This window comes from Hoplias malabaricus, chromosome 2 (assembly GCF_029633855.1).
Source record: "Hoplias malabaricus isolate fHopMal1 chromosome 2, fHopMal1.hap1, whole genome shotgun sequence".
In the NCBI taxonomy this organism is placed as follows: Eukaryota; Metazoa; Chordata; class Actinopteri; order Characiformes; family Erythrinidae; genus Hoplias; species Hoplias malabaricus.
This window is the reverse complement of record NC_089801.1, coordinates 6,727,460-6,788,407: the sequence shown is the minus strand read 5'-3', so window position 1 is coordinate 6,788,407 and position 60,948 is coordinate 6,727,460. Positions and strand designations below refer to the sequence as shown.

The 60,948-nt window shown below is 46.0% G+C and overlaps 2 protein-coding genes across 4 annotated transcripts in view; both read right to left on the bottom strand.

The window, feature by feature from the left end:
* Nucleotides 1–4,074: 4,074 nt before the first annotated feature.
* On the bottom strand, nucleotides 4,075–37,232 carry ndrg2 (NDRG family member 2). Of its 2 annotated transcripts, none has more exons than XM_066650321.1 (16): nucleotides 36,954–37,232; nucleotides 15,599–15,685; nucleotides 13,557–13,598; nucleotides 13,352–13,457; nucleotides 11,440–11,560; nucleotides 11,169–11,231; nucleotides 10,872–10,932; nucleotides 10,593–10,679; nucleotides 10,445–10,501; nucleotides 9,671–9,774; nucleotides 9,281–9,319; nucleotides 9,138–9,189; nucleotides 9,014–9,061; nucleotides 8,456–8,491; nucleotides 8,313–8,364; nucleotides 4,075–7,350 (listed from the first exon to the last, which is right to left on the bottom strand). In XM_066650321.1, the coding sequence occupies exons 2-16, from the start codon at nucleotides 15,671–15,673 to the stop codon at nucleotides 7,187–7,189; spliced, it is 1,107 nt and encodes a 368-aa protein (XP_066506418.1). In that variant the 5' UTR covers nucleotides 15,674–15,685; nucleotides 36,954–37,232; the 3' UTR covers nucleotides 4,075–7,186. The 2 variants fall into 2 exon arrangements, with proteins under 2 accessions (XP_066506418.1, XP_066506408.1); XM_066650311.1 differs by lacking the exon at nucleotides 36,954–37,232 and adding an exon at nucleotides 30,691–31,292.
* Nucleotides 37,233–48,277: 11,045 nt separating this feature from the next.
* LOC136686907 (heterogeneous nuclear ribonucleoprotein C) overlaps nucleotides 48,278–60,948 on the bottom strand; it is a 14,526-nt gene continuing 1,855 nt past the window's right edge. The window contains exons 2-9 of one of the 2 annotated variants that reach the window (XM_066660982.1): nucleotides 57,418–57,462; nucleotides 53,243–53,508; nucleotides 52,555–52,627; nucleotides 52,413–52,460; nucleotides 51,899–52,053; nucleotides 51,591–51,704; nucleotides 51,187–51,302; nucleotides 48,278–48,975 (exon numbers count right to left, since the gene is read on the bottom strand). In XM_066660982.1, the coding sequence (XP_066517079.1) occupies nucleotides 48,877–48,975; nucleotides 51,187–51,302; nucleotides 51,591–51,704; nucleotides 51,899–52,053; nucleotides 52,413–52,460; nucleotides 52,555–52,627; nucleotides 53,243–53,508; nucleotides 57,418–57,422 (876 nt within the window). In that variant the 5' untranslated portion in view covers nucleotides 57,423–57,462 and the 3' untranslated portion in view covers nucleotides 48,278–48,876. Of the gene's footprint in view, nucleotides 48,976–51,186; nucleotides 51,393–51,590; nucleotides 51,705–51,898; nucleotides 52,054–52,412; nucleotides 52,461–52,554; nucleotides 52,628–53,242; nucleotides 53,509–57,417; nucleotides 57,463–60,948 lie in introns of both variants that reach the window. The other variant, XM_066660981.1, reaches the window with a different exon arrangement.

Here is a 60,948-nt window from a genome sequence, read left to right as displayed (position 1 = left end):
ATGCTCCGGTCTCTCCATCACCTGCACTGTGCCCTTAAGTAGGGTTTCTCCTGTGGGCTTCAGACCTTTGGGCTCCTGCGCCGCACTTAAACAGAACCAGTCGACAAACATCATCCATCAGTTGACCTTTATTTAAACTCTGAATACATCAAGGGTGACCCTCACTCACAACGTGGATAAAAAGGAATTGATAAGTTGAAAGAACATGTCGGATAATAAAGGTAAATTTAACAGTAAAAGTAAATGTAAAATAATACAAAATATTAATAATAGAATTACATTAAGAACAGAAAATTATTAAACTAATTAAATGATAAGAAAAAAGAGTGCATTAAATTAAATAAAATCACTGAAATAATAAAAGGATGATCCTAATACAAATAATAACAGCTGGAAAACGAATCAAAATATGAATAATCTTAAATTAACTGATAGATAAATAAATGGGGAAATATTACGAAGAATCAGGTAAAACATTTGCAGCTCAGTGGAGGTGGCCAGCGATAGAAGTTTAAAATGACTGCTGCACTGAATCTAAAAGCAGATTTTTTCCAGTGCAGTGAAATCTCTTGGTACCTGAGAGGTGATCCAGTCGCTAATGACATTAACCCAAAAGCCCAGTGTGTGGAGCGTGGTTTGCCTCCTTCATAAGAATCGCTAAAACCCTCAAAATTAAAGAATCATCCTTCCATTCTGGCAGTCTGTGGAGTGAGTTCTTTAAGTGAAAATATGAGGGACTGCAGCTCCAAAAACATAATGTCACAGTGAAGAGTGTCCTGGAACTCTCAGACACACGTGCGGCGCATGATCAAAAAACCTGCTTCAAATCTCACTCTCAGAGGACAACTCTCAAAATGTGGACATGGGGACATCCAGCTTTTGGAGAGACACAGTGATGTTGTGAATCAAGCGCTTCACCGGGCAAACGGGTCTAAATAGATGCATTATTTCCTACAGAGTGAAAGTTACCAGAGCTCCACACAGTGATGGATGTGGCTTTCAAAATTGAAAACTATGTGAAGAACTGTGTTGTGAATATTATTATTATTATTAATTCAGCAATATTGGTGTTGGATTGTGTGGGTTAATAGCAGCTTGGGGACAGATCACAGCTACTGAATTAACCAAAAAAAGTTAATTTATGAAAGTATAAATAATAATATTTATAATAATAATAACAATACAAATTCCTGGAATAAAATAATATTAATACTTTAGTTTGGGTAAAGATTAATCTGCTAATGTGGAAATCTGGCTCAGTGAGTGCACCATAATTGCACTGATACAGTATATCCACTACGTTTATGAAGTTAACAAGGAATAGAACAAGTCTTAAATCTGTGAATGTGTTTATTTTAACAGAGAGAAAGAATACATTTAAAGAAAGTGATTATGATTGTGTGGTTAAAGAAGAACTGGACAAAGTTGAATTCTTTCCCGTGTTGTGTGTCATCCTCATTATGGGTTATGTGTTTATTAAGGAGTTTTTTGTTTTTTAAAACAAGAACCACAGCATGAAAACCATAGCACCTGTAAAACACACACACACACACACACACACACACACACAAACACAAACACAGTTTATGCATGAGGTGAGGCTGGAAGAACTGTGGCTAGTTCTGAGTACTAAATTAAATCTTTGCCTTGTTTTTACCTGTAAAGTAAAGTTGAGTACAGTGCAGGACAATGGGTGTGGATGAGGATTTGGACGTTGAGGTCTGGGTGGAATTCCTGGTTGAGCTGGTCACTGTGGTCACGTTCACGTTGATGGTGCCTGTGGTATTTACAGAACTGCTGTTTGTAGATGTGACGTTCAGACCGCTGGAGCCCGCTGTGGCGTTCAGACCGCTGGAGCCCGCTGTGGTGGTCAGACCGCTGGAGCCGGATGTGGCGTTCAGACCGCTGGAGCCCGCTGTGGTGGTCAGACCGCTGGAGCCGGATGTGGCGTTCAGACCGCTGGAGCCCGCTGTGGTGGTCAGACCGCTGGAGCCCGCTGTGGTGGTCAGACCGCTGGAGCCGGATGTGGTGGTCAGACTGCTGGAGCCCGCTGTGGTGGTCAGACCGCTGGAACCGGCTGTGGTTGTCAGACCGCTGGAGCCGGCTGTGGTGGTCAGACCGCTGGAGCCGGCTGTGGTGGTCAGACTGCTGGAGCCGGATGTGGTGGTCAGACCACTGGAGCCGACTGTGGTGGTCAGACCGCCGGAGCCCGCTGTGGTGGTCAGACTGCTGGAGCCCGCTGTGGTGGTCAGACCGCCGGAGCCCGCTGTGGTGGTCAGACCGCTGGAGCCGGATGTGGTGGTCAGACCGCTGGAGCCGGATGTGGTGGTCAGAACGCCAGAGTTGGATGTGGTGGTCAGACCGCCGGAGCCGGATGTGGTGGTCAGAACACCGGAGCCGGCTGTGCTGGTCAGAACGCCGGAGCTGGGCGTGGTGATCAGGGCTGAAGAGGGGCTGAGTGCTGGGGACAGAGTGGTTTGGGGGGCACCAGCACTTGTTATAAGGGTGTTTCCTGTAGTTAAAACAAGCAGAGCGGTAGTAGTCTCAACTGATAGTGTGTTTGGGGATGCAGTATCCGTAGGTACGCCTGTGGTCATCTGAGCTGTGCTGGTACTGACTAAGAGAACGACAAGTGGAAAGCTCCAGTGCTCCATCTTCAATCGATGGTGTAGACACAGTGGAACAGAGGAGACAATAGCTGAAGACTTGACCACGGACAAAACCAGTTCTACTTTATGTTCTGGTGATACTACTGATTTTCACTGGATTTCGTTAGTTTCACTGTAGAGAAAAATATATATCTGTAAAGTGTTCCAACTCCCAAAAATGATCATAAAGGGTACATCTGGAGAATCAGTGGAATTCCTTTGTGAACAGCACAGGATCAAAAGATAAAGGCCTACAGACAACAGCCAAGCAGAACTGAATATAAATTATCCAATCATTTTATTACTACTAATGGTTGCTTTTTCATTTTCAGCGATGTTACCTGTGACTGATCTTCAGGTTGATGAAAGATTCCAGAAGAGCACCTATATTTCTTAAAGTACAGGATCCTGACGCCTTAACAGGTCATTAACTCGTAGAGATGGACACTTCTAACCCGTGCTGACACCGGACCCTGGTCCAGCTAAGCACCCTGTGTCTGATCACTGAACGTCGTCAATAAGAACTGCATCAGTTTCCTGACTCCAGCAGACTTTATCTAATCTGTCAATCTATCGTGTCTCCAATGGAGACCCTTGTAAACAATGACATAAGAACGCTAACCCTAGAGCTGGACATTAGTGTGTCCACGCCTTTAGCAACATAGCCCCCATACATATGAGAGAATACGGATTAAGGCTTTGGAAACTTCCTTGAGAAGTGCATTGTCTTGATACTAGAAATAGATATTCATAGGGATTGTTTTAGGCTTTCGTGACCTAGCAACCCCAAACAAGGTGAATAAACACTAACAAAATAGAAAGAGAAGGAAGGCATGGATGGCTAATGACATAGCAACTGCATCAGGGTAGTTACTAAGCAGTATTAGCAACCGCTGTGGACGGAAACCTGCTCATCATTCATGGGCTAATGTTTCCCAAGGAAATATCTAGTGTGTTTACTAGCTACTCTTTAGGGGCATTTCTGCATTCCTTCAGCCACAAAATCATTGGAACAGTTTCATTAAAAAGTTATTTATAAAATTAATATTTTATGTTTTAAATGAAACATTTGAAGTAATTTCCTCTTTTTACTTGGTTTACTTTTCTTTCTTTCTTTATTTTTGTTGTTTTTGAGAAGTTAACTACATTTTGTCAGGTGTTTAGTCCAGTCCAGAGTGTTTAATTTACTCGAAGGCATGTCGGGGTTGAATTTTGAAGCTGATGAAGATTGATTAATAAAGTCAAAATTATCTCTGAAATATCACTCTTCTTTCAGTCAATGTCAAAAGGACCACGTGTTTAAACATGGAAACCAATGCTGTACAAAGATCTCGACACTGATCTATGACTTACATTAAAAAATAAAACTACTAATCAGTTTCGTGGTTGTTAGAAAGAATCTGTAATGACCACAGGTAAACTCATATGATTTGCATCCCCTTTATTAACAACTTTTTTCATTGGTTTATTGTATTACACAGAAGCATGAACCACACAAGAAATTTTGATTGTATTCTGTTATACGTGTAAATTTGTTGTTAATAATATTAATATCCCCCTTCTTAAATACTAATGCTAGAAAAGGTTACACAATGACTAGCACACTGATGTCTAACCTGTGAGAACATCAAGACAGTAACCTAGCACAACAGGAAAATAAGATTAAAAATGGTGATTGAAGAAAAAATGTGTTAAAAAAAGAGCACAAGCTTTCACATTCACACGGCCTCGCGCACACCCCGGCTCACACACTTCTGTTTCTTTTATTAAACTAACAGATCCCCTTCCCTTTTATTTTGTAGTGATTCTGATTAGAAATGGAAATAGAGGAGATGATGTCATCACCTCTAACTATTCCCCTTCTTAACAGCATAAGCTAGGGCTTATGGGCTACAGCAGCAGAATGAAACTAGACCTTGTGTCCTCATGCCCCAGAAATGAATGTTCATCTGCTCCAGCCTTAAACACTAAAAGGAGTCAAAGGAAATCATAAGGAACTAAGGCAGACTTGCAATAACTTGCAGTTTGACTGGGGACACAATATTATCAGACGTTAACTTTTTGGAAGAATTCCACTAGTGAATCTTTTGACCGCATTCTGGTAAGAAGTTCCGGGCAGTGCTAAGCTGAATATAATGGCTTCAACAGTTCAGGTCTCTGGTTTTTGTTGTACTTTGGCTAAATTGCTAAACATGTGGCTAGTATTAGATGTTTTTTTTTTGTTTGTTTTTTTTTTTTTTTTTTTAATCAAATAGTACATTTAGAGCTGGAATAGAGACCGCCAGTGCCAATTTGCTTTTGAAACAGCAGCGGAATAAAAGTGAAGAGAAAATTAAAGACTTTATGGTTAGGGCAAGTGCTAAATTAGAGGCATGTAGGTTAAGTGCTACGGAGCTGTAACCCGTCGGCAGTGAAGGGGCTGGTTAAAAAGTGTGTGGAATTTAAGGATTATTTTCCTGGACAAAAGGAAGTCATCATTGTTAGGAGCGACATCGGCAGGTTTCTGTTACTTATGATTTATGCTAAACCTATTATAATTTGCTCATGATTCAGAGTTTGAAATTTACCCCAAGTAGTTGATAAAAAAACTGAGCTGGTAGCAGCAGGATCATTCAAAACAAAAATGTGGCCAGTGTGTACAGAATTAGCTTAGCCAAGAGAAATTCGACAGTGGAAGAAAAAATGAAAAGTGTCAAAAAAAATAGTATTTTCAAACTGAGCGATCTATGAAAGATTCAATAGCAGCAGATTTGTGGGTTTCTTTGTTACATGTGGCTTGTAGCTGGGTCTTAGCTTAGTCTTGGAAGGGTTCTGCTCTCAGCAGAGAGTCAGTGGCAGAAGCAGAACTCCCAACAAACCAACAATGAATAAAAACATTTTCAGATGAAAATGATCTGTTGCCAGTGGGAAACTGTAAGACTTGAGGGTTAGCATACCTTCACAAATAATTAACTTAGCATTAGCATTTGTTCAAACTTTGATCAAATTCACGGTTCTGCCCAGAGCAACGTCTGAAAGGTGCCGAACCCTCAGCTGCAGCTTTAGGAGGAGGGTCCTCAGTAGGAACATAGGCCTTCCAGAGATACAGACTGATCTCTGTCAGTGACATCACACGACAGGCCCCTCCCCTTGACACTAATAAAAGAACCTTGGCTGAATCTCGAGTTTGTTTTGGGAGACGGAGGACACGTCTCGGAGCACCGGCCCACTCTAACAACATAAAAATCTTTATTAACACAAAACCTACCCGGACGACTTCCAGCTTCTTTTGTATTTAGTAATTTTACCTTGATGCACATGTGCAATGAATTCTGGGTAAGTGAAGGAAGCATTGGATACATCGGGAGCATCCTCCGAACCTCTCTCTGAGAGAAGGCTGCATTTCTGGGCTGTGTGCGAAGGGTCCTTTTTTGGGTCAAAGCTGAGAAACGCAGCCCAGGCTTTGAGAAAAAGCCGGAGGGTTTAACTGGTCACTCTCAAAGCAACGATGACCTTAATGACCTCAAAACAGTGAAATGGAGAGAAACCAGAAGAAAAATGTAAGACAGAACTGTCTGAACTCTGAAGAATCAAAGCCTTCACCCATTTCACTCTTTACACAACACATCCACGACCCGTCAGCGCTTGCATCATCGAGAAGAAAGCAACAATGTGCTTGACTGGACAAGGGCAAGAGAATTCAGGCATGCAGTTCAGATCAGGGTAATACCGCCCTCCATTTCGTACCTAAACCCAACAACCCCCACCCCCCACCCCCCGAATCTTCGTCCCTCTGAACAGCGCGAATGGAAGACATGAGCCGGCTAAAAGACACCAGCAGTTGGCCGAGACTCGCCGCCGCGGTCCACGCCAGGGTCCCATGACCGGAAAAGTACGGATCCTAATACTCTGCCGTCATCTCAGCAGCGCGACTCAAGAAATCAAGAATAATAAAAATTACAAATACGAGAAAAGAAAAAACCCAGAACACCAAAGAAAAAAGTTGACGAACACAGTTTTCTACTGAACTCTTTTCCTCTAGTTTTCAACATTTAATGAAGAGCTGTTATATATTTTTTTTATTACATTATTGTCATTATTAATATAATCATCATCATTAATACTCATATTAGAAGTATTACTATTGGTTAGCACTACGTTTGGGTCTCTACAGGCCCCGCCCACGCCACAGAGGTTAAAGGGCTCTAACGTCTGGCAGACGGCTTTTGTTTTTTTGACGGATGGAAGGAGAGATGTGTTTTCTTTCTCTCCATCCCCCTACGCTGCTCCCTGTGGCTGTTTCCTCCCACGAACCCCTCTGCTCTCGCATCCCTCCCTCACACAGGACAAATCGCTTCATGAGAATGAAATTAAGTTGGGTTTCAGGAGATTCTGGGTTGGTTTCTCCTTCCCACATGCTTTGCTCAGTTTACACGGTACTTTTTGACGAATGGATATGACTGATTTTGTTGTGACTCTCTCGTAGTTGTGCCTCCGCATTCATCCATCCATCTATCCATCCATCCATCCATCACAATCTGCCTCTCACTCCCTTCTCTTCAGCAGGACACTTCCATGGTGTTGGAGGGGCTTGGGGGCAAGTTTCCGCCCTGTGAGCCCTGGGAGAGCGTGCGGGACCGAGAGCGAGAGCCCTCAATGGAGTAAGAGGAAGAGAGGGAGGCGGTACGTGAGCGAGAGAGGCGGGTCATGCAGGATGAGGCCACTGAGAGAGGAGAAAAAAAGAGAGAAATAGAAAAGAGAGAGTTTCACAGAACTGTAGAAAAGAGGTAAAGTTACATCATCCACAGCACACTGAGGCCTTACATTTCACTGAAAGCCCAAAAAAAACCACCTGGTAATGGTTTACACCCAAACAGCTGCTTCTTCTTTTCCAGTCTATTCAGTTACTGCTGGTAGAAGCCGTTCAGTCACAGATCCAGGAGACATTAGCCAACACCTGATAGTCCAGCGAGCTCCTCTGACTGTTCCAAAGGGTTCGATGATCTCTGTACAGTTCCCAACCCTGGCTCTACACATGCACAAATCTGTTCTGCACCACATCGACTGAGATATCTGGTGCAAAGTGAGAGTGCGCGTGTGAACGAACAGAACAGAATTGGAGACTAGCATTCTGATATGCAAATATTGTCCATGGCTTCACATTTTTAGATACGAGTGTGTGAATGTGTTTTACCCTGCATTCACGCTAGCGACAAAGCGACAAGCGGCCAGTCGTTTCCTACTGACGCTTTGTAACCCACAAGTGGTAAGCGGCACTGCGACAGAGCCACAAGCGACAAATCCAGTTCAGATTTTCTCAACATTACGCAAATAAGTTATGATGCAGTGAAGCAACATTCTAAACCATAGGCTGCAGGTCTGAAGTTCAACCAGCTTCTGCTCTCTGAACACACACCTCCCCTGTGATTATTATCTGCTAACTCCACTGTCACAGGTACTCAGGGCTTTTACTCATTTACACATTTACTTCCTAATCGTAATTCTGAAAACTCTGGTGCTCAGGGGATCCTCAGCGAAGTGAACAATTATGTCATTTACAAGAGTTTACATCAAAAACAGTCCGAGAGTAAACGTCTCTCACAGATACTCTGTACTTTAGTGGGAGGGTTGCTCTGCAGGACATCAGCCAAAAGGAAAGTCATGAAATGAATGTGGGCTACTCACTGTATCCCATTCCCTGGATGAAGTACTTGAACGCCTCTGTCAGTTTACTAGGCTGCGAAGGGAAACATTACAAAAGCACATCAGTTAATATCACCCCCATTAAAGCCCTGAAACCCTCGCTCGGTTAAGAACTGTTCCGTTACCTGAGTGAGTTGGGGCATGCCGCCTGCGTCCGCCATCTGCACAACACAACAGAGAGGGGTCAGGGGGAAAAAACTGAGAACAGCTCTCTTACACAACCAAGATACAACAATGAACTTATTTATTATTCGATTCTGTCAAAGAATTTAAATAGTCGACAGAACCAGCCACACACAACACAGTAAACACACAAGCATTATTTTAACATAAATCACAGAGCTACTACAATTCATCTCAGGGTTATTTTGTAAGGCACAGTCTGAGTTAGGGTTCAGACACTGTGTGTTTACAGAGTAAACTGAAGTTAATTTTATTCTCTGGAGATGTGTTGAAGGATCTTTAAATGTGTCGCGTGGTGCAGGGGAGTTTCAAACTGATTTTGATCAAAGATTCTCCAGCTCCATGACGAGGGGGCTGCTCCAGACTGGACAGATTTGATATTTGATTTGATTTTGATAAACTGCAGAATCAAGTCTGGAACATGAACCCGTGAGTGTTTTCGGGGCATTTCTGTGAAACACTGGTTTTTCAGTGGACTGTTCCTTTTAAAAAGGCTCTACCTTCAGGAATGAGGTCGTAGTTGGATCCAGTTTACTGTTGCACTCCACCTGGTGGCAGAAAAAAAAAATGAGCAAAAAAAAAAAAAAAAAAAACACAAACAAAGCATCAAAGAGCAGCACTTACTGCAGCCTCCTCGTACGGAGCCTGGTCTCCTACCACCAGCATCACAGGACACCTGTGCACAGGAGAGAGAAGGTTTAGTCCAATCCGGATCATTCATGAATCTGATCATATGGGTTCTGTAACGGAGCTGAGCTCAGACTCACTTCAGGGTGCTGTTACGATCGATGTTCAGGTCCCGGCGACTGGAACAGAGAGAAAAACATTTACAGGAAGTTACCCTCACTCCATCACTACACTCACACACACGCACACACACACACACACACACACTCTCACACACACACACGTACTTTCACACACACACACACACACGCACACACACACACACACACACACACACACTCTCACGCACACACCCTCACTCACAAACCCTCTCACTCTCTCACACACACACACTCACACTCAAACACACACACTCACACTCTCTCACACAAACACACACTATCACAAACACTCTATCACACACACTCACACACTCTCACACACACACACAAACACACTCTCACACACACACGGTCCCGATGTGAACGCACTTGGAGAAGCTTTTCCAGAAGAGTTCAATGTTGGAGAGGTTGGGAGAGTTAGAGATTCTCTCTCTATTCAGCTGAACCAGCTCCGTGTTGCTTGTAGTTTCCTCCTGAACACACACACACACACACACACACACACGCATACACACACACAAACACACACGCACACACAATGAAGCATTTAAAACTCAGGCTTTTAACAAACAGTAATCATTTTTACAAAGCCAGCCCCCTTCCACACACATACACAGACACAGAAACACACACACAAAGAACACACACCCACACACAGACAACACACACCCACACACAAACACACAGACACACACACACACACGCACAGACACACACACACACACGCACAGACACACACACACACACGCACAGACACACACACACAAACACACAGACACACACGCACAGACACACACACACAAACACACAGACACACACGCACAGACACACACACACCCACACACAAACACACAGACACACACGCACAGACACACACACACAAACACACAGACACACACGCACAGACACACACACACCCACACACAAACACACAGACACACACACACACACACAGACAACACACAGACAAATCAGACCCACCCACACCCACACAGACAGACACACACACGCACACACACACACACACTCAGACCCCCACACAGACACATACACATTCAACACACACACACACACACACACACACATACACACATACACACACACACACACACATATACACACACACAACACACCCACACACACCTGGCTGAAGAGGTGGCTGAGGATCTGCTCGGGGAGGGAGGAGGTCAAGGTGCTGATCTGGAATAAAACAGAGAAGTGAATATTAAGGTGACGGTATGAACCAGTGATCTCCTGACGATGGGCCAGAACCACAATAAACGCTACACACCTTGTGAGCAGCCCAGTCCATCCAGCCACGGGCATTCGGGTCAATGTTGACCAGAACCAGACCTTCCACAGAGTCTGGGTTACTCATCTGAGAAGGAGGGGTGGAGAATAGAGAGAGAGAGAAAGAGAGAGGGGTGGAGAATACAGAGAGAGAGAGGGAGGGTGGAGAATAGAGAGAGAGGGAGAGAGAGAGAAAGAGAGAGAGAGAGATCAACACTCGGGGCCTGTTCTAAAGTTCTTATAAAGGTGGAAATTGAAACTCAGATGAAAGAGCGTTTACCGTGAACCTTGCGAGGACATAAGCTCCGGCTCCAACTCCCACTCCAATCATAGAACGGAAACTGTCCCCCAGACACACACACACACACACACACACACACACAACATACTGTAAGTGTTTGCACATAAAACATTTCAGTTTTAAATATTTTTTAAAATTCAAAACAAAATGGAAGCCGGTGAAGCCTCAGAGCCCAAAGCCGTCAGAGTTTCAGAGCCTGGGGAAGTGAAATGCTGTGTGTTTTAACACTGCACTAAACTTCAGCACATTATCTGCTGCTGTGACTGATCCACTCACTTGAAGTGCTGCAGGACGGCGGGAATCATCTCCGCCAGCTGGTCCATGGAGGCATACTGGTAGCTGGAGGGAGGAGGACACGTCGACTGATGAGTTTTCTGCCAACCCTCAAAATCACAATACCAGAAGCTTTTGGCTTAAAGCGTGGAGAAACATTAGAGGTGTGTGTGTGTGTGTGTGGCAGGTTTTGATGTTGGGGTCTGATACAGGTCTGAGGTCATGGTAAAGCTATCAGCAAAACCTCCAAATAATTAACTAGTAAAATGCATACCCTAGGGGGTAGGGGGCAGCACCTTCCTCCTGCCCCGGGGCATCCACATGAACAACACTGAAGTTCTTCACTATCTCCTGCATCTCCTCAAACTTAAAGAAAGCAGAGAAGCAACTCTTACCTGAGAGAGAGAGAGAGAGAGAGAGAGAGATGGCAGCAAACCAACCACAAAACCAAATGTAAATGTGACAGTTTGTGAGCATGTCAGCTTTCAACTAAATGAAAAGGGAGAGTCAGCTAACTCTTACGAGGCAATGTGCAAAATCTTTCCATGTGACAGTGCTGTTTCTCTTTGCCCGGGTTGCGGTGGTGGTGAAGAAGAAGATTCTATGCCGACACCGTTCTTACGTTTTAAATAATTTTTATTTCACACAAGAACAGGGTCTTAACAAACCTGAATGAGTGTCTGTCAATCCGAAGTTCTCTCTCTTCATCTCATGTCTCTCTCCTTTATATAGCATTGGATTGTTTTTTGTTTAAATGATTTCCTTTGTCTGAAATGGGGAGAGAGAACTGGGGGACATCTGACCTCCAGAAAGATATCTTACATTCAAACATTGCACTCCTATAAACACGGGCATACGACCAAGACCCCATAAACAATGAGGCGCTCACACATGACGAACCCCCAGAACAATAATGCTCTCAGTAAGGTGTACGTGGTACATTTCCTTCCTACGTGACGCACCTTAGTGAAAATTATACTTCAACTGTTAGGAGTGTAGCACTAGAATCAGGATAAATTCATTAATTTGGGGTGGTAATGTCGCATATTGCAGTTTCAAACCCTGTTAAAACACCGCACAGGAAATTATTTTACCACGACAGCCCTACAGAGACCATGCTTCATGACAATCTACAGTGATCTACAGCACCTCAGAGCAATCTAGTTATGTAGAGTACTCTTTTGTAATCTTGTGATTTACAGTACTATGCAATAATTTAATTATCTACAGTACTCTGCAGCGATCTACAGTAATGTAGAGGACTCTGCATTTATCTACAGAACTCTATAGTGATCTACAGTACTCTACTTTGATCTAAAGTGATTTACAGTGGTCTACGGTGACCTACAGTGATCTATACTACTCTACAGTGATCTACAGTACTATACAGTGAACTACACTATTCTACACTGATCAACAGTGATTTACAGTACTCTACAGTGATCTACAGTGTTCTACACTGATCTGCAGTACTCTACAGTGATCTATACTATTCTACAGTGATCTACAGTACTCTACAGTGATCTATACTACTCTACAGATCTTTACAGTGATCTACAGTACTCTACAGTGATCTGTAGTACTCTATAGTGATCTATACTACTCTACAGAACTGTACAGTGATCTACAGTACTCTACAGTGATCTATACTACTATACAGAACTTTACAGTGATCTGCAGTACACTACAGTGATCTATACTACTCTACAGAACTTTACAGTGATCTATACTATACAAAACTTTACAGTGATCTGCAGTACTCTACAGTGATCTATACTACTCTACAGAACTTTACAGTGATCTGCAGTACTCTACAGTGATCTATACTACTCTACAGATCTTTACAGTGATCTACAGTACTCTACAGTGATCTGTACTACTATACAGAACTTTACAGTGATCTGCAGTACTCTACAGTGATCTATACTACTCTACAGAACTTTACAGTGATCTGCAGTACTCTACAGTGATCTATACTACTCTACAGATCTTTACAGTGATCTACAGTACTCTACAGTGATCTGTACTACTATACAGAACTTTACAGTGATCTGCAGTACTCTACAGTGATCTATACTACTCTACAGAACTTTACAGTGATCTGCAGTACTCTACAGTGATCTATACTACTCTACAGATCTTTACAGTGATCTACAGTACTCTACAATCTGTGGTGAAATACTCACTGTCCATTCCCACATCATGGAAGGTCAGAATGGCTGGTCTGCGTGTGTTTCCAGTGCCATGGAGTGTAACATGAAGCAAACCATGTGGAGTCTCAATACTGTGCTCCTGAAACAGACAGAGAGGCCCAAGTTAAACTTAAGCAGCATCTTAAAGGTTCATTGTGAAATGTAATTAAATATGAGGCACATCATGTCAATTTCTGACCTGTCCCTGGTCCAGCAGAATTCTGGCTGCAATCTCTGCCTCCTGCAGAAAGGGAGAGAGACAACAGCTGTATGGAACACACAGTCTCTTCAGCTCCCGAATGGTTAAACTCCTCCTTCACAAGGAGAGGTGACTCTGTACTGAAATCGCCTCTGTCTTGAATTTTTGGAGGGCATTCCTGGCTTTTGATTATAAATGTGTTTATATTTACAACATACAGTTGTTCAGTGAATATATGGAATTTTTGAATTTTTGAATATTTTGGAAAATATATAATTTTCTTGTACTTTTCTTGTTACACAAAGTTTCAGGTGAATAAACACTGCTCAGATCCATTCCCATCAGTCCCATATGTGTGTGAGTGAGTGAGTGAGTATTTGTATATGTGTGTGTGTGTGTTTGTATATGTGTGTGAGTGTTTGTGTATGTGTGTGTGTGTGTTAGTGAGTGTTTGTGTATGTGTGTGTGTGAGTGAGTGTTTGTATATATGTGTGTGTGTGTGTGTGTGTGTGTGTGTGTGTGAGAGTGAGTGAGTATTTGCATATGTGTGTGTGTTTGTGTATGTGTGTGTTTGTGTATGTGTGTGTGAGTCTGAGTGAGTGAGTGTTTGTATGTATGTGTGTGTGAGTGAGTGTTTGTATGTGTGTGTGTGTGTGTGAGTGTTTGTATATATGTGTGTGTGTGAGTGAGTGTTTGTATATGTGTGTGTGTGTGAGTGATTGAGTGTTTGTATATGTGTGTGTGAGAGAGTGAGTGCGTGTTTGTATATATGTGTGTGTGTGTGAGTGAGTGTTTGTATATATATATATATATGTGTGTGTATGTGAGTGAATGTTTGTATATGTGTGTGTGTGTGTGTGCGCGCGAGTGAGTGTTTGTACATGTGTGAGTGAGTGTTTGTATATGTGTGTGTGTGTATGTGTGTGTCTGTGAGAGAGTGAATGAGTGTTTGTATATATGTGTGTGTGAGTGAGTGTTTGTATATATGTGTGTGTGAGTGAGTGTTTGTATGTGTGTGTGTGTGTGCGCGAGTGTTTGTGTGTGTGTGAGTGAGTGTGTTTGTACATATGCATGTGTGTGTGTGAGTGTTTGTGTGCATGTGTGAGTGTTTGTATATAAGTTTGTGATGATTGTGTAACAGTGAATGTGCAAGTGGGTGATTGTGTAACTGAGTGATGTGTGAGTGAGTGAATGTGTAAGTGGGTGATTGTGTAACTGAGTGAATGTGTAAGTGGGTGATTGTGTAAGTGGGTGATTGTGTAAGTGGGAGATTGTGTAAGTGGGAGATTGTGTAACGGAGTGAATGTGTAAGTGGGTGATTGTGTAACTGAGTGATGTGTGAGTGAGTGAATGTGTGAGTGAGTGAATGTGTGAGTGAGTGAATGTGCGAGTTGGTGACTGTGTAACTGAGTGATGTGCAAGTGGGTGATTGTGTAACTGAGTGAGGTGCGAGTGGGTGATTGTGTAACTGAGTGAATGTGTAAGTGGGTGATTGTGTAACTGAGTGATGTGCAAGTGGGTGACTGTGTAACTGAGTGAATGTGCAAGTGGGTGATTGTGTAACTGAGTGAATGTGTAAGTGGGTGACTGTGTAACTGAGTGAATGTGTGAGTGAGTGAATGTGTGAGTGGGTGATTGTGTAACTGAGTGATGTGTGAGTGAGTGAATGTGTGAGTGGGTGATTGTGTGAGTGGGTGATTGTGTAACTGAGTGATGTGTGAGTGAGTGAATGTGTGAGTGGGTGATTGTGTAACTGAGTGATGTGTGAGTGAGTGAATGTGTGAGTGGGTGATTGTGTGAGTGGGTGATTGTGTAACTGAGTGAATGTGTAAGTGGGTGACTGTGTAACTGAGTGAATGTGTGAGTGAGTGAATGTGTGAGTGGGTGATTGTGTAACTGAGTGATGTGTGAGTGAGTGAATGTGTGAGTGGGTGATTGTGTGAGTGGGTGATTGTGTAACTGAGTGATGTGTGAGTGAGTGAATGTGTGAGTGGGTGATTGTGTAACTGAGTGATGTGTGAGTGGGTGATTGACGGACTGACCTTTGCAGTGTCTGTTTGACCCGTGAGTAAAGGCTTGTCCTCCATGATGGCGATTTCCTGCATTTCTGTCGTCATAACGATTCCTTCCTGTACAACAAACAGCAATTTATACACAACTCTACACACACACACACACACACACACACACACACACACACACACACACACACACACACACACACTCCAGGCCCAGCTCTAATCTTCCGTTCATGGCCAGATTTACTGAGAAACTAGACTTTATTCAGCTCACACACAAAAAACATCACAGCACAGAGGCCACCCTCGTAAACGTCCTAAACAACATCCGTATGAACTCGGACAGCGGTAAAACACCTGCGCCAGTGCTTCTCGAGTTTAGTGCTCCATTGGATACTACAGAACTGAGCGTGGCTTTCAGGAACCTCTCTCAGCTGGTTACGATCGTATCGGGAGGATTGCAATGACTTTATCGCTATCAGTGAGTGTGAATCCAAACAAACATCGTTGACCTGCGGCGTTCCACAAGGATCCTCTACCGTTTAATCTCTGCTTGTCACCACTTGGACAAATCCTTAAACATAATAAACAGCCTGGCACAGTTAAGCAGATGACACTCTGATGTATTTAGCTCTGTCACCATCTCTCTCTCTCATTAACACTGTGTAATTGCTTAGAGTCAGTAAATAACTGGATAAGGGACAGTTTCCTTTAAATAAACAAAGAACAGAGGTGATTGTTTTTAGCCGAAAGAAACAAAGACTTGAGGCCACCAAGGCTCTAAAGCCTAAAGACCAGGGGCCTTAGTTATTAAACCCTGTGTCACAATGTTTTCCGGGAACGTTTGCATTAATATACGCTCATTTTGATGCAAAGTGTTTCGTTTTTGCGTACGTACTCGTTATAAATGAGGCCCCAGGGCAGAAATCTCAACGGAATTCTGGACTCAAACCTGAACAAAACGACCAAATAAAGGCAACAACAAAATCTGCATTTTATCACCTCCAGAACATATCTGTGACGATGCTTTACCAAATTCCCAAATTGGAAACACGAAGTCACTGAGAAGTTAAGTCAAGGTCAAGGACAAATGAGGATGTGTGTAGATGGAAAAGACAATGATTCCTGGAGACCTGGTGCACGGTGTGTAATTTCATTGGAATGAAATGGAACAGAAACAAACAAAAACTGAAATGAAAATAAACGAGAGTTACACAGTAAATGAGTCTGATGCAGTAAGATAAGTATGGGTCCAGGTCGCAAGACCATGGGACTCCTTCTCTAAGCTAGCTCCCACTTGGACTCAGGTGAGTGTCCTCCAGCTGGTCTCTCTCAACACCTGTTTCCCCTTCTTCTTCTCCAACCAGGCCCTGCCCCCGGACTGAACCACGTGTGTGTCCAACATATAAGAATAGGCTACACATTTATTCACAAATACCATTAAAACCAATAACAACAAAACCCAACAGAGCATAAAATAACATGAGATAACATAAGCTCGGTAAGCTGTGCACGTACATCAACAGTGTATCTCTATACAGGGTGTGACCGAGACTCCCCCTCCCTGTGAGCTAGCCGTGGGCCCTAAAATGCGCCTTATAGGTGGCCTCTGTCTAATCAACCTTCCTTTACTCTATTGGCTAGCAGAGGGAGCACAAGTAAATCACTCATTCACTCATTCACCTCCAGCACCTGGACTACTGCGACGCTCCCTTAACTGGACGTCCCCAATCCACATTCAGACAGATGTAGATCATTCAAAACACAACAGCTAGAACTCTGACCTGAACAAACAGAACAGAGCACATGGCTCCGGGTCTCAGGTCACTGCGCTGGCCCCTGATTAAACACAGGATTGATTTTAAAGTGCTACAGCTGGTTCATAAATCAATAAACTGCCTAACCCTAACCCTAACCCTCGGGCGGTGTGACAGGACACACTCTGTGCTGCCCCCTGTTGGAAAGAGCTGAGATCTCAGATTATGAGCTGTGTTCTGATCTGTCTGTCTCTCCGGAGGACGGTCCGGACTCCACTTGGCACACGACCACGTTACCGAACTGCAGCAATTCGTGACGTCGTCAGATGCTGCCCCCTGCAGGTCGAGCATGCTCCCCAGAAGCTCCACCAGCTTCATCGGATACAGGCCACAGCAGAGACGAGCACAGGAGAGAAAGAACAACATCAGACATGAGAACACAGCTCTGAGACTCCACTAAGGCTACAAAACCAAGCTCCACAGTCTGATCCCAGGTTCCGGTCAGAACACGGCTCCTGTAACTTCGGGAACTAAAGAAGATAAGCTCATGAACTTTCATACACTGTGTGGCATCCTCTCAGATTACTCCGAGAACCCGAGCAGCACCAGAGACCAGGAACAACTCCATCCCTCGCTTTTTACCGAAAACCTTCAACCTGTTCTTGAGCTCCAGCCGAAGCCTTTCAGATTAATGAAGCATGTTCGCACACTGAGGAAAGCAAAAGTGGAAAATGAAGCCCGTCTCAGCCACAGGCTTCAAGAAAGCACTTGAATTTTACGAGCATCTTCATTGTGTTCAGCAGGGTTCAAGTTTCTCTTCATCCCACTTCTCTGAGAAATGCCCAAGCCTTGTGCTGCAGCAGTAAACAGCTGTGAGCCCGTGGCCATGGGGCAGTGATCTTTACAGCAATCTGTTCTGTTCTGGAGGCTTTCTCTGAACACTTGAGGCTGGAGGCAGAGGACAGAAAGGTGACCTTGCGTCTTTAACAGCTGCAGCAAAGAAAAAAGATAGTGATATTTAAATTAAGAGAGAAGAGAAGCTCAGCCAAGTTTCTTATCAAAGTAAATCCAAACAACGGAGAAGGTCAGGCACTGCCAGAGTTAAGAGAGAGAGAGAGAGAGAGAGAGAGAGAGAGAGAGAGGGAGAGAGAGAGAAAGAGGGAGAGAGAGAGAGAGAGAGGGGGAGAGAGAGAAAGAGGGAGAGAGAGAGAGAGAGGGGGAGAGAGAGAGAGAGAGAGAGGGAGGGAGGGAGAGAGAGAGACAGAGAAGGGGAGAGAGAGAGGGAATATGATCAGTTTGTGTTCTGTGCTTTGGGGGATTGTTATGGCATCGCGAAATTCTCGCTCACTCTCCTCGCAACACACACACACACACACACACCTCTCCACACATGCGTCATGTGGCGATGACCTTCAGCACAGTGAGGAACACTGCTCCCTCCGTCTCTGACTCGAGCCCTGCTTCCTCTTTGCGGAGCTGCCTCGTGGTGCTGGGTGTCTGTTCAGCGAATGCTGGGGCGGCATGTGGGGGACATTTAGAGTTGCAGGGCGGGACACGCCATATTTAGGGGTTATTAAGGAAGTATTTTTAGGCCTCCTGTTACGGGACACTTGGGCACGTTACTCTATGACATTTTTAAACGAGCTGGAGGTCAGTGAACATCCGGAGTTTAGAGCAATAGTCATTTACTGGCCCCAAGAAATCTCCACATTTTTCAGTGTTTTAAAAAGCCTCACAGAATCAGTTCTGGATACAATGGCCAAAATAACGTAAACACAGGAACATTTCTACAGTTTAACGACAGCTACAGTCTGTAAGATCACTGTTTACCAAACACACACACGCCCCGCGGCTCAGTGAAGCGCAGGACGAGAGAGAAACGGGAGGAAAGAGGGATCATTTACGTGTTATTGCTCAGCTGTGTATTTCATTTTGAGGAAGTGAACACCACTAGGAACAAACTTCTGAGTCCCCTCCAAACAAACACATCAATAATGATCTCTGAACTCTGGAGAGAGAAGGAGAGAGAGAGAGAGAGAGAGAGAGAGTGAGACAGAGAGAGAGAGAGAGAGTGAGACAGAGAGAGAGGGAGAGAGTGAGACAGAGAGAGAGAGAGAGAGAGAGAGAGACATTTACCCCCTAGAGCTGAAGAGTGACGCTGCCAGAAAACAGTTTAAACAGAAGCTCCTGTTCTCTCAGGAGCGAATAGTGAGACAGGGCTATTCTCTCAGGAGCGAGGAGTGAGACAGAGCTGTTCTCTCAGGAGCACGAAGTGAGACAGGGCTATTCTCTCAGGAGCGCAAAGTGAGACAGGGCTATTCTCTCAGGAGTGCAAAGTGAGACAGGGCTGTTCTCTCAGGAGCGCAAAGTGAGACAGGCTATTCTCTCAGGAGCAAGAAGTGAGACAGGGCTATTCTCTCAGGAGCGCGAAGTGAGACAGGGCTGTTCTCTCAGGAGCGCGAAGTGAGAAAGGCTATTCTCTCAGGAGCGCGAAGTGAGACAGGGCTGTTCTCTCAGGAGCGAGGAGTGAGACAGGACTATTCTCTCAGGAGCGAGGAGTGAGACAGGGCTGTTCTCTCAGGAGCACCAAGTGAGACAGGGCTATTCTCTCAGGAGCGCGAAGTGAGACAGGGCTGTTCTCTCAGGAGCGCGAAGTGAGACAGGGCTGTTCTCTCAGGAGCGCGAAGTGAGACAGGGCTGTTCTCTCAGGAGCGCGAAGTGAGACAGGGCTATTCTCTCAGGAGCGCGAAGTGAGACAGGGCTGTTCTCTCAGGAGCGCGAAGTGAGACAGGGCTATTCTCTCAGGAGCGCGAAGTGAGACAGGCTATTCTCTCAGGAGCGCGAAGTGAGACAGGGCTATTCTCTCAGGAGCGACGAGTGAGACAGGGCTATTGTCTCAGGAGCGCGAAGTGAGACAGGGCTATTCTCTCCGGAGCGAGGAGTGAGACAGGGCTATTGTCTCAGGAGCGCAAAGTGAGACAGGGCTATTGTCTCAGGAGCGCAAAGTGAGACAGGGCTATTCTCTCCGGAGCGAGGAGTGAGACAGGGCTATTCTCTCAGGAGCGAGAAGTGAGACAGAGCTTCTGCTTAAGCCCAACAGTATTTAAGATTTATATAAACAAATTGGTCACGATTCTGGAGCGTTCTGCAGCGCCCAGACACACACTAATAACACACCAACACACACTGATAACACACAGATAACACACACTGATAAAACACTGATAACACACCAATACACACTGATAACACACAGATAACACACACTGATAAAACACTGATAACACACCAATACACATTGATAACACACAGATAACACACTGATTACAAACTGATAACACTCCAACACACACTGATAACACACTAATAACACAACAACACACACTGATAACAAACTGATAACACATGATAACACTGATAATACATGAACACACACTGATAATACACTAACACAGACTGATAACACACTGATAACACAACAACACACACTGATAACAAACTGATAACACACCAACACACACTGATAATACACTAACACACACTGATAATAACTAACACACACTGATAATAACTAACACACACTGACAACACACTGACACACACTGATAATAACTAACACATACTGACACACACTGACAACACACTGACACACACTGATAACACTGACCCACTCCAACCTGAGGCCCACCTTAACCAAGTACAGACTCAGTAAGCACCGCCCGGCCACAGACGGCAGAAATCAGGGCGTCCCAGAGATCAGAGACTGTGCCGATGTTGCCGCCACAACACACCTGAGACAGAGCTGCACTTCCTCACACAACGTCCACAATATAATCATCACATCACAATATTTTAATAAAATTACCCTGATATTCCCCAACGTTATCAGTCTCTGCAGCAGTGAGGAACATCCTGGGGGAGCACAGCGAGTGCTGTCCACTAGGGGCAGAGTTTACACCTGCCACAGTCTGAGGGACAGTGAGTGATCAGTGCCACAGTCTGACCATCAACATCTGACCATTACATAGTTACTCAGTTACTGAAAAACTCTATTACCCTTTTCATCTTTAAGACATCATTATTGTTATTATTATTATTATTATTATTATTATTAATACCACTGTGTTATTTTTAATGCTTTATTTAAGTCATATGTTCTGTGTTTGTTATAATTTGAGAATGACCTGTGTTCCCTTTATTTTCTTTTGGCAACACAAGTGTAATATTTGGCAATAAACCACAGATTGGATTGAACTGAGAGAGAGAGAGAGAGACAGAGAGAGAGAAAGAGAGAGAGAAAGAGAGAGAGAGAGAGTTAGTTCAGAGTAAATGTCATGTAGAATGTCACAGCAGCCTGTGAGTCTGTGGACGTTAACGCAATCAAACTGAGAGATGTGTGTGTGTGGAGAGTGAGAGAAAGAACATTTAACTGAACTGATCCCAGCACAGTCCACTTTACACCGCTACTGCAATAATCACTGCACTCTTCATTTACTCACTGCCTCCCACTGACTGCTCAGTACTAACACTATATACTTCTGATAATAATAACAACAACCTACTACTACTATTAATAATACTAACAACAATAATAGAAACGAGATCCAATGGGGGAGTGCTCCTGAAATGTCTGAGTATAAAGAGATCAGAATTGTGTAGCTGTGCAGCTGGCACCAAGAGGACACAGGTGTGTGTTCACTGGAGTTGAAAAGGTGATGTTCTACCTCACATACACACACACACACACTCACAGAGGCCCAATTGTACAAAGAAAGTCCATGCCCTGAGGCATGTAGGAGAAATCCGACGATGAAAACACTCAATGTTGACAGTTCTGGCCCAGAGGAATCTCAAACAGGCCAGCAGTCGAGCCACGAGTCACTCAGGGAGGACAGGGGAAGACCGCCCTCACAGAGTCGCTCGGGGAAGACCACCCTGACAGTCAATTGGGGAAGACCGCCATGACAGAGTCGCTCAGGGAAGACCGCCCTGACAAAGCCGCTCGGTGAAGACTGCCCTGACAGAGTCACTCGGTGAAGACTGCCCTGACAGAGTCACTCGGGGAAGACTGCCCTGACAGAGTCGCTCAGGGAAGACCGCCCTGACAGAGTCGCTCGGGGAAGACCGCCCTGACAGAGTCGCTTGGGGAAGACCACCCTGACAGAGTCAATTGGGGAAGACCGCCCTGACAGAGCCGCTCAGGGAAGACCGCCCTGACAGTTGCTTGGGGAAGACCGCCCTGACAGAGTCCCTCAGGGAAGACCGCCCTGAAAGAGTCACACGGGGAAGACCACCCTGACAGAGTCAATTGGGGAAGACCGCCCTGACAAGAGTCACTCGGGGAACACTGCCCTGACAGAGTCAATTGGGGAAGACCACCCTGACAGAGTCGCTCAGGGAAGACCGCCCTGACAGAGTCAATTGGGGAAGGCCACCCTGACAGAGTCGCTCAGGGAAGACCGCCCTGACAGAGCCACTTAAGGAAGACTGCCCTGACAGGGTCACTCAGGGAAGACCAACCTGACAGAGTCGCTCGCGGATGGCCGCTTTAATACAGATGTGACGTGAGCTGGAGTGCACTCTGCCTCCTTCACTTCTGTGTTAACAGATTTTTGTCTTCAAAGAGAAAAAGCCAAGCTTGGACAAGTAAAGGAAAGGCAAAAAGAAAATGCAGTGCCAGCCGCCATGGAGACACAGCAAGCAGCCAAAACGCTCCTCCCTGTCTCTTCTCTCCCCCTGACCCTCCCACCTTCCATCTTTTCTGTTTCCCACGGCAGTGGAGAGGCATCCATCAACTGGGCTTTAAGAGTATCTGAACAGAGCTAGAGACTCTCTCTGTCTCTCTCTCTCACTCTCTCTCTGTCTCTTTATCTCTCACTGTCTCTCTTCCTCACACAGTCTCTCTGACACACTCACTGTCTGTCTCTCTCTTTTTCTCTCTCACTCACTCTCTGTCTCTTTCTCTCCCTCTCCCTCCCTCTGTCTCTCTCTCCCTCCCTCTCTGTCTCTCTCTTTCTTTCTCTCTCACTCAGTTTCTCTCTCCCTCTTTGTCTCTCTCTCCCTGTCTCTCTCTCTCTCTCACTCACTGTTTCTCTCTCCCTCTCTCACTACAGTGGCCACTACATATTTTTCTTCATCTGAGCCTAGTGTGCATTCAGCAATGCTCACCTCCAGATCTGAGACACATCGATTCCTTCTTGTTCAATAAACAGGTGCAGCCCTGTCACGTGGCTGTGGTCTCAGGGCCTGAGAGATGGACTTTACTAGGCCTTAACTGTTCAGAAATGGGTCTGATTAATTTCTGTGGATGTAGTGTAGTGTCTCAGACACATGACAAAGACCCCACAACCCCAACGCCGAAGGTCCTGTGGCGTTTACTGTGAGGGTTGCAGCAGCCACACAGAACCCAGCAGTGATCCATGAGCTCACTTTTGTTTCTGAATCCTGCTGCACAGCGGTGTGTGTGTGTAGTGCTCTCAGTGTTAGTCACCGCTCATTCGTTCAGCTGCTGGTGGCTGTGAGACCAGTTCGGAGCAGTTTGAGATTGTTTTGGGAATAACCCTGAATCCATCTCCCGGTCGGTGCTGGATCGCTCCTGTCTCACTCCAAACATGACGAGGAACTCTCTGGTAATGAATGATTTAAACCTGTGTCTGCTGTGAAAGTATCTGTGACACTCTGGAATTTCTGTTGCTCAAATTAATCCTGCCGTCTGAACATTAAACAGCAATCAATACGAAAACACAGAGGATCCATGCCCAGTAAACACTCCCTCCCCCCCTCTCTGTCATTAACTCCCACACACACACACAGCAATGTACAGCCGTGACCTTGCAGGATTCATCATCAATTTGAAACAGATGGAGCTAAAGGGAGGCCGATCCGGAGCGAGGGATGACCAATCAGTAAAGGGCTTTGCCGTTGTGGGCCTTCCCATACAAACCCAGAGCCGCTCTTCTCCGACTGCAGGCTGGAGGATGACGACAGGAATCTTCTCTGCTTTCTCGCTCCTGTCGTTAGGCCAAAAGGAACTCCCTGTACGTCTCGGAGCTCGAGCCCTACTCTCTTTGCCGCACGTACGCGAGTCGAGCCACGGGGCCCAGCCGGGAGAAAAAGAGTGGATGGAAATAGAGAAGCCCACGGACGGGTAAAAATAGAGCGGTTGGGACTGGGAGGACGTGTGGGAACACAGGGGTTATTGTGCTCTGCCTGGACCCACAGCGACCGAGTCCAGAGCCGGTCCACGGAGAGCAGCAGTCACCAGTCACCTCTGTGATGCTGGCTCTGGTCATACAACTGTCTTCAAACTGGGTTATTTCACCTGAGACTAAGCACCATACACACGATACCAAACACTGGATTTACACTGTAGGGGGCTTTGAATTCATGTTGCAGAGAGCAGAACACTGAATGCACTGTGTGGCTAAGAATGTTCTGAAGTAACAGACATGCACTTGCAACAACAACTGTTCCCGATGATCTGAGCGTTGCTAAGTGACATGAAGAACTGCGCAGTCCATCACCCGCCGTCTGGAACAAATCGCCTCGTGTGAAACCTGTGTTAACAACACACCCTTCCCCCGGTACAGCAGGACGAGGACAGACTCGGTGCACAATGAATCTCCCATTTTATCGTAAACATGTCTCAAAGCAGATACGAGGCCATAACTGACCCCAGCCTCCCACAGCAACTGTGACTCTCTCTGTCTCTATCTGTTCTCTACTGTTCTCTATCTGTCTCTACTGTTCTCTATCTGTCTCTACTGTTCTCTACTGTTCCCTATCTGTCTCTACTGTTCTCTATCTGTCTCTACTGTTCTCTATCTGTCTCTACTGTTCCCTATCTGTCTCTACTGTTCCCTATCTGTCTCTGCTGTTCTCTATCTGTCTCTGCTGTTCTCTATCTGTCTCTACTGTTCTCTATCTGTCTCTACTGTTCCCTATCTGTCTCTACTGTTCTCTATCTGTCTCTACTGTTCTCTATCTGTCTCTACTGTTCCCTATCTGTCTCTACTGTTCTCTATCTGTCTCTACTGTTCTCTACTGTTCCCTATCTGTCTCTGCTGTTCTCTATCTGTCTCTGCTGTTCTCTATCTGTCTCTACTGTTCTCTATCTGTCTCTGCTGTTCTCTATCTGTCTCTACTGTTCTCTATCTGTCTCTACTGTTCTCTACTGTTCCCTATCTGTCTCTACTGTTCTCTATCTGTCTCTACTGTTCCCTATCTGTCTCTACTGTTCTCTATCTGTCTCTACTGTTCTCTACTGTTCCCTATCTGTCTCTGCTGTTCTCTATCTGTCTCTGCTGTTCCCTATCTGTCTCTACTGTTCCCTATCTGTCTCTACTGTTCTCTACTGTTCCCTATCTGTCTCTACTGTTCTCTATCTGTCTCTACTGTTCTCTACTGTTCCCTATCTGTCTCTACTGTTCTCTATCTGTCTCTACTGTTCTCTATCTGTCTCTACTGTTCCCTATCTGTCTCTACTGTTCCCTATCTGTCTCCCATCTGTCTCTACTGTTCTCTATCTGTCTCTACTGTTCTCTATCTGTCTCTACTGTTCTCTACTGTTCCCTATCTGTCTCTACTGTTCTCTATCTGTCTCTACTGTTCTCTACTGTTCCCTATCTGTCTCTACTGTTCTCTATCTGTCTCTACTGTTCCCTATCTGTCTCTACTGTTCCCTATCTGTCTCCCATCTGTCTCTACTGTTCTCTATCTGTCTCTACTGTTCTCTATCTGTCTCTACTGTACTCTACTGTTCTCTACTGTACTCTACTGTTCTCTATCTGTCTCTACTGTTCTCTACTGTTCCCTATCTGTCTCTACTGTTCTCTATCTGTCTCTACTGTTCTCTATCTGTCTGTACTGTTCCCTATCTGTCTCTACTGTTCTCTATCTGTCTCTACTGTTCTCTATCTGTCTCTACTGTTCTCTACTGTTTCCCATCTGTCTCTACTGTTCTCTATCTGTCTCTACTGTTCCCTATCTGTCTCTACTGTTCTCTATCTGTCTCTACTGTTCTCTACTGTTCCCTATCTGTCTCTACTGTTCTCTATCTGTCTCTACTGTTCCCTATCTGTCTCTACTGTTCCCTACTGTTTCCCAATCTGTCTCTACTGTACTCTACTGTTCTCTATCTGTCTCTACTGTTCTCTATCTGTCTCTACTGTTCTCTATCTGTCTGTACTGTTCCCTATCTGTCTCTACTGTTCTCTATCTGTCTCTACTGTTCTCTATCTGTCTCTATCTGTTCTCTACTGTTTCCCATCTGTCTCTACTGTTCTCTATCTGTCTCTACTGTACTCTACTGTTCCCTATCTGTCTCTACTGTTCTCTATCTGTCTCTACTGTTCTCTACTGTTCCCTATCTGTCTCTACTGTTCTCTATCTGTCTCTACTGTTCTCTATCTGTCTCTACTGTTCCCTATCTGTCTCTACTGTTCTCTATCTGTCTCTACTGTTCTCTACTGTTCCCTATCTGTCTCTGCTGTTCTCTATCTGTCTATACTGTTCCCTATCTGTCTCTACTGTTCCCTATCTGTCTCTACTGTTCTCTACTGTTCCCTATCTGTCTCTACTGTTCTCTATCTGTCTCTACTGTTCCCTATCTGTCTCTACTGTTCTCTATCTGTCTCTACTGTTCTCTATCTGTCTGTACTGTTCCCTATCTGTCTCTACTGTTCCCTATCTGTCTCTACTGTTCTCTACTGTTTCCCATCTGTCTCTACTGTTCTCTATCTGTCTCTACTGTACTCTACTGTTCTCTATCTGTCTCTACTGTTCTCTATCTGTCTCTACTGTTCTCTATCTTTCTCTACTGTTCCCTATCTGTCTCTACTGTTCTCTATCTGTCTCTACTGTTCTCTATCTGTCTGTACTGTTCCCTATCTGTCTCTACTGTTCTCTATCTGTCTCTACTGTTCTCTATCTGTCTCTATCTGTTCTCTACTGTTTCCCATCTGTCTCTACTGTACTCTACTGTTCTCTATCTGTCTCTACTGTTCTCTATCTGTCTCTACTGTTCTCTACTGTTCCCTATCTGTCTCTACTGTTCTCTATCTGTCTCTACTGTTCTCTATCTGTCTCTACTGTTCCCTATCTGTCTCTACTGTTCCCTATCTGTCTCTATCTGTTCTCTACTGTTTCCCAATCTGTCTCTACTGTACTCTACTGTTCTCTATCTGTCTCTACTGTTCTCTATCTGTCTGTACTGTTCCCTATCTGTCTCTACTGTTCTCTATCTGTCTCTACTGTTCTCTATCTGTCTCTATCTGTTCTCTACTGTTTCCCATCTGTCTCTACTGTTCTCTATCTGTCTCTACTGTTCTCTACTGTTCCCTATCTGTCTCTACTGTTCTCTATCTGTCTCTACTGTTCTCTATCTGTCTCTACTGTTCCCTATCTGTCTCTACTGTTCCCTATCTGTCTCTACTGTTCTCTACTGTTCCCTATCTGTCTCTGCTGTTCTCTATCTGTCTCTACTGTTCCCTATCTGTCTCTACTGTTCCCTATCTGTCTCTACTGTTCCCTATCTGTCTCTACTGTTCTCTACTGTTCCCTATCTGTCTCTACTGTTCTCTATCTGTCTCTACTGTTCTCTATCTGTCTGCACTGTTCCCTATCTGTCTCTACTGTTCCCTATCTGTCTCTACTGTTCTCTACTGTTTCCCATCTGTCTCTACTGTTCTCTATCTGTCTCTACTGTACTCTACTGTTCTCTATCTGTCTCTACTGTTCTCTATCTGTCTCTACTGTTCTCTACTGTTCTCTATCTTTCTCTACTGTTCCCTATCTGTCTCTACTGTTCTCTATCTGTCTCTACTGTTCTCTATCTGTCTGTACTGTTCCCTATCTGTCTCTACTGTTCTCTATCTGTCTCTACTGTTCTCTATCTGTCTCTATCTGTTCTCTACTGTTTCCCATCTGTCTCTACTGTTCTCTATCTGTCTCTACTGTACTCTACTGTTCTCTATCTGTCTCTACTGTTCTCTATCTGTCTCTACTGTTCTCTACTGTTCCCTATCTGTCTCTACTGTTCTCTATCTGTCTCTACTGTTCCCTATCTGTCTCTACTGTTCCCTATCTGTCTCTATCTGTTCTCTACTGTTTCCCATCTGTCTCTACTGTTCTCTATCTGTCTCTACTGTACTCTATCTGTCTCTACTGTTCCCTATCTGTCTCTACTGTTCTCTATCTGTCTCTACTGTTCTCTATCTGTCTCTACTGTTCCCTATCTGTCTCTACTGTTCTCTACTGTTTCCCATCTGTCTCTACTGTTCTCTATCTGTCTCTACTGTACTCTACTGTTCTCTATCTGTCTCTACTGTTCTCTACTGTTCTCTATCTTTCTCTACTGTACTCTACTGTTCCCTATCTGTCTCTACTGTTCTCTATCTGTCTCTACTGTTCTCTATCTGTCTGTACTGTTCCCTATCTGTCTCTACTGTTCTCTATCTGTCTCTACTGTTCTCTATCTGTCTCTATCTGTTCTCTACTGTTTCCCATCTGTCTCTACTGTTCTCTATCTGTCTCTACTGTACTCTACTGTTCTCTATCTGTCTCTACTGTTCTCTATCTGTCTCTACTGTACTCTACTGTTCCCTATCTGTCTCTACTGTTCTCTATCTGTCTCTACTGTTCTCTATCTGTCTGTACTGTTCCCTATCTGTCTCTACTGTTCTCTATCTGTCTCTACTGTTCTCTATCTGTCTCTACTGTACTCTACTGTTCTCTATCTGTCTCTACTGTTCTCTATCTGTCTCTACTGTTCTCTACTGTTCTCTATCTGTCTCTACTGTTCTCTATCTGTCTCTACTGTACTCTACTGTTCTCTATCTGTCTCTACTGTTCTCTATCTGTCTCTACTGTTCTCTACTGTTCTCTATCTGTCTCTACTGTTCTCTATCTGTCTCTACTGTACTCTACTGTTCTCTATCTGTCTCTACTGTTCTCTATCTGTCTCTACTGTTCTCTATCTGTCTCTACTGTTCTCTATCTGTCTCTACTGTTCTCTACTGTTCCCTATCTGTCTCTACTGTTCTCTATCTGTCTCTACTGTTCTCTATCTGTCTCTACTGTTCTCTATGTCTCTACTGCACTGTAAAAAGAAAATAGTTGATCCAACTTAATTGAATTGCTTGTTACCAATTGAAGCAATTCAATTAAGTTGGTCCACTATTTTCTTTTTAGAGTGTGTTCTCTACTGTTCTCTATCTGTCTCTGTCTCTACTGTTCTCTATCTGTCTCTAACGTTCTCTACTGTACCCTACTGTACTCTACTCCCAAACTTTAGCCTGAACTACTATCTAGAACCGGTATGTAGAGAGGAAAAGCAATTTTGCTGACATCCGTACAACTATTTACAGACCACTTTACAGCAGGGCTTGCACAAGTGTGTGTGTGGTAAGCAAGGGAGTGTTTGTATTTGTGTGTGTGTGTGTGTGTGTGTGTGTGTGTGTGTGTGTGTGTGTGTGTGTGTGAAAAAGTGCAGTGTGAGGGTGGTCTTTCTGGTCTCCAACACCAAGCTGTTCGACGGTGCCTCTCCCAGGTTCCAGGACTTATTCCCTCACCGTCAGACTGCATTAATAGGGTTTAAAAATCAACAATTCTACCTTAAATGATTATTTTAATTTGCTTACATTGTTAAATGCAGAAGATAATGAAATTCAGAAAGCCCCAGAGTGTGAGCGCTGCAGGTGGAATGATGCATGTCTGGGCGAAGGTTTTTAATCCGAGCTATCGATGGCAGTTTGAAGAAATGACACAGATCTTTTACATCACAGAAAGTCCACTGGAAAAACTAATCCCGCTCAAACCGCACTTTATCTCCTCTCTCAGAGTCGACCCTGATAATCTCTCCATCGCCCACTGTTTCCACGTCTGCGTCCCAGCGTTTCTGTTATCCCTCGCTGTTCCCTGCCGCTGCGGCCAATATCCCTCACTTTTTTACGCAATTCTCTGTGACACTGTGCACTTTCCGTGGCCAGCACTACCCCACCGTTCCAGTTCAGTCCAACAATAAACACTAATCCTGCTCTGTTACATGATCCCTTTCTCTTTATCCCTCATTAACGGTCCACAGACCTCACACTGTCCTGTCTCCTGATGTGGATCCCTCTCTGTACGTCACACACGCTGTCTTCCACTCATCCTTTCACTTATTCATCAACGGCACACAGTCGGCACGCTCCTGTAACCTCACATCACTGCTTCTACGACTGTAATCAGTGAAAGACACAGAGCAGAAGAGCGCAGGCAGGAGCCGACGACGTCGTTCACACACAGGCTCTACTTTCACCAACCGTTACAACATAAAGAAAGAGGAACAGTTTTACAGTTATCCGGCTGTTCTCTGCTCACATCCGCGGAGTGAAGACTGACGTTCAGATACGTTTCTGATCCATCTTCATCAGAATCCGACCAAATGCAGAGCTCTGTGGATTCTGGTTCTGTTCTGGTTTCCTGAGGCACACACTTCTTTGCGGTCGGCTGCATCACAGGGCGATCGGTTGTATATTCCTTTGCATTACGTGCATCTGAAATTCAAATAAACAAACCAGGAGACCATTACGTAACCGTCACAGCCACCACAGAACCCTGGGTCCCGCTTCAGTTCTGACTCGACCCGCTGCGGGAGCGCTCAGATAAACCATCGCGAAGCTCTCGTATTTAAAACCCGACAAAACCACAAGACGACATCGCTGCGGACGGTCAGCAGGTGGGAGGGAGGAGCATGAGGAACGAGCAACTTCTGGGAGCTAAAATATAAGGAGCTGGCAAAAAGCAAGATCTGTGCTGTGTGTCTGATCCGGGTCTGATCCGTTCACACCTCTCTCTGTTTCTGGAAGTGTGTCCAGACAAATATGAAAACGTCTGCATTCACATGTCTGTCCAATAAGGGCCCAGAGACATCAACACACCACGAAGCATGAAACACAGAGATTTAATCCCAAATCACTCCATACGCCCTACACAGTGCAAGTTCTGAAATGACTCTGAATCTGACTCATCTTTAACAGTGCATTATTTATTTCAAATAGAGCATCTTTTTCTAAAAGCTGCATATTAGTCGTTCACACGAGAACAGCGACAACGGTTTTTTTCTCCACCTCAGACAGGGTTTAGAACACCTCTGTTTACAGTCTGTGACGCACAGTGCCATGTTCCTGTGAAAAACACAAGCAAACATCTCTAATTTACAAAGAAACATCGTTTCCACAAACACTTTTCCCTCTATTTCCCTGCACTCCAGGCGGAGTAAAGGGGGGGTGTAGTGTAAAGGGGGTGCGGTGTAAAGGGGGGGTGTGGTGTAAAGGGGGGGTGTGGTGTAAAGGGGGTGCGGTGTAAAGGGGGGGTGTGGTGTAAAGGGGGGGTGTGGTGTAAAGGGGGTGCGGTGTAAAGGGGGGGCACGCAGTAAAGGGGGGGTGTAGTGTAAAGGGGGTGCGGTGTAAAGGGGGGCACGGTGTAAAAGGGGGGTGCGGTGTAAAGGGGGGGTGTAGTGTAAAGTGGGGGGCACGGTGTAAAGGGGGGGTGTAGTGTAAAGGGGGTGCGGTGTAAAGGGGGGGATGTGGTGTAAAGGGGGGGTGCGGTGTAAAGGGGGGGATGTAGTGTAAAGGGGGGTGCGGTGTAAAGGGGGGGCACGGTGTAAAGGGGGGGCAAGGTGTAAAGGGGGGGCAAGGTGTAAAGGGGGGGTGCGGTGTAAAGTGGGGGTGTAGTGTAAAGGGGGCCACGGTGTAAAGGGGGGGGGGTGCGGTGTAAAGGGGGGCAAGGTGTAAAGGGGGGGTGCGGTGTAAAAGGGGGGGTGCGGTGTAAAGGGGGGGGTGCGGTGTAAAGGGGGGTGCGGTGTAAAGGGGGGCAAGGTGTAAAGCGGGGGTGCGGTGTAAAAGGGGGGGTGCGGTGTAAAGGAGGGGTGGTGTAAAGAGGGGTGCGGTGTAAAGGGGGGGTGCGGTGTAAAAGGGGGGGTGCGGTGTAAAGGGGGGGTGGTGTAAAGGGGGGCACAGTGTAAAGAGGGGTGCGGTGTAAAGGGGGGGTGCGGTGTAAAGGGGGTATAGTGTAAGGCACTGTGTATAATTCATGGACACACTGTGGTATAAATTCACTGTAACGATTCACTGGAGACAGAGGCTGCCGTCAGACAACAAAATATTCTAAAAGACGAGAAACACAGGCAGAGGGTCCGGTCTTCACCACTCCAGCCGGGTCAGAACCACTCCAGCCAAGTTAGAACCACTCCAGCCGGGTCAGAACCACTCCAGCCAAGTTAGAACCACTCCAGCTGGGTCAGAACCACTCCAGCCAAGTTAGAACTACTCCAGCCGGGTCAGAACCACTCCAGCCGGGTCAGAACCACTCCAGCCAAGTTAGAACCACTCCAGTCGGGTTAGAACCGTGTCTGGGGTCTGTCCCAAAGTGAAGCAGCAGGTTTGGGTCAAAACTGTGAGAGACGCTCTGAACATTTTTTTAACTCTCTCAAATAAACCTGCACACAAACACCCCCCCTCCCACACACACACACACACACACCCCAACACTGCACACGTGTTTCTAACAGGAGGAGCCGGGTCTAACGGGGCCTCACCAAACGACAAAAAAACAGCTCCAGCTCGGCTCACCCTTATCAGACACACACGAGCGCATGGGAGAGGATAACACAGATATGCAGCCTTCCCTGACACACACACTATACAGCACATAAACCACACACACACACATAACAAATACACCACACCCTGCATCCGCGGACTGAGCGTCCCCAGAAGTGTCCCTGTCACTGTGTGTCAGTGTGTGTGTGTGAGTTTGTGTGTTGTATCTACTGTGTGTGTGTGTGTGTGTTGTATCAACTGTGTGTGTCTGTGTGTGTGTGTGTTGTATCTACTGTGTGTGTGTGTGTTGTATCAACTGTGTGTGTGTGTGTGTGGCCACCACTATTACACCCCACCCCCCAATACTGCCACCACCATTACCCCCACACCCCAATAATGCCACCACCATTACCCCCACACCCCAATACTGCCCCCACCATTACCCCCACACCCCAATACTGCCACCACCATTACCCCCCACCCCCAATACTGCCACCACCATTACCTCCCACACCCCAATACTGCCCCCACCATTACCCCCACACCCCAATACTGCCACCACCATTACCCCCCACCCCCAATACTGCCACCACCATTACCCCCCACCCCCAATACTGCCACCACCATTACCTCCCACACCCCAATACTGCCCCCACCATTACCCCCACACCCCAATACTGCCACCACCATTACCCCCCACCCCCAATACTGCCACCACCATTACCTCCCACACCCCAATACTGCCCCCACCATTACCCCCACACCCCAATACTGCCCCCACCATTACCCCCCACCCCCAATACTGCCCCCACCATTACCCCCACACCCCAATACTGCCACCACCATTACCCCCCACCCCCAATACTGCCCCCAACATTACCTCCCACCCCCAATACTGCCCCCAACATTACCTCCCACCCCACCAATACTGCCACCACCATTACCCCCCACCCCTCAATACTGCCCCCACCATTACCCCCCACCCCCCAATACTGCCCCCACCCCTCAATACTGCCCCCACCATTACCCCCACACCCCAATAATGCCACCACCATTACCCCCACACCCCAATACTGCCCCCACCATTACCCCCACACCCCAATACTGCCACCACCATTACCCCCCACCCCCAATACTGCCACCACCATTACCTCCCACACCCCAATACTGCCCCCACCATTACCCCCCACCCCCAATACTGCCCCCACCATTACCCCCACACCCCAATACTGCCACCACCATTACCCCCCACCCCCAATACTGCCCCCACCATTACCTCCCACACCCCAATACTGCCCCCACCATTACCCCCCACCCCCAATACTGCCCCCACCATTACCCCCACACCCCAATACTGCCACCACCATTACCCCCCACCCCCAATACTGCCCCCAACATTACCTCCCACCCCACCAATACTGCCACCACCATTACCCCCCACCCCTCAATACTGCCCCCACCATTACCCCCCACCCCCCAATACTGCCCCCACCCCTCAATACTGCCCCCACCATTACCCCCCACCCCCCAATACTGCCACCACCATTACCCCCCACCCCCAATACTGCCCCCACCATTACCTCCCACCCCCTCAATACTGCCACCACCATTACCCCCCACCCCCCAATACTGCCCCCCACCATTACCCCCACCCCCAATACTGCCCCCACCATTACCTCCCACCCCCTCAATACTGCCACCACCATTACCCCCCACCCCCCAATACTGCCCCCCACCATTACCCCCCACCCCCAATACTGCCACCACCATTACCCCCCACCCCCCAATACTGCCACCACCATTACCTCCCACCCCCTCAATACTGCCACCACCATTACCCCCCACCCCCCAATACTGCCCCCCACCATTACCCCCCACCCCCAATACTGCCACCAACATTACCCCCACACCCCAATACTGCCACCACCATTACCCCCCACCCCCCAATACTGCCACCACCATTACCCCCCACCCCCCAATACTGCCACCACCATTACCCCCCCCCAATACTGCCACCACCATTACCCCCCCCACCATTACCCCCACCCCCCAATACTGCCCCCACCATTACCCTACACCCCCCAAAACTGCCCCCACCATTACCCCCACACCCCAATACTGCCCCCACCATTACCCCCCAATACTGCCACCACCATTACCCCCCCCCCAATACTGCCACCACCATTACCCCACACCCCCCAATACTGCCACCACCATTACCCCCACCCCCCAAAACTACCCCCACCATTACCCCCCACCCCCCAATACTGCCCCCACCATTACCCCCCACCCCCCAATACTGCCACCACCATTACCCCCCACCCCCCAATACTGCCCCCCACCATTACCCCCCACCCCCAATACTGCCACCACCATTACCCCCCACCCCCCAATACTGCCACCACCATTACCTCCCACCCCCTCAATACTGCCACCACCATTACCCCCCACCCCCCAATACTGCCCCCCACCATTACCCCCCACCCCCAATACTGCCACCAACATTACCCCCACACCCCAATACTGCCACCACCATTACCCCCCACCCCCCAATACTGCCACCACCATTACCCCCCACCCCCCAATACTGCCACCACCATTACCCCCCCCCAATACTGCCACCACCATTACCCCCACCCCCCAATACTGCCCCCACCATTACCCTACACCCCCCAAAACTGCCCCCACCATTACCCCCACACCCCAATACTGCCCCCACCATTACCCCCCAATACTGCCACCACCATTACCCCCCCCCCAATACTGCCACCACCATTACCCCACACCCCCCAATACTGCCACCACCATTACCCCCACCCCCCAAAACTACCCCCACCATTACCCCCCACCCCCCAATACTGCCCCCACCATTACCCCCCACCCCCCAATACTGCCCCCCACCATTACCCCCCACCCCCAATACTGCCACCACCATTACCCCCCACCCCCCAATACTGCCACCACCATTACCTCCCACCCCCTCAATACTGCCACCACCATTACCCCCCACCCCCCAATACTGCCCCCCACCATTACCCCCCACCCCCAATACTGCCACCAACATTACCCCCACACCCCAATACTGCCACCACCATTACCCCCCACCCCCCAATACTGCCACCACCATTACCCCCCACCCCCCAATACTGCCACCACCATTACCCCCCCCCAATACTGCCACCACCATTACCCCCCCCACCATTACCCCCACCCCCCAATACTGCCCCCACCATTACCCTACACCCCCCAAAACTGCCCCCACCATTACCCCCACACCCCAATACTGCCCCCACCATTACCCCCCAATACTGCCACCACCATTACCCCCCCCCCAATACTGCCACCACCATTACCCCACACCCCCCAATACTGCCACCACCATTACCCCCACCCCCCAAAACTACCCCCACCATTACCCCCCACCCCCCAATACTGCCCCCACCATTACCCCCCACCCCCCAATACTGCCACCACCATTACCTCCCACCCCCCAATACTGCCACCACCATTACCCCCCCCCAATACTGCCACCACCATTACCCCACACCCCCCAATACTGCCACCACCATTACCCCCACCCCCCAAAACTACCCCCACCATTACCCCCCACCCCCCAATACTGCCCCCACCATTACCCCCCACCCCCCAATACTGCCCCCACCATTACCCCCCACCCCCCAATACTGCCACACAGTAAACTCTCCAGTGTTAAATTAACATTAGTGTAATAATTTACCATTTCAGTGTTAACACTAATAGTGTTGATTTATCAATGGAGAATCGGCTGTGCACCACCATTACCCCCCCTCCCCCTCCCCACCTTCTTCAGACGCGTCCCGAATCAACACATCAACCTCCACCGACCGACAGCCGCGGACTCTCGGCCCAGACCACCCTCCACACAGCTTTACCGCGATGTGGGGCTGCAGACGGAGGACAGCGCGGACCCTCGCCGCGGTGACGGAGCGCGTTAGACCCCGCGGTGTGAGAAAGGGGAGCGCGGCGCTGCGACAGAGGACACACGGGATCTCAGTCACTCACCCCCCGCCGAAGGAAACGCGCAGCTGGGATTCAGGCTTCTCCGGACCCCGCTTCTCACTCGGTGGGTTTTAATTTTTCTGTCCCCTCGACCTTCCCCCGGGATTCTGTCTCTCTGTCTTTACTCTGTCTTCCCTCAGTCCAGGAGCGTGCTGTCTCCCTTCTCCGCGTCTCTCTCCAAGATCTCGCTCTTTCTGGAACCGCAAAAATCCCTCTCGCAAAATATGGAGCCGTCAATCAAACACAGCGGGCGAGACCACTTCCAGCTGCTGCGGGGGGCGCATGCGCCGACGCTGACACTGCATGCAGTTTCCGAAGAGAGCTTTGTCTGAAAACTCGATCCACGAATAAAATCTGAACGGATGTTTCTGGGTGAAATGTTAAAACTGCAGCCTGTTGTTCTCTGAATCGCGCCACACTCGACTCCGCCCCCTCTTTTCAGAGATGGTAGGCGCCAGTTGTTGAAGTCGCTAGTGGAACACAACGCTTTCGCATTCCAAGGTTCTGGTTTCAGCGGCGGAGGAGGGAGAGGCATCTGTTGCAAAAACACCCTCCGAACAGCAGGCTACACCCTTCAGAACCGCCTCTGTACCTCCAGCTCCTCAGGAGGAACACACAGGGGCGGGTCTTCTGGAGTGGGGTTAGTCTCAGGGCGAGCCCAGGGTTCTGGAGAGAGCTGAGGGTGGACCAGCCCCGAAAAGGTCGAGGAACAAGGAGACACTTGTTTAAAACACATTGGCTTGTTCTTAACTCACAAAAACCCCTGGAAGTGGGAAAATACAGAGTCCTAAATGGGGGTTGGGGTTGGGGTGGGGGGTGGGGGTATAATTTGATACGATACAGTGGTGTCACAGTTCATTACCGTGACAACAGAGCAAAAAGTGGCAGAAAGGTGAGTGCCAACATGTTAATCTCCTTTTCTTTTCTCCAAACTCAGCTCCTGGTTTCTCCTGGGACAACGCAGCAGTCTGCACGTGCCCCGAGATCCAGAAAATACAGACAAAATCATTCATCACTCACCAGAATGTTCCACAATGGGTTGTCATTTCTGTTTCTGCCGTAAACCTTTTAAACTTCTAAATCACCTCAGCTCAACACAGACACTTCTTACTCTTTAACCACCACAAAAACTGAGACTCTGCTGAGTTTGAGCTGATCTCATCAGACCCAGACGTCCAAGCCTTCCTCCGAAAGCTTCCTCCAAACAGCCACTAAAGCAAAAAGGGAGTCTGGCCTGTGTTCAGAGAGACGTCAGGAGACTAGTTCTGAGAAAATAAAACGCAGAAAAGTGTTTGGAAATCAAAGACAGAAGCGACTGGTGTTCTCCACACGAGAGACGATCCGCTCCAGAGCCTGGACCTCAGTGTCACGAGCCACAGGAAACACAGCCAACCCCTCGGACTGAGCTTTGGAGCTGAAGGAGCCCGTCCTGGAAAGACTGGAGTGTGTGATAAAAAGACTAGGACCAGATAGGGGCTGAGCTTCTCAAAAGCATCGTAGCACAAAGCAGAATCGTAAGTGGTCGAGTGAGCATCACTCTGAACTCTCTCTCTCCTGCTGAGACAATTTTAATACTAAGGTGTTTTTTTGGGAAACTGGGCCCTGATCTTTTCCACTGTTCAATCGCAAGGAAAAGACACAATGGGTGAAAAGACCCTGGTTGTTTTTGAGAGTAAATAAAATGGTGGTGGAGTAACAGCTCTGTCTCCTCCCTCAACATCCACGGCTGAGGGCCCCTTGAGTCAGACACCAAACCCCAAACGGCTCCCTGGGTGCGGAGTCAGCTTCCAGTCGCTGCGGCTGTGTTTTCACTGCCTCTTGTGTGTGTGTGTGTGTGTGTGTTTTCACTGCCAGAGTCCATAAATGTTTGCCCCACTGTGTACTGATAATAAAAACCTTCAGGTATTTTCCACACCTCAGTGTGAGATGATAAAGACCAGCTGCTTTTTCCCAGCGTCTCTCAGTCGTGTCCAGCCTCCGAAACACACTGCAAACGTTAAACAAAATACGGACTGCCTATCAGTTTACCCTCAGTGACCACAGCGAGTTCTCTGACTGACCATCAGTGATCACAGCAAGTGCTCGGACTGACTGTCAGTGACCACAGCACATTCTCTGACTGACCGTCAGTGACCACAGCGAGCACTTGGACTGACTGTCAGTGACCACAGCACATTCTCTGACTGACCGTCAGTGACCACAGCGAGTGCTTGGACTGACCGTCAGTGACCACAGCAAGCGATCAGACTGACTGTCAGTGACCACAGCGAACGATCTGACTGACCATCAGTGACTACAGCAAGCGATCAGACTGACTGTCAGTGACCACAGCACATTCTCTGACTGACCGTCAGTGACCACAGCGAGCACTTGGACTGACTATCAGTGACCACAGCACATTCTCTGACTGACCGTCAGTGACCACAGCGAGTTCTCGAACTGACCGTCAGTGACCACAGCGCGTTCTCTGACTGCCCGTCAGTGACCACAGCAAGCACTTGGACTGACCGTCAATGACAACAGCAAGCGATCTGACTGACAGTGACCACAGCGAGTGCTCTGACTAAATGTCAATGACACTATATATATATATATACCATATTTTTCGGACTATAAGGCGCACATATAATCTTGTGATTTTCTCAGAAATCAAAAGTGCGCCTTATAGTCCGATGCGCCTTATATGTGTACCCACAAATGGCTTAAGCATTACGGCCACCGTAGTCAGGATCCTCACAGAGCGCGGTGATACATACAGCTCTGTGCGCAGGAGCCCTGTGTGTCATCCGAGCTTTCAGGAAGTCTGGAATCATCACTGAAGAGCTAAACATCAGCAATGAGACCGACTCGGATAATGATGAGGGGGACCCGAGCATGCTTGATGCCGAAATCGCCCAACTATTAAACTCTGATACTGAAGATGAAGAGTTTGATGGATTTGTGGTGGAGGAACGAACTGAAAAAGTAAATGTATTGATTTGCAGTTACAACTGAACAAGTTGAGAGTTTTCGTGAAAGAGTTAAATAAAGTTTGACTTACGGTCGAGCTTTGTTTTAACATACAAACGTGTGTTTGTAGGTGTGTGTGCGTATAAATGTATGTTTGTGTGTGTATAAACGTGTGTTTGTGTGTGTGTGTGTGTATAAACGTGTGTTTGTGTGTGTGTGTATAAACGTGTGTTTATATGTGTGTGTGTATAAATGTATGTTTGTGTGTATGTGTGTGTATAAACGTGTGTTTGTGTGTGTGTTTGTATAAACTTGTGTTTATATGTGTATAAATGTATAAATATTTGTTTATATATGTGTGTGTTTGGGGCGGCACGGTGGCGCAGCAGGTAGTGTCGCAGTCACACAGCTCCAGGGGCCTGGAGGTTGTGGGTTCGATTCCTGCTCCGGGTGACTGTCTGTGAGGAGTTGGTGTGTTCTCCCCGTGTCCGCGTGGGATGTGTATTCCCGCCTTGCGCCTAATGATTACAGGTAGGCTCTGGACCCACCGCGACCCTGAATTGGATAATGGTTACAGATAATGAATGAAAGAATGTGTGTGTTTGGGTGTATAAATGTGTGTTTGTATAAACTTGTGTGTGTTTATATAAACGTGTGTGTAAATACACGTGTTTATATATGTGTGTGTGTGTATAAACCTGTGCTTATATGTGTGTGTAAAAACACGTGTTTATATATGTGTGTGTGTGTATAAACCTGTGCTTATATGTGTGTGTGTGTGTGTGTATATATACGTATGTTTATATGTGTCTGTGTGTGTGTGTGTGTATATATATATACGTATGTTTATATGTGTGTGTTGTGTGGGGGGGCTGCAGTGATTGAGGGAGGGGACTGAGTGGAGGCTGAAAGACGCAGGTCTGATGTTTTTAAACGTTTTTTTTTTTGAGTTCAGACAGCTGCAGTGCTCTGGGAGCAGGGGGCGTGTCTGTTAGGGTCCTGTCTCCTGATTGGCTGATGGGCAGCTCGGGAGGGAATGACATCACAGTGGTGGCTGACCTACTTTGTATTGCAGCAGCAACCGTGACATCAGCACTGTTTTACAGACCCCCCCCCCACACCCCCTCTCTCTCGCTCACACACACACACAAACTTCCAGCAGCCTATTTTACGCCTGATGGCTCCAGAGTCACGATTTCTGACGATATGGACCTGAATGAGTCGGGGAAAATAAGGCTGTGATGCTCTGCTGCGCCGAGGTTACAGTCACTGCACCAAAACCCCTCAGCGCCATCAGCCCCCCCCCCCTCAACCAACTGCTGTAACACAGACCCTCAACTGAGAACTCAGAGAATGGACTTGTGTTCTCCAGAGCATTCTTCAGAAGTCGAGACGCAATTAATGATGGGATTTTCAGATTGTTCTCAGTGTTGAGTCACGCCCTCGGAGCAAGGGGAGGAGCGAGAACATCTTGGTTCTTTAACCATTTCTTGTCGTAGTGTTCTTTAGTATTGGAACGTAACTTTGGCGGTGGAAGATGACGTCAAGCGAGAACAAACGTAAGAACACGCAAGAACACACTCCGAGAAACAACCCCAGGCCTCTGGAGAATCCCTCACTCCACTGACCAAAGCAGTGCTCACAGGCACCCCCTAGGAGCCATTACTAAAGCCTACAGACAATACTGTGAGGATGTGTGAGCACTGGGTAAATCTGTTACCCAGAATTCCCTTCAGGTCTGTCCCCTGTAGAGGATGAGACGAGGACGGTGCAGTGAGTTCTGTTTGTTAATGTCACTCAACCGTTATGAGTATTTACAGATGATGCGTCAGCGGACATCGCGGGTCTCAGGCTGTGTTGAAGGAAACAGCTGTGCAGATGTTACGCACATCTGTCCGGAGCGGAGCAAGAGGCTCAGCTTAATATCTGCACTTCAAATCTCAGGTTACGACAAACAACAGATGCATGTATAAGCCCGGAAAAAGCCTGGAACCCAAGGACAACCTGGAACAGCCCATGAAGACCAGAAACGGTCTGGGAACACCAGGAACAGCCCGGGAACAGCAGAAACAGTCTGGGAACACCAGGAACAGCCCGGAAACAGCAAAAACAGTCTGGGAAATCAGGAACAGCCCATGAACAGCAGAAACAGTCTAGGAACACCGGGAACAGCCTGGGAACACCAGAAACAGTCTGGGAACACCAGGAACAGTCCGGGAACACCAGGAACAGCCCGGGAACATCAGAAACAGTCCCGGAAAACCAGGAACAGCCCATGAACAGCAGAAACAGTCTGGGAATACCAGGAACAGCCCATGAACAGCAGAAACAGTCTGGGAACAGCCCGGGAACACCAGAAACAGTCTGGGAAACAGTTGTTCAATTTAAAAAATATTTTTAATTAAGTCCCAAATGCTCACCCTGTGTCCACTCTCTGTCCACTCTGTGAGACACTCCTCCCTCATTGGTCTGCCTTGTAGATGTAAAGTCAGAGACAGTAGCTCATCTGTCGCTGCACAGTGTGTGTCGTTCGTCCTCTAGTTCTTCATCAGTGACACAGGACACTGTCGGCTGGGTGTTTTTGGTCAGTGGACTGTTCTCAGTCAAGACACTGAGGGGTTTAAAAACTCCAGCAGGACTGCTGTGTCTGATCCCCTCTACACCAGCACAACACACACTAACACACCACCACCACGTCAGTGTCACTGCAGCGCTGAGAATGATCCACCACCACATCACACCTGCTCTGTGGGGGTCCTGAGCGCTGAGGAACAGTGGGAAAGGGGGTAACAGATTGCTCCTGTCACTCCAAATCAAATCAAATGTATTTGTATAGCGCTTGTCACAACTGTGAATTTTTTTTGTAATTCTAGAAAACACACTTAACAGTGCTCTCAGATTATTTTTATTATTGGAGATCAGCGAGGCCAGATATGCTGAGCGAGCTTTAGTGAGGGCATTTCTATACTCTATAAGGCTGTCCTTCCAGGCAGAATGGAACACTTCCAGCTTGGTTGATCGCCATTATCGCTCTAGTTTCCGTAATGTTTGTTTTAAAGTACGGGTTTTATCATTATACCATGGTGCGAGCTTTTTCTGTCTTATACTTTTATGTTTAAGTGCTGCTACCTTTTCTAAAGTAGATTGACAGGTATTTTCCAGGTAATCAGTTAGTACATCTAGGTCCATTGGGTCTGATGGAGTGGGAACTGGTGTTGATATTTCTGGGAGGTTTTCTATAAATTGTAGGGTGGTAGATGGTTTTATTATACGCCTTGTAGAATAGCAAGGGTTCTTACATATATTATGGCTAAGACGTAGCTCATATGAAATTAGGTAATGGTCGGAGATTGCTGAGGATTGCGGTAAGATATTAATTTTGTCAATGTTAAGACCTAGTGTCAGAATTAAGTCTAAAGTGTGACTGCAGTAGTGTTACATTTTGAGTAATACCAATATAGTCTAAGATTGAGGTAAATGCCTTTTTTAGTGGGTCACTTTCCTTCTCAAAATGGATATTGAAATCTCCTACAATTATAACTTTATGATTGCACACCGCTAGGATTGTAGCAAAATCACTGAATTCTTTCAGAAATTCTAAGTAAGGCCCTGGTGGTCTGTAAATGTTGCATAATAAAAATGCGTCCTTATTTGTGACCGAATTTGTAATAATAGTGGAGAGAACCTCGAAAGAAGTGAAGTTAGGGTTAGGGTTAGCTTGATGAAGGTGGCTTCATTGCTGAATATTCATTTGGTCTAACCCACGTTTCCGTGAGACAGAAAACGTTGAATTTATGATAACTTATGATATAATTTAGGAGTTGGTGTGTTCTCCCCGTGTCCGCGTGGGTTTCCTCCGGGTGCTCCGGTTTCCTCCCACAGTCCAAAAGCACACGTTGCAGGTGGATTGGCGACTCGAAAGTGTCCGTAGGTGTGAGTGAATGTGTGTGTGTCTGTGTTGCCCTGTGAAGGACTGGCGTCCCCTCCAGGGTGTATTCCCGCCTTGCGCCCGATGATTCCAGGTAGGCTCTGGACCCCCCGCGACCCTAAATTGGATAAGCGGTTACAGATAATGGATGGATGGATGGATGATATAATTTATGATGACTGTTTTTGAGTTTAGTGATCTTATGTTGAGTAACCCAAATTTTAGTTCTGAGGTGTTGCTGCTAGGTGTTGTGTATGATTTAATATTGATTAGGTTGCTGAAACAGGCTGATTTTGTTTTTCTACTTTTACATTTAGTTCGGGGGAAAGACACAGTCTCAATACAGTTGAAACTAGGTGATGCATTGGTATGGGACCAGAGCAGATTACGGCATCGGACATCGTCTGGGTCAGTTTAATCACCTCTCTGATATTACTCTTAGTTACCTCAGACTGCCGCAGACGAATATCATTGGCCCCTACATGAATGACTACCCTCGAATATCTCCTATTAGCTAACAGTCTAAGGTTGCCACTAATATCCAGCGCTCTGGCTCCCGATAAACAGCTAACTGTTACTGCCGGTGCCCCTAAAGGAGTAGCTAATTTCACGTGTTGAACAATAGAGTCTCCTATAACCAGAGCACTCTTAACAGGCTCCTCAGCGGGTGCTTCGCTTAGCGGGGCAAACCTGTTTGACATGCGAATCAGAGGAGCGTGGTGTCCCGGTGGGCTAGCTTTGGCCTCAGCATTAGCATCAGCCTTAGCTTTCCGGCTATGATGCCGAGACGTCACCCATTCACCCAGCTGTGAGGGCTCTAACGCCAGAGTCGAGGGGGTGCTAACTCTCCCTAAGGCACCTGGAGTTGCTCACTGTAAAGCTACTGTTTCTAAAAACTAGGGCCATATCAGCACCACTTTCACCTTGGCTCTCACCTGCTGCACTTATAGACCACACTCCTAGGGTCCAGAGATGAGGAGCTAAATAAATGGACGAGGTCCAAACACTGTAGGGTCATTCTGCTGTTAAAGCCAAGAAAGTGACCCCCAGACAAGAACATGCAGAAATGCCTTAGTGTTCACTGCTTTCGTAAAGGCCTCACTTCTTCTGGGATACTTCCCTTACAGGAACCTATTTCATACTTGTGTAATCTGGGTTTGATTCAGTTCAGTTTCACTGGAGATGCTCTGTGACCGGGACTCCCTGAAATCTCTGAGAATGTCATTTGAGACCAAAAAGAATCAGAAAAGCAGATGAGCACCTGACAAACCTGTGTGCTGATAGTGTCTGGTTTTGATCGTTTAACTCCACCGCAGTTCTAGAAGTGACTCCCTGATTAAGAGGTGTTTAATCCGCTGCACTACTCCTGCTCTGCGATTGTGGGAGGGAACTGTACGCTTTAAAGACTCTACATCACATTCCCTCGCACGCTCGTCCAGTGCTGGAGGTGGAATACCGTTTGAACGGTCAGTAAAGTCCAGACAAACTTGTTCTTCAGCCCACTCCCATGTTTTCTTAACCTCAAAGCCATACCTCTTCTCTCCGGGAGATGTCCAAGGCTTTGGAAAAACATAGGTTCTCCCAGTGAAACCAGGATAAACAGAATCCAGTAAAACGTGAGTCTTGGGAGAATGTAAGAGTCTGAGGTGGGTGCAGCGCTGGGCTCAAAGGCAGGTTACATAACTGAACACAGGGAGACATTTTTACAGCTTCCATTTTGTCCCAACTTGTCAAACCATGTAAGACACTAGTAAAACATGTCTGTTTCTGAATCCAGCACGACTCCAGTTTACTTCATTCTATAAAAATCAGAAGCTATGCCTTCAGTTGAAGACAAAAGGAGTATTGGTCTATGTTACTGTTAAACTAAGAGCAGGCCTTCTGTTCAGCTCCAGTTTAAATCCTGATGAACAGAAGAGTCCACGCTGCTGTACGCAGACACGTGGTTTGGTAATTAAAAGGGGATTCGAGTGTAATGTAGGATTCTGGAACAGAGCCATATTCCTCAGCTGTGCTGACCCACTCACACTACAATACCCAGAATGCATTACACTCCATTCATATTAAACAATTCAATCAGTTTTTCTTTTATGTTTGCTCAGATGTGATGTGGCGGGTGGTGACAGTTTGCTTTCACAGCAGGGAGTGTCCTGTTCCTGTCTGTAACGTGAATGTATCTGTCACTGAAAAGGCCGCACGCTCACACCGATACGTTTATGTGGCTCCGCTGGCTTCATTAAGTGGCAATTCAAGACTAGTTTGTAAATAACAGCTTCTACATTCAAGCAGCGCACAACGTGTCCGATATAAATCTCTGAAATTCTCTGAGAGCATTATTTTTTGGAGCAGAAGCCATAGTTTCATCAGTGTGCACTGTGTAGTGAGCACAATCATTTGAGACACAGCCTGCATTCTCATGCCTCAAGATGCAGGAAATATGAGCATTCACACAGCACTGAAGGAAAAAAAGTCAGACCTGGGTCACATTAAAACACAAAACTTGATTTGAGTCACTTCTGTGATGTGAACGTAGCTTGTGACGACTGAGAACATACATTTCAGCCCAAACTTGGCCTAAAGCAGTTTATTTCAGAGGCTGTTGTACCTTTAAAAACCATCAGAAGTAGCTTCTGAACAAGGCTCTGGAGGCTGTGGTGTCACTGCTGTGGAAGATGAAGTGATGTTTGGAAGGCTCTCTGACATATCTACATGGATGAAGGAACATCACCTCCAATTGAATTTATCCAAAACTGAACTACTGGTCCTCCCAGCCAAGCAAGCTATTCTCCACAACATCAGCATCAAGCTAGGGTCCCTATCAGGGTCTCCCACCAAGGTTGTAAGAAACCTAGGTATCATGGTTGATGACCAGCTGACCTTCGCAGATCACGTTACCGCTGTAGCTCAATCGTGCTGCTTCTCCCTATTCAACATAAGGAAGATTAGGCCATACCTAACTCAACATACAACACAGCTCCTCGTTCAGACGTTAGTAATCTCCCGTCTAGATTATTGCAACGCCCTCCTGACAGGTCTTCCGGCCTGTGCTGTGAGACCGCTACAGATGATCCAGAAAGCTGCAGCACGCCTGGTCTTCAACCAGTCTAAAAGAGCACATGTCACGCCCCTATTAGTTGAGCTGCATTGGCTACCCTTAGCTGCTCGCATCAAATTTAAATCACTAATGATGGCCTTCAGAGTATTCACTGGTTCTGCTCCCATCTCCCTCAATAGACTCTTAAAACCATACGTTATCGCCCGCCCTCTCCGTTCCTCAAAGGAGCACCAGCTAACACGACCAACCCCCCGTACAGGTCAGTCGAGGCTATTCTCATCTCTGGTACCACGCTGGTGGAACGAGCTTTCAAGCACTGTCAGAGCAACAGGAACCCTCTCCGCATTCAAGAAATCCTTGAAAACCCAGCTCTTCCGAGAGTATCTTTTGCACTGAATGTCTTTCTTTAATACACTTATTACTTCCTGGCATATTGCACTTAATGTAAGGTAATTTGTATAAATTGTGCTGTAGTTCGAATGTTAGATCCTCTTTTGTAAGTGACTTTGGATAAAAGCGTCTGCCAAATGCATAAATGTAAATGTAAATGTGTGTGTGTTGTAGTATGTGTGTGTGTTTGTTGTAGTATGTGTGTGTTGTACTGTTTCAGTGTGTTGTAGTGTGTGTGTGTGTGAGTTGGTGAGTGTGTGTTGTAGTGTGTGTGTGTTTGTTGTAGTATGTGTGTGTGTTGGTGTGTGTGTGTGTGTGTTCGTGTGTGTTGTAGTATGTGTGTGTTTTAGTGTGTGTGTGTGTGCTGTAGTATGTGTGTCCGTGTGTGTGTTGTAGCATGTGTGTGTTTGTTGTAGTATGTGTTTGTGTGTTGTAGTATGTGTGTGTTGTAGTATATGTGTGTTGCACTGTTTCATGTTTTAGTGTGTGTGTTGCTGTGTGTGTTGCTGTTTGTTTTGTGTTGTAGTGTGTGTGTGTTGTAGTATGTGTGTGTTGTACTGTTTCAGTATGTTGTAGTGTGTTGCTGTGTGTGTGTTGTAGTGTGCGTGTTTGTGTGTTGTAGTATGTGTTTGTGTTGTAGTGTGTGTGTTGGTATGTGTGTGTTGTAGTGTGTGTGTGTGTGTCGTGTTTGTTGTAGAACGTGTGTGTGTTGGTGAGTGTGTGTGTGTGTTGTAGTGTGTGTGTGTGTCGTGTTTGTTGTAGAATGTGTGTGTGTTGGTGAGTGTGTGTGTTGTAGTATGTGTTTGTGTGTGTGTGTTGGTGAGTGTGTATGTTGTAGTGTGTGTGTGTGTGTTGTAGTATGTGTGTGTGTGTGTGTTGGTGAGTGTGTGTGTGTGTGTGTGTTGGTGAGTGTGTGTGTGTTTTAATCACGAGTCAAACCTGAAATCCTGAAAAAGGCAAGAAACACTTCAAACGTCCAGAGTTTTATTGAAATGTTTCACACGGACAGCATGAAAATGAAAACAAAGTGGAAACAAAGAGACGAACACAATCGCGCTGTGGGACACTTACACTCCGCTTTAAACTCACTACATTCTTAACTACTAACAGAGACACAGAAAATTAAAAGAATATTCTGTACAAGTTAAAGTCCTTTAAGAGCCTCCTGCTGATGTCCTACGTCTGGTTCTGGATAATAATCCTGTAAAATTGGCTTTGAATCAAAACCAGTTGATTTTAGCACTGAAAAGTGAGCTGTACTGACACCTACTGGTCAAAGACTGTTGGGGAAGGCTAAATGAGAGGGGGGAGGATCTTTAAATGATAGAGAAACTGAATAAATTAATGAAACAGAAGGTGGAATGGTTGGGAATGTGTGCAGAGGATATGCAGGAATCCAAGGAAGAGCACCAGGAAATAAAGAGATAAAGTGAAGGGAGAGGGGTGGGTCTGAGGGGACGGGGGTCTGTCTCAGGTGTCCTCCTCGTCTGTGTCTGGACTGAGGTTAAAGGTAAACTGTGTTCATGCAGAGGTGTGTGTGTGTGTGAGTGTGTTCAGACACACTTAGTGTAACGTCGTTTGTGTGAAGGACAAACTAAAGCTGTTTAAGAGTGGTCTCCATTAGTGCTGTCCCCATCGTCTTCTCCCTCTTCCTGCTCCCCTTCATCCTCCTCCTCGTCTTCCTCCCTGTCCCGGCTCTTGATCTTTATCAGAGAAAACACACAGATCATCATTTAACAGAGCTCTCTGGCACACGGCCCATGCTGTCAGTAACTCACAGACTCCAAACTCAAACTCTCTGTCGACAAACAACAACAAACTTTACATTTTATCTTTTATCATCAGCTCAGGGTCTGGCCTCGTCTTACTGCACTGCAGGTGGTCTCCTTTTAAAATGGTGTTTTACATCTACTCTACTTTGTGTTTTTTCTTTATTTATGTTACACTTCAGCGTTTTAGCCACCTGCACGATGCTTGTGGTTACAGTAATGTTCTCAAACACAGGTTTTAAATGACTTTACAGTGTTACCTTCAGCAGAATCCACTGGGACGTGCCTACAGACGAACTACAGATAAATCACTGAGCAGCAAACTAACAAAAGCAAAGCCAAGTGGAACACTACAGTTCTTTGAAGAAGCAGTGACTGCGGTAGTATGTGTGTGTGTTGTGTATGTGTGTGTGTTGGTGAGTGTGTTGTAGCGTGTGTGCGTGTGTTTGTGAGTGTGTGTTTGTGAGTGTGTGTGTGTGTGTTGGTGAGTGTTTGTGTGCGAGTGTGTGTGTATGTGTTTGTGTTGTAGTATGTGTGTATGTTGGTGTGTGTGTTGGTGAGTGTGTGTGTGTGTGTTGGTGTGTGTGTGTTGGTGTATGTGTGTGTTGGTATGTGTGTGTGTTGGTATGTGTGTGTGTTGGTGTATGTGTGTGTTGGTATGTGTGTGTGTTGGTGTGTGTGTGTGTTGGTGAGTGTGAGTGTGTGTTGGTGAGTGCGTGTGTGTGTGTTGTAGTATGTGTGTTTGTTGGTGAGTGTTTGTGTGCGAGTGTGTGTGTGTGTTTGTGTGTGTGTGTGTGTTGTAGTGTGTGTGTGTGTCGTGTTTGTTGTAGAATGTGTGTGCGTTGGTGAGTGTGTGTGTTGTAGTATGTGTGTGTGTGTGTTATAGTATGTGTGTGTGTGTGTTGGTGAGTGTGTGTGTGTTGGTGAGTGTGTGTGTTGTAGTATGTGTGTGTGTGTTGGTGAGTGTGTGTGTGTTGTAGTATGTGTGTTGGTGAGTGTATGTGTGTGTGTTGTAGTGTGTGTGTGTGTCGTGTTTGTTGTAGAATGTGTGTGTGTTGGTGAGTGTGTGTGTTGTAGTATGTGTGTGTGTGTGTTGGTGAGTGTGTGTGTTGTAGTATGTGTGTGTGTGTGTTGGTGAGTGTGTGTGTGTGTTGGTGAGTGTGTGTGTGTGTGTGTTGGTGAGTGTGTGTGTGTGTGTGTGTGTTGGTGAGTGTGTGTTGTAATATGTGTGTGTGTGTGTGTGTTGGTGAGTGTGTGTGTTGTAATATGTGTGTGTGTGTGTGTGTTGTAGTATGTGTGTGTTGTAATATGTGTGTGTGTGTGTGTGTGTTGGTGAGTGTGTGTGTTGTAATATGTGTGTGTGTGTGTTGTAGTATGTGTGTGTTGTAATATGTGTGTGTGTGTGTGTGTTGGTGAGTGTGTGTGTTGTAATATGTGTGTGTGTGTGTTGGTGAGTGTGTGTGTTGTAGTATGTGTGTGTGTGTGTGTGTTGTAGTATGTGTGTGTTGTAATATGTGTGTGTGTGTGTGTGTGTTGGTGAGTGTGTGTGTTGTAATATGTGTGTGTGTGTGTTGTAGTATGTGTGTGTTGTAATATGTGTGTGTGTGTGTGTGTTGGTGAGTGTGTGTGTTGTAATATGTGTGTGTGTGTGTTGGTGAGTGTGTGTGTTGTAGTATGTGTGTGTTGTAAAAACAAAAGCAAAGCCAAGTGGAACACTACAGTTCTTTGAAGAAGCAGTGACTGCGGTGAGAATCCAGAGCAATCATGTGTTCTACCGTCGCGCAGGAACAGCAACCCTGACCTGTTTATTTCATACACAACTTTTACAAACCTGGATTCCATTTCATGGAAATAATATAAACACACAGTGGTTGGACAACTAGCTTTCACTGGAAAAGAGTGAAAAATATTCAGCTCAAGCCTTTTCTGTTCAAACTGAGGCCACAAAAAAACAGCACCTTTTTAAACAGATGTTTTTCTTTAGGGACGAGGCGTTTGTTATTGAACTGAACGGCAACATCCTGCTGTTTCACTCTGTGCTGCCTTTTACATTTTTTTGTTCTTATTATTAAATCATTCATGTCTTAGTTTTGTTCGTTTGAGTCTGCTGAATTTCCTCATCCCTCCTTCCCTCCCTCCACTCACCTCCTCTTCCTCCAGATCCCCTTCTTCCTCGTAGTCATTCATTTCTAAGCTCTCGCGCTCCTTCTTCGCGCTCTGGTGCAGAGGAGACGTCTCTTCTGCTTTCAGGCTCTTCGCCTCTGAACGGGAAACAGTCAGGATGAGATCATCAAACCAAGGCCTGTGTCGGAGAGCTTTATGGTCTTGGGGCGAGGGGTGATAACGTGGGACTGGGGGCAATTAAACGAGGAGGTGGGGGAAGTTAAATTAACAATAAGAAGGAGTACACACAGTAATGGTGTGTAGTGTTAATGTAAAACAATCACTGAAATCCAACAGAGGGATATGCACAGGTTTATGACTCTCTCTCTCTCTTTCTGTGTGTGTGTGTGTGTGTGTGTGTGTGTTTGTGCACGAGTGTGTTCTACCTGATTTCTTGCTGTGTTCTCTCTCCATCCGCTCCAGACTCTCCAGAAGGTAGTCCACTTTGTGTTTGATTTGAGTCAGCTCCTTTTTAATGGTCTGCAGGTCATCAGCCCTCACTGCACACACACACACACACACACACACACACACACACACACACACACACACACAGCATTTCCTTATTGCTTGTGAGTATGTTAAAGACGAGTTAAAGGGTAGACAGTCTATAGTGTATACACTCATAATTGTGTGTGTGTGTTGGTATGTACTGTGTGTGTGTGTGTGTGTGTGTGTGTGTGTGTGTACTGACTGGTGCGTGAAGTGCGCTGGCTGCTCTTTGTAGAGAAGCTGCTCTTGGTTCGGCGGCTGCCTCCGCTCACACTGACCCGCGGACGCTTGGACGGGATCACAGCCCGGGACAACGGGGGAGGGGGAGGGGGCACCCGTGACGGATACGAGTACACCCTAAACACACACACACACACACACATACACACACACACACACACACACAACTTGTTGTATAAGGAGAACAGTAATTTAAAGCAGGCGTCCACATCTGAACACCGGAGTTTTAAGGGTTAATCTGGAATGAATAAACTCACAGGGCTCTGGTTAAAGGGGGAGTGTATTTTAAAGCTGTGTGTAGTGTGTTCTGTAGAACCACAGTCTCCAGTGAAACAAACCGACTCTGGTTCAGAGAAAATGGACCTAATTACTGAAGGGATATGTGCTGTGCTTGGGTTTGGGAAATGTTCCCATTGGAAGAGAGAGGGAACCACTGAAAAGAAGAGAGAGATTAGACAAAATAAAAGTGTTCTCACCTGTCGTAATAATCTCTCTGAAAGTCATAGTCCAGATCAAACGAAGAGCTGCGGATTAAAAACGTAAGGGATTTTATTTAAAGAAACGCCGCTGATATAAAGAAAGATCTGCAGTAAAACAAACAGGGGGCGTGAGACCAACCTGTACATGTCCCCCGCTGAGCGCTTGATAGTTTTGGATCGGTGAGGTTTGGGTTCCCCCGCCAGGTTAATGTCTGAGACCCAAAGACAAATCAAAACAAAACACATGATTAACACAGTGCCAAGTGACCCCTGACCTTTCATTTCTGTGGATTTCTCTGGATTCCTCTTCTGCCAGATTCCCCTGTAACAGTAAGGAGCACAGGAACGATGCTGACGACCTACAGGTCAGTTTCAATAGTTCCATAAGTGACAAATGGAACCAGTCGGAATAAGGACTTCACGCAGGGTTCACGTTCCACCGTAGAGCAGTGTTTAAAAATGTTTCTCAAAATGAGGGCGTTATTTATGGCGTGTGTGTGGTGTGTCATATTTGTGTTCTGATGTGCACTGTTACGCAGCGCTGTGTATGTTTTCTCTCTCTCTCTCTCTCTCTGTCTCAGTCTGTTGCAGATCGTGTGTTCATCCGTCTAGAGTTCGTTCCAGATTCCAGTCCATGTGTTCTGTCTGTTCCCATTTCCTCTACGTCATCTCGGCGGGAATCTTAAATACGTCTAGGTCAGGGTTACACACACACACACACACGTCCTCTCGACAGTTCTACTGTATTCCGTGATAATATTTTGAGACGTATGAAAAACGTGGATCCCATTCCTGATTGAAATAAAAAAGAGAAGGACCGTGCTCACCCAGGACCTGTCCGACGATCATCCGCCCGTCCTCCCCCCCCACCGCGGCTCGAGCGTTCCTCTCGTTGGAGAACTGCACGAAGGCGTAGCCCTTGTGTACGGAGCAGCCCACGATCTTGCCGTACTTGCTGAAGATAGCTTCCACGTCGGCCTTGGTCACCAGCATCGTGTTCAGGTTCCCGATGAAGACGCGGGAGTTCAGGGAGTGGGGGTCCGTCTTGTTGGTCACGTTACTCGCCATGAGGCTGCTGGTGGTCGGCGAGCGGCTGGACAAGAGCGGAAGAGACAGACAGGAGATGGGACGGAGGATAAAAGGAAAAGGATGAATGTGGGAATGACAGTTCAGGAGAGTCAACTTTTTTAACCTTTACTTCACCAGTGGGACCCATCACCAACTGAATCTGAGCTGAACCAAGTCGTGAGAGGCTAGTGTCGGCTAAGAAGTAGAAAAGTAACTTTTATGATATGTATAAAGAACACATTTAAAATGACAAAACTCACAACATTTATAATAGATTATCTTTTTATAATATTTCTTCAAAACAGTGAAGAGAAATGGCGGTTTACTCTTTTGCTCCTGGTGCAGTGGTTGTAAATGTTTGTTCGGTGAAGGATTTGAAACAGCTCTCCACCTCAAAGCCAGATGATTACTGTCAGGAGCAAAGGGTTAAAAACGACAGACATTCCTCAAGAAAAGCACCAACAACTCTTTCAAATAAAATAAATAAAAGTTGCTTTAACAGGATCTTAATATCGTTACATGGATTAATACTGATTTAAATAAAACGTTTGTGCAGATGTGGATCATTATTAAATACACAGCCCTTTAATCCTCGTTTAGACACAACTTCATCCACATCTCCTCTTCACACCAAATAATAATCAGCTGTGTTTTTGTACCTTTCCCAGAACATGAAGATAAACTGCATTTATGTGTGTGTGTGTGTGTGTTATCTAGGCGTGTCAGAAAGTGTTTGTTGGTGATAATCTTAAACTGAAGCAAAGATTATTTAAAGCAGCCAGCTAAAGTGACATCACTGGTTGGTTCTACACACTTGGAGGAGAACACTGCAGCTGTGTTAGGTCACCTAAGAGATGCTCGTTTTTGATTGGTTCATGATGCGAGGTCAGTTGGGCTTTGTAGCATGTTCCAGGAGGTAGGAAGAAAAAGCTTCCAGGATCTTCAGAGTCCCATTTCCAGTCACAGATTCTGGAATTACTGACGTTAACAGAAGTGTAAAAGTAAAATCCAGGACTGGAACCTTGGATCCCAGGTCAGGAAACTTCCTGATGGTGTTTGGGGGTTTGGACCCCATTCTAAGTTGCGTATAGTGGTACAGGTCTGTGTTGGGCTCTTTGTTTTCTCACTGGGTTCGAGAGCTGACTGCACAGGGTTCTTCTGTCTAAGGTTCTCGAAAGACTGGAGCAGAGAACCCTAGGCCTACAGTGCAGGGCATATTAGGTAGAGCTTAACCTCAGTGAACATCCAGAGTAAAATATGGTGCTTTAACCACTGCCTTTTTCTGATTTTATCAGTGGAGCCGGCTCTAAAGGATCTTCATTTCATTTTAATGATGGGCCCCTCTTAGAGGACCATGTGTAAATAGAGTGGTCTCTATACACTTCGTCTGATGCTGAGCTCTTCAGTGCACTCCCAGGTACTAACCCCATTTCCAGAGAAGGTGGGACACATTCTAATAATACATTCACTTCACTGATAAATGAAGAAAAGTGTTTTCACTAACATTTAACTGACGTTTAAAACGTGACGCCTACGATACACTCAGCTGGACAAAGGCTAAAGAATCTCAAAGTTTGTACAAGTCACGGTTCTGGAAGGTTCCACAGATGCGGTTTACCTATAACCCTTTATTTTTTATTTTGTTTATTTTCAGTGTTTTATCTTAACTTTGAAACATTTTTATTTGTTGATTCTTTTATTGTTCGGCTTTGTTTTCCTTTATGCTTTTATTTCTATATTATTTAGGTTTTGTTACTGCTTTAACGATGTCCCTGTAAAGCACCCTGAAATGCCTCTGTGTACAAAAGGTGCTCCACTAATGAACTTGCCTTGGTTCCAGTGAGGTTTTCAGAACTGAGGAGAAAAGTCGTGGTCGTGGTTCCTCAGTCTGTTCAAGGATATTGTCTCTCAGTAAAAGATCCCAAAGGATTCAGGTCTGTCATCATTTACATTTCACAGAATCGTGTAGCGATTCAGGGAGTCGGGGGAACTCTCGGAGACGGAAACTGAAAAACGGCAGCAGATTCCCTTTGTCTGCGTTGGACATAACATTTTATAAATTTGTTAATATTTAACGAATAGATTTATCTTTGAAAACACGTTCTGTCCTATTCTCTCTTTAAAAATGTTCTGGGGAGTTGGTGAAGTTAGTTTGGAGCTGTTGGGTCGTTACATCCATCATCAAATCCCCTTAGACACCCAGACAGCTACAGAACTGAACAGAAATGGACTCTGAACTGTGAAAGTGGACGATGTGGTGGTTGTTTTTTGAAGAGAAGGAAATCAATAAAAAAAGATCAGTACAAACTCAATAAGTAGAAAATAAAATTAAGTGAACTACAGATTCCTGTTTTATTGCATTTTTAGGAGATGCCCCATCTGTTCTGAGGATGGAGTTTGTTTCTCTGGAATCAGTTCTCTCTCTGAGGCTTGACCAGCAGCTCAGGGCTGGGGGCATTTAGAGGCTTTTGGCCCCCTCCGGACACTGGGGTGTGACTGGGCTGTGTGTAGAAACCCAGTAACTGGAGCTCGACGTGAATGAAGCTTGGAGCAGGAATCAGCCGCAGACTTTTAGGAACATCTTCACCTTCAGAGACTTTGTGCTTTAAACTGGTGACAGACGGCCTGATGATCTTTGTGTTCAGATGAATGTTTCTTTACTTTAGAGCTGAAGTGGCAAAGCTAACGTTGCTAAACAACAAAAAAATCAATGTGGACTCCAAAGGTTTCTGTACGATGGGAACCATCCGGGTTTGGGGTTAGGTCTAGGGTTTAGGTCTAGGGGTTAGGGTTAGGTCTAGGGTTTAAATCTAGGGTTTAGGGTTAGGTCTAGGGTTTAAATCTAGGGTTTAGGGTTAGGTCTAGGAGTTAGATCTAGGGTTTAGGGTTAGGATCTAGGGATTAGGGTTAGGTCTAGGGTTTAGGGTTAGGTCTAGGGTTTAAATCTAGGGTTTAGGGTTAGGTCTAGGGTTTAGGGTTAGGTCTAGGAGTTAGATCTAGGGTTTAGGGTTAGGATCTAGGGATTAGGGTTAGGTCTAGGGGTTAGATTTAGGGTTAGGTCTAGGGGTTAGATCTAGGGTTTAGGGTTAGGATCTAGGGATTAGGGTTAGGTCTAGGGTTTGGGGTTTAGGGTTAGCTCCGACAGACTCGTCACTAAAGGGCCGTATTTAGCAGGTGAACCATCTTCACACCACTTCCTGAGTCAAAAGGACGAGACACTGATTACAACCTCAACTCAGGCTTTTAACTTATGACTAACTTTAAACAAACGGTGTGGTTTGAATTCCACCTCCTGCTCTGAAAAGACAGCCCTGGGGTTCTGGAGTGTCTGCTTACACAGATTTACAGAAAGGTCTGAGCGTTCCCTCCGCTCCGTTGTACTGAGGTCCTGGACGTGGTTTGAGCACGTGGAGACATTCAACAAATAAATAAATAAAGTAAGGAGTCCTAATGTTCTGCGCTGTCTCTTCATTCCAGAATTACACCCAAGAGGCAAAATCTGGACACCACACTTTGTCTAAGTTCTGAGGAACGCTGTTTACTTGGTTTCTGCCTAAACATCTCTCTAAGTTCAGTCAGTGATGTGTGTGAAATGCAGTATGATGCTTCAGTGCAGTTCAGTGAGAGTGTGGGGGTGATTTTTCATTTGAGCTGATCCTGCTCCATCTGCAAACTCTGCTCCGGCAGCAACTCTTTAGTTTGGACAAGATTCACAGAGCATTTTATTTGGTAAAAGATGGGGAAAACTGGGAGGAGTCTGTGGCTCTAAACAAAGTCAGTTGCAGTTTCTCAGTAGGATTTCTGGCCTTTTTCTATAAAAGTGTCTGAGTCGCAGTGAGAGCAGGGCGGTTCCCGACGGAGCAGGGTCAGATCTACTGTGTGTGTGTAGCACAGGTAAAGGGCATGTTTGGGGATGTGAATAGCCAGCACTCACTCCATTGTGTCTGTAATTCAGGTCGAGTCGTCTGTCTGCCTGATTCTGTTGGAGAGAAGAGGGTCGTTATTGATCACTGGGTGCTGCGGCTCAGCAATGCATTCTGGGTAAGAGTGATACTGCTCAGAGGTGAATGTTGTGACCCCGGGTGTTCAGAAGCATTGACAATAACAACACTATACCACTGCAAAGTACTGCTGCCCCCTAGTGGCTGAAAAAAAGCAATGGCCCAGGAGTCATGATGCAGCAGCAGCCCCACCCCCACCCCACCAACATCCCGCAGAACCCAACATAAATGACCTGCTACCATCAGAAACCATTAACCCATGAATATCCAAATTCCCCCCCCCCCCCCCCCCCCCTAGGCGTATCTTTTAAGAAACAGAAACCTCTCCCTCAGGGCTAAGGCACAGCATTAATCCTTTTGCACAGACTTTGTAGATGATTTACCCTCTACCTTCTTTATCATCGTTTTATAGGGATTTTCTCTGGTGGGGAGCATCTGTCACATTAAACATGGACAACGTCAGGGAATAATACTCTGAAATGTAAGGTACAGTGGCTTAAAAACAGCTTTGATTCCTAATATTTCACAGGATTGAGTCATTCCCATTTAAAGTCTGGACTCTACGTCTTGCTGCTGGACACTGTCCTTTCTCTGGGAGAATGGGATTTGAGCAAAAAGAATATGCTGAGGACCCATTAAACCCAGCAAGATCTGTTTTCAGGTTTATTCAGAAGTTACTCACCAGATTTGTAACTGACATCTGTGGGAAAATGCAAGATTAATCTCTAAAGTTTTGAAAATGTTCACGACAATTAGAGTGAGATAAAGCTGTTTATTGAAATGGCCTGGGGTTGGTTGATACCATCCATTATCTGTAACCGCTTATCCAATTTAGGGTCGCGGGTGGTCCAGAGCCTACCTGGAATCATTGGGCGCAAGGCGGGAATACACCCTGGAGGGGACGCCAGTCCTTCACAGGGCAACACAGACACACACACACTCTCACCTACTCACACATACCCGGGAACTGTCTGTGAGGAGTTGGTGTGTTCTCCCCGTGTCCGCGTGGGTTTCCTCCGGGTGCTCCGGTTTCCTCCCACAGTCCAAAAACACACGTTGCAGGTGGATTGGCGACTCGAAAGTGTCCGTAGGTGTGAGTGTGTGAGTGAATGTGTGTGTCTGTGTTGCCCTGTGAAGGACTGGCGTCCCCTCCAGGGTGTATTCCCGCCTTGCGCCCAATGATTCCAGGTAGGCTCTGGACCCCCCGCGACCCTAAATTGGATAAGCGGTTACAGATAATGGATGGATGGTTGATACCGTGGCACTATTTAAGCCCATGTGTGTTCCACATAAGTCCACACCATGTCACTGACAAAATCATTTTCCCAAAATAAACACAAACAGCAATTTATTAACTCTGTAATCATTTTAAAAAGAAAAAAATAACGAGTCTCAACTCCAGCAGCTGAACGCAAAACTAAATCAGAAACGGAACCCAGAGCGGCTCATGAACAAAAGACTGGCGTTTTATTTCATGCAGTGGTTTAATGTGGAACTGATTTCACTGCTTTTAGTTCATCGTTTGTAGAGGGCGGTCTTTTGGTTGTCCTTTTTTCTTACTGAAAACAAATGATGATTAGCTGGTGCTAATGGAGTAGTTCATAACGTATATTTTGTTTTAAATGAGGTCAATAACGTAAAATAAATCAAGGAAATTTATTCTGTCACAGAGGAGTGCAGTGGAATTATAAATTCATTAATAAAACGTATTCATACAAAGATAATTGGTGAAACGATGATTCCTAATTAAAAGATACATTTACCAAATAATGCCAGAAGCTTAAATATGACGTGGACTAAGCATTATGTTAATTATTACTTTGCTTACGTATAAATATAAAACTATTCCCATTCAGTTTGCACTGTTCCATTTTATAAAATCATTAATCATCCACTACTATTTATAATGTGTTTATTTGTAGATGAATGTAAAATTGAAAACGGCATATTGACTATTTACTGATCACTAAACTACGACATCAAACATTAGCCTCTCGTTCTTCATTAGAGAAACGTATTTATAAATTAACTGTAAGGAAGTAGGAATAAAGTGAGGTTCCCCAAGTGTGTGGCTCAATCAACACTGTGTAAATGTAGTTTAATAAAAAGAGGAAGTAATAAATTGCTGGACTGGTTAAAATAATGAGTAGAACAATATATTAATCTCTTTTCTTTTGGACTTAAATGGCACATGGGTTTAACAGGAACACTATCCTTCATCTTTATTAAACAGCCACTGCCAAACACTGGAGAGTAGAATATTTCATGTTCGAGCCACGATGATGAACACTTCTCAGTAAATATTCACGACACCCACGATTTTAACGCTACGCAGAAACAAAATCTTCGGATCCAAAAGTTGGGGGGGGGGGGGGGACACGGCTTTGTTCCACTAGGGTATTATTTACAGCTGGTCTATTATCTTTAGGAGAGAACAAAACTAAAGGCTATAAACTATAAAAGACCAGTCGGTCTGGTACTGGTGATGGACAGGAACAGCAGAACAATAGAAGACTTACTGACGCAGATCAAAAAGCTGCTGCCTCAAAAACTAAAGGCAGGAGGGAACAAAAATAACAGGTTTCAATTAAAAGCAGAATCCTGAAATACAGAAAAAGGCAAAATAACTAAAGCATATCAACTCTTCAACAGAACCGGGACCGCCTTAAAGAACCCAACAGGATATTACTGTAATGTTCTCAGTCCTGGGGAGGGGCGTGTGCTGGTTTATTCCCTGTTACTGTGACCCAGTCTACAGCACTGACCCTTTACAGCAGAGGTCATCAAATCCAGATCTGGGATCCAGGTTCCAGGCCAGGATTTTACAATGGCCACTGGTTTGACCTTATACTTGCTGTGTCTGAAACAGAAGGCAGAGACCTCAACGCCTTGCCATCTCCTTACTCAGACACGCTTCCATGGCAGAGACTCGTCCTGCATTGCTAGGATACACACGGCTGTCTGCCGTCAGGAATAATCCACAACACCCTGTTTATAATAGAAATGTTAAGAAGGAACAGGATTCAAAGTTTAATATTAATACATTATACATGAGAATAAAGAGGAGGCAGATACTACATTTGCAGCCAGTTGCTCTTTAGCTGCTCGTTCCAAAGATATTTAGATATTTATCTACAGAATGTGTTCATTATTATTATTACTGGATTATTGTAATATTTAAACCTATAATTTATTTTCCATTAAGTCTTTTTTTCATAGTAAATTTAGATACATACTCCCTATACATCCCTCCCTCCCTCCAGAAGGTGGCTCTGTAGACAGCACTGCGGTTGTTTGAGACGTAGCCTTTAGCTTCTCAGTATCATTATAAGATCTGGCCTGGGACCTGGATCAAAACTCAGAGTTAAAGGCTTCATTGTTATTATTTAATAAGAATCAGGAAACATACTGAAACACATTTTAAATATTTATAATATTTCCAGGCTTTGAATTCAGGTCTGTTC

Excerpts from the sequence above, each read along its gene's own strand:
- ndrg2 (XM_066650311.1), bottom strand. The coding sequence starts at position 30,825 with ATGCAGCCGACCGCAAAGAAGTGTGTGCCTCAGGAAACCAGAACAGAA. Across the intron at positions 10,502-10,592 it reads TGGACTGGGCTGCTCACAAG|ATCAGCACCTTGACCTCCTC; the intron begins GTGTGTAGCGTT and ends GTTTTATTCCAG. Across the intron at positions 9,775-10,444 it reads TCAGCCACCTCTTCAGCCAG|GAGGAAACTACAAGCAACAC; the intron begins GTGTGTGTGGGT and ends GTGTGTGTTCAG.